The following is a 60948-nucleotide window of genomic DNA, read 5'->3' on the forward strand; positions in this document are numbered from 1 at the left end:
CTCAGGTTCGTTCGTTGCCCCATCGATGACTGCTGCCGGTCTTGCTGGTTGATTGGCCGGACGTGCCGTTGTTGAATGTTGATCCGCTTCGTGGTTGATTTTGTGTGGTTAATTAGGGATTCGGCCGATGACTTGTGCCTGGCCGTCGTCGCCAAGAAGAAGGTGACGTTCGACCCCAACGTCACGGCCTACGAGGCGCCCCCGATCCCGGAGGGTGAGGAGGAGAAGGAGGAGGCGGAGGGCCGCGCCGCGGCCAAGGGCGAGGAGGAGGCGTGGACGCTGCTGGGGCCCGAGTGCGCCAAGTCGGAGGCGTTCCCGCTCAACCACAGGTACGGCAACTGCGCCGGCGCCGACGACGACAGCGACTACGAGGACTGCTACGACGACGACGACGACGATGAGTACGAGTACGAGGACGATGAGGACGAGGAGGAGGACGGCATCGACGAGTGCGCGGTGGACGACGACGAGGAGCACGGCGGGCTGCTGGCCATCGCGCGCGGCGAGGAGGAGGCGTGCGAGTCGCTCTTCCTGCTCCCAGCACCCAAGACCACCGCCAAGGACAGCACCGGCCAGACTGGAGCCGCAGCTGAGGCGCCCGCAGCCGAGGTGCTCAGCTCGGTGGACAACTTCAGCCAGTGGAAGGACGCCACCAAGCCTCACACAGCCGTGACGAAGGATTCAGAGAAAGAGAACTTGGCCTGGCTCTCCGACCCTGCGACGGTCCCTGCGATGAAGCAAGAGAAGCCGGCGGTGAGCTGGGACTACACCCCCAGGACGCCGAGCAAGCAGGAGGCGTCGGTGGACGCGAGCCTGTCGACGTGGCTGGGCTCCTCGGGGACGCCGGAGAGCAACTACTCGGTGCGGTGCTACTCGCCGGTCAGCCGGGAGGACCGGCCCATCCTCGGCGCCCTGACCGTGGAGGACATCAAGATCTCCTCGGCCAACTCGTCGCCGAGACGGTCGCGGTCCCCGAGCCCGAGCCCGGACGACATGCCGATCCTGGGCACCGTGGGGGCTTACTGGAATTGCAGCGACGGCAAGGGAGGCCATGACGGCTCGGTGACGAGAGGCGGGTTCATGAAGACCAGGAGCAGATTTGGGCAGGTGAGCTCTTAGCTTGAGCGAATTGAGCTTTGGTCGATGCATTTCCAGGCTCCAAATGTGCGGTGCTCATGATGTTGGCATGATGAAAATGGCGAATTGGGTTGCTCCTGAATTATGAAAATAGGCTAGAAAGAGCTGTGAATTAAGAGAGAAGATACTGTGTGAGTGGGTGATTGTTGTTCCATGGGAGGAAGAGCTTTCTATTCTTTTATGTGTTTGTAAACATGTCAGCAATTCTACATAGCAGTAGCACTATGGTATTCTTTTTGTGTGGCAATGTTAATATGATGTATTATTATTATAAGTCTTTGTAGGTTTAGCATTATTGTATTATTATTTCTCCCTTTGTCAATAATAATCAATATGATGTGCTACTTACTGCATTTGAGTTCAGTTTCACCTTTCTCAACTGTGCCTGCCTGCTTTGCTTGTGCTGAACTTTTGTTATCTTGGAGGCTTAAGAGGGTGTTTGTTTTTTTAGAGACTTATTGATTTAGGGACTTAAAAAAGTTTTTATAAGTTCCATCTAAACCAAACAGGAGGGACTTATAGTGGTCATTTGAGGCTTATTAAAAAATACTCTCAGGGAGGAACTTATTGGGACTTATCGATCGGCCCGCACCTAACCCGCATCGCCCCGCACCTACCTCGCCTCGCTCCTTCCCTGCGTCGCTCCAATCGCCGTCGCCGCCGGCACCCTCAACCGCCGCCGCCATGGCCGATGATGAGGAGGACCAGATCCCCTTCTTCTCTCAGTTCCCCTCGCATCAACAGGCAACCCAAGGTTCATCCATTGGAGGAAATCTCGGGAGGGGAATGGGTTTCTTGGATCTCAACAGCAACGTCGACGTCTTCTCGGAGTTGGTCTCATACCAGCAACTCCTCTTCGACCAGTCGGACGGTCATGACCTTCCTCCGGTTGGACCTGGTCGTGGGAGGCCCGTGCCCCAGGGCGGAGGAGGCCGCAACCGGTCTCTGAACATCGGAGGCCGAGCCGGCTCTCATCGGAGGCTGCAACCGTTCGTCTGTTATCTCGGTTGTTATGTACTCTCTCTTATTTTGGTTCTTATGAACAAGTATTAATTCGTTTTTATGAACAAGTGTTATTTCGGTTGTCACTATTTTGTAATCCGTTTGTATGAACAAGGGTTATGTGAACAAGTGTTTTATTATTAAGGGTAACATGGACTTATAAGTCCTTGTAAACAAACAGGCAGAGACTCGGGACTTATAAGTCTATGTAAACAAACAGGTAAAGACTCGGGACTTAAAAAATCCTATGACTTATGAAACAAACAGGGCCTAGACCCTGTTTGGAACCACCCAGATTATATAATCCAGTTTTTATAATCTATTCTGTCTCCAAACAGGACAACTTATGATGCAGATTATAAAAACTAGATGGATAGATTATTAAAAACTCATAATCTACTCTATACCAGCTAAAATCAGATTATGGATTGCTAATGATCCATTACCCTTGTAAAGTTGAAGATAATTACACTCCTACCACCGTCATCCTCCTTTTAAAAAAACCAGAGGACAGACATGTCATTATACAATGTAAAACCTGGATTACAGTTTATATAATCTGGTCTCCAAACACGTCCACCTAGATTATTTTTATAAACCAAATTATATAATCTATCATCATAATCCAGATTATCATAATCTATTATGATTCCAAACAGGGCCTAAGTCATGAAAATCTGAACATCTCTACTAATAAAAGCACGAAGAGGAAGATCCAACTCATCATCTCAGCCGTCTAATCACTTAATCAATGGTCTAAATAGGTCGTTAACGAAAGTAGACAGTTTTCGTTAGCGCTAAACAATCCCACGTCTCGCGAGAGGAATCAATCCTTGCGGTTTCAAAAAAAAAAAAGAATCAGGATCCTGGCTCGCACTCGACCGCCTCCTCCGCTCCCTCCTCCCCAGCTCGCACTCGGACTGTACGCCGCGCCTGCTCCCCCGCTCGCCGCGCCTCCTCCCCCCGCTCGCTGCGCCGCGCCTCCTCTCGCCACCGCGCCTCCTCCCGCCGCTCGCCGCGAACCCTCACCCCGCCACCGCGCCTCCTCCCGCCGCTCGCCGCGAACCCTCACCCCGCCACCGCGCCTCCTCCCGACGCTCGCCGCGAATCCTCCCCCCGCCACCGCGCCTCCTCCCGCCGCCCGCAACGAACCCTCCCCCAGCCACCGCGCCTCCTCCCGCCGCTCGCCGCGACCCCCCCCCCCCAGCGCGCGAATCCTGGGCTATTAATTATGCTTATATTATATATATGTTGCACCTGTAATCATTCATTTACGTTGTGCTCATTTCAGATTAAAGTACGCCTTCCGAATAATCGGACTGTCGCTGGGTGGATAGAGGATCCTAAGATATATGTTGATTTTTTCATTGTCAACGTCAAGAACGTGCCTGGAGTTGATGCCGCAAGTCTTGATTGTGACATACAGCCTGTGCCTCATACGAAGGTAGCAGCTGTATACCGCTGTTTCAGTTCTGGGTTTTTGACAGCCACAAGCGGGCTAAATCTTGCCTCTGCAACCAGTGAGATAATCGTAAGCACATGCCAGATCCACAAGGTGAGCTGCTTTTGTACAGTTTCAGGCATTATGAATTACATGCATTTTCTGTGTAACTTCATTGTCACTTCTGTGCTAGGCGGGGATTGGAGGCCCCCTTGTTGATTTTGATGGCAACTTTGTCGGGATGAACTCCTCTCGTACCAAAATGGAGAAGACCGCCTACGTGCGAAGGGAGGGAATTTTCCGATTCTTGTTGTTTCACAGGAAGGTGAGGTATGTACACTTTCAGTATTGATGAACTGCAATTCCCTCTTTGGTGTTTACTCATGCTTCTCTCTTACTGTATCCTATTCTACATATCCCTTCAATTTTTATTTGAGTTTGTATGCAAGGTATATCATTCTCAAAGCCAAACAGCAGGTTCCAAGGTTTACGAATTTATATCCCCAAAACTGTCCCATTAGCTATTTTTCTACTCATGTGTTTCTTTTCTTAAATTGTTTAGATCTGCACTGTACTAGATTAAGGTTGTTATTTCAATGCCGGCGCTAATACATATTTCTGCTAGACTTGAACATACATTTAACAAGATGACCCATGTGGAAATTATTTAAGATTTTCTTAAATTTCTCTGCTGTGAAATATCTTAACTATTTGGCTCCCTTGTTCTGTTCCTTGTTTAATACTTGCTCATTTTGTGTATGTGGTTGTGATATGTTGCCTTTGTGGATTTATCTCTTTGAGTATTCTGCGTTGTGCTGTAGTGTTAGAGTTAAGGAAGGGGCCGATGATGCTTCAAGGGCCAGAATGAACAGTGAGATGAAAGCAATTAGGCCAAGTGAGTCCATTTCTGCTTCCTTTTCCTGACTATTCATAGTAGAACGTTTTATTAACTGTATCACACATGATTCTGTTTCAATTAACTAGGTTTGAGTGCTAAGTCCGTAGGGACATTGAGTAAATCCAGAAAAGGTGCCTTGAGTAAGCAAGTAATTTCCAGATTAAGCATGAGCGTTGTGGCGCTGACCTCATTCGATGGCTGGTGATTACATTGTTAATAATTTCTCATATTAACTTGTTTTAAGATCAGCTATTCAGTTTGCACGTATGACCCTCTCCCTCTCCAGGTGATACCATGCATCGAAAGCTCATGTCCTGATGCCACGTGTTTCCTGACATCGATAAATTTGATTCCGTATACTTACCCTAGAAGGAAGATCGCCGAAAGTTTGACGGTAAGCTTTTCTGAATTATTAATTATGCAAAATTTATATGTTGCACCTGTAATGATTAATTCAGTACATCCATTTCCCTGTGCTCATTTCATATTAAAGTACGCCTTCCTCATGATCAGATTGTCACTGGGTGGATTTTTCAGTCCATTGTTTTCATCCCACATTATTCGACGCACGTGCATGTGTAGCATTTTTGTTTGCAAACGCTTCCAGCGATCAATTATTATTTTCCAACACACACATAATCCACTTATCCAAACTCCCCCTTGTCGATTAATTTAATTTACAAATTAGATTAGAGTCTGAAACTGGCTGCAAAATGGTAGCGCATGTCACCGCCTCTTGGGGAGCTGGAACGCGCGCTTCAGGAAGTTGCTGGCCACCTCGTCGTCGCGGTGGCAGAGCACGCGGAGGATCGTGTCCGGGTCCGTCCGGCACCACCGCCTCGTCGTCAGCGGCATCGGCAGAGCGGCCCGGGGCGACCCGCCACAACTCATCGTCGTCGCGATGCCTAGCTCCTCCACCAGCCGCTCCGCCGTGCGCCCCATGAGCGCGACCACGCCCTCGGCCGCCTCCGCCTCGCTCTCCACCACCTCCTCCGCCACCAGGCCCTCCCCGCGCGTGCAGAAGGCCCGCTTCAGGCTGCGCAGGTCCTCCTCCACCATGCCGTGGTCCTCCCTCGTGAAGCTCCGGTGGTTGCCGCCGGCGAGCAGCACCGTCAGGAAGGCCTGGAACGAGGCCTTCATCACCTCCCGCACCGCCACCGGCTGCGCGCGGTCCACCAGGACCGACACGAGCAGCGACAGGTTCTGCTTCAGCGTGCGGAGCGCCGGCCGGATGCGCGCGTCGCCCACGCCGCCGGCGTACAGCCCGTCGTAGAACGACTGGTGCGAGTCGAAGAAGATGAGCCGGTACGCGGCCACCTCGGCGACGTGGGCGACGGCCGACTGGGCCGCGGCGCGGGCGTGGTCGAAGTGGCTGCACGGCGCGGCGAGGATCCGGCTCGTGGCGGCCGACGGCGAGGTGCACGCCCCGCCGCCTGCGGAGAAGAAGGAGAGCGACTTGTCGAGCGCCTGGATGTGGCTGAGGATGTAGTGGAGCGTGTTGAGCCGGACGTAGAGGCGCTGCGTGCCGCGGCTGGTGGACGGCCGCGGGTTGTGCCCGCCGGCTGCGCTGACGTGGTACCCATTGCCGCTACCGCTCGTCTGGGGAACCCGGCACGGCGCCACCGCCGCCCTCTTCCACAGCCGCTTGATCGTCGAGTCCTGGTTGCACCTCGTCAGCGCCGGCAGCGGCGGGAGGTAGCTCTGCTTGTTGCCGCAGGAGGCGAGGAAAGAGACGTAGTCGTGGAAGACGGCGCCGAAGCCGTCGGCGAGGTCCTGCAGCATGCCGTCCCTCGCGCTCACCGGGATCGCGACGAACTCGTCCATGGTGGCCTTGGCCAGCTTCATCAGATCCACCGCCGACTGCGCGTACGGCTCATTCTTGGACCTCGCGATCCAGCTCTACACGACCATGCCATGCCGTGCCACGCCACGCCACGCGAGAGTTAGTTTGAGACACTTTGCAGGAATATAGCATTAACACGTGTGATCAATGGAAGCAAGCTCACCTCGGTGTCTTTGGCTCTGATGAGACATTCCTGGGCGACCCTAAGCCGCTCCTCGACCCACTTCCGGAGGAAGCCGACGATGACGGACTCGATGTCGTAGGGCACCAACTCCCGCATCACCGACCCGCCGTCGTCGTCCACGTCCTCCATCACCATACGCACCAGGGCCTTCTCGAGCCTGCCAGCCGCGTGCAGCACGCGCACCAGCTCGTCGGTCAGGCAGACGGCCTTCCCCAGGTACTGCTTCAGCACCACCCCGTAGCAGCCGTGCAGGGTCACCGCGGCCACCGCGGCCGGGAACGGGTGCCACCGTCTGAGCGTGACGCTGAAGCCCTCGCGCTCCCACTGCGCCAGCTCCTCCGTGTCCCTGGACAGCCGCGTCAGGATGTCGCTGCTGTCGTCGACGTCGCGCTGGCGGCCGGATACCTTGATGTCCTCCTGCCCGAGCCCGCTCTCGAGGACCTTGGTGAAGGCGCTTCTCATCGAGCAACGGATGTAGTAATCGACGCGATCGCCGCCGCGTTCGTGATCCGCGTGCACACTTTCGGCGATGATCTTGCCGGCGGCGAGCGCCAAAGATAGAGCGCAGTCCAGCGCGGCGGTGCCGGTGTCGCCATTCCCGTACCACTCGTGGTAGTCAAGCAGGCGCTTCTCAGTCCAGTCACGAATCGCGCCAAGAGCGGTGGAGAGCACCCGCGCGTACACAGGGTCACGGGGGTTCTCCTGCCTGGCGCCGGCGTCGGTGGCCACCTCCGTGAGCACCGCGAGGGTCGCCCCGGCGAGGTCCGGCTCGACCTGCCCGGTGGCCACGTACTGCTGGAAGATCACCCAGGCGAAACAAACGTTGTGCAGCATCCGGTCGATGCCGAGCGTCGACCACGTCCTCTTCATGAGCTCCAGGAGCTCGTCCACCTCGTCCAGCACGACGGTCTCGTCCCTGAGGTCGAAGATGCCCTGGAGGAGGGAGACGTAGAGGATCACGTTGAGAGGGTACCCGTCAGCCCAGTGGCAGACCTCGCCGGCGGGGGCGGAGCGCCAGGCCAGGGCGAGCACGGCGTCGCAGAGGGCGCGCATGGCGTCGGAAGCCTTGCCGGTGTCGATGGCGCGGGCCTCGGCTGCCTCCATGACCTCGCGGAACCGGAGGACAGAGGCGCTGTGGCGGTGGTCGAGCGGCACGGAGCTCTGCAGGATGAGGCCCGCCTCGAGGAGCTTGAGCTGGCGGCGCTGCCACTGGTGGTGCTCGGCGCTGTCGGCGAAGTCGGGCTGCTTGAGCTGCCGCAGCAGCTCCAGCGGCAGGATGATCGTCTCCGCTCTCCTTGCCACCTACATTCAAAATGATCATGGCATCAGATCGAAGTTCGAACACATGCATGCAGCTTGAGTGTGCGTCCATGGGGGTGCATGAACGGACCTGTCCGACGAGGGTGCGCATGAGCGTCTTGCGGAGGCGCGCGTCGCCGTTCTCCGTGACGCGCATCTGCTGCCGCATGATCTCGGCAGAGGTCATGGGCCGCCTGGCCCTGGGCGAGCCGGACGGCGCCCGAATGCCGCGGCCGGGGGATCCGGGCGCGGACGAGGACGAGAAGGCGTTCACGCCGCCGCTGCGCAGGGCGGTGGACGGCTGCGTGGCCCTGCGCGCTTTGAGCCCGAGCGCGCGCTTGACCCTGCTGTTGACGACGTTCATCCCGGTGCCGCCCCTGGGCCCCGCGCCGAAGGTGGGCGACGCGTCCCCGCCTCCGCCGCTGTCCCACGCCGCCGCGCCAAGGCCCTTGGCGCTGCCGCTGCCGCTGCCGGCGCGGCAGGACATGAAGAAGACCTCGTAGGCGGCCTCGCGGACGTCGGCGCGGGAGAGGCCATCGAGGAGGCCGAAGGGGCAGTCGAGGGCGTCGGCGGCGGGCACGTGGCCGGGACCGGGGCTGCCGTGGTGGAGGGCGTCGGCGTCCGGCGAGCGCGCGTAGGAGGCGGAGCGGCAGCGGTAGTGCTGCAGGAGGCGCGGCCCCATTGATGTGTGTCCCGGCCGAGCGCGTGGTGTCTCGGGCCGTGGGAGAGGCGGGGGCAACCCAGAAATGGTGGAGGGTGGAGGGCCACGGCCACGCGCGCGGGGAGGAGGCGCCCCCCGAAACCGCCGCTCCACGCACGCTTCCACGTCCGGTTATTCTCGGCTCGTTGCAGCCGTGCCGTTGTACTAGCAAGCTGGCCTCGTGCTGATGCTGCCGCTCGAGTCGCTACAGCGATTTTGCAGCCAGTCATCTTCTCTTGAATTTGGAGCTGCAAGAGCTTGAACTTCTAGGGGAGTCCGATGATCTTTTGGATGAGGCCTATATTAGAAAAGTTAAAGGTTTGACTAGGTGTCAATCGACTAAGGAACCAAGTCTCAGTTAAGTGATATAGTACATAAAATATTATTTTTTTCCTGTATATATGGATCACGATATAAGATCAAAAGCATATAGGACATAACGTAATCTAAGTCGATTGAGACTTAACGAAACTAAAAAGTTAATATCATGATTAAGCTCATCGAGTTATATGCCATCGAAGAGAAATATTGGCATAAAAAATCCCATGAACGTTGGCTGTTAGAAGGGGACAACAACACTGACTATTTTCACAAGGTGCCCAATGGTAGAGAAAGAAAGAATACCATACATTCATTAGAAGGGGACTTTTCAAAAATCCATTTTTGAGCCCATGCCTATTTGCATCCACGCTAAATAAAATAATATATCAAAACAAATACTACAACCATTTAAAAAAAATCATTTTTTGGGTGATAGATAATTTGATGCGTGAGGTCCATTTCAATTTTTAAATCATTTGGACATCTGAGCATACACGGCAAAAAAGACAAATTCGGGGTCTCTAAAAAAGTTTACTGTGTATGCATCCCTCACACATCAAATTATCTACCATCCAATCTTTGAAAGTTTTTTGATTTTTTAGTATTTATTTTGATTTTTCTTCTGACCGGATGCAGATGAACCTGGGCACCGAAATGCTGCATTCGGAACTCTTATCTTACCGAAGGTACTCAGAACATCCTTGTGCAAGCAACTAAATTTTATAGAGAGCTTTTTGGCCTTGCTCCTGGGAACTTGTCCAATATCGATCCCTTTATTTGGCAACACAATGAAAAACTCCCCCCTAGTGATAATGACAACCTTACTAGGCCTTTTACTTTAGAGGAAGTTAAAAATGCCTTGTTTTCCATGGCTCGTAACAGAGCTCCTGACCCGGATAGCATCCCCGCGGAATTTTACCAACATTGTTGGGAGGTGGTCGGATCTGACTTGTCCATATTGTTTTTTATTTTGAGTAAAAAAAAAGGGTTTTCGCTTCTGATTTCCATTACTAGAAACCACGTTCACACTACAAACTAGGAAAGTAAGAGTTGGTTCAGATTGTTCAAATGGTTTTATGAAGGAAAGTTGGATGTTCAACGGTTGAACTATGGTATCATTACCCTTCTTCCTAAAACCGTTGAGGGTAACAAAATTCATCAATTTAGGCAAATCTGTTTGTGGAGATGGCCTTATAAGTTACTCAAGACATTAGGGTGGTTCCTTGTGTCCCGTTGAAAGTGAAGGGAGGGTCGTGTGTAGGCTTGATCTCGGGCACGTCGTTCCTGTCTAACCAGGTGTAATAGCCGTCGGACCCGGCTGGCGCGCGTCCTCTTGAGCCGTAGATGGACCGAGGAGGCGCTCAGTTTGCCTCAATGTGACGTCGAACAACGTGAGGGTATAAGTAATCCACGGGGTCCTTGCCATGATGGCATGGAGCCGATCGGGTAGTGAAGTTCTTCCGCACCGGCCTGTCCCGACCTCTAGGCGGTCGGTCCGGCACGTCAGCGGCTAGTTCTTCGTCAAACTCTGACAACAGACGTCTACGTGGGTACGATTTTGGCGCACTGCAGCGTCGGTCTTTGAGATCTTGTTCGGCCGAGAGTACTTCGTCCCACTTTTCATTCAGTGCATCCGTATCCGATTGCAGCAGTTGCTGCTTGTGCTTCATGCTTCGAGCGGTGGTGACGAGGCGCCACCGAAAGCACTCTTGTTCGATGGAGTCTTCAGGGACGATATAGTCCTCGGTACCGAGGCTCCCGTCTTCCTTGGACCCCGACATGTAATTGTCGTCGGTCCCTTCAAAGAGGTCGCCGGGATCCCAGTCCTTGGGATTTTCTTTGGGACCGTCATTCAGTACTGGGGAGACTTGAGGGTCATCTCTAGTGTTATTGGCTCGCCAGCCATTGCCTCGCTGTCATCGACGATGTCATTGTTTCCGTTGGGTTTCCCATTGTTGCGCCTTCGGCGTCTGCGCCGACCTCTAGGAGGTGATTTTGGGGGCATCCACCATATAGACATCATAGGTGGATGTTTCAGACCACTTGCCTGTGTTTACCAGGGGTGGGGTGTGTTCCGTGGGGCCATCGGCATCTTCGTCCATGTCCGTGGCCTCATCATATTCTAGCACACCGGTTAAGTCGTCGACCGTGGTGACTAGGTATGTGGTGGCTGGGACATAAATTTCCCGATCGTCGGCTTTAAGTCCGATCTTGTCGTAAACCGAAGTCTTGCCATCCAAGATAGACATGTTGTGGATACGATCGAGCATCTCGTTCAGGTGAGATAGTTCTTCGGAGTTCATTGCGTGGCTATAAGTGGGGTGACTCAAAGCGCGCCCGGTGTATAGCTTGGCGTCTTTCCGACGTGGAGGGGATCAAAGGGTGATTCTAGATCCTGCGTCGGGGTTGGCACGAGATCCAACATAGCTTCACAGATAAGGGCCAGGCCTGGGTCCGGGTCGGGATTTGAGGGGAGATCACCAAGAGTCGCCACATCGGGGTTCTTCGGCGACACCAAGGTTTCTAGCCCAACGTCCTCGAAGAGATCAGTTGTGGAGTCGATCCTCCTGTGCGGGATAGCCCCTTCACCTGGCCGAGCGTCCAACCTCACAGGATGAGTTCTCTGGGGGAATGTGTGGTGTATTCCAGGACCCCAAAGGTCACGATCTGACCATGTGTGTATTTGTTGACGGATGCCAGATGGCTAGTCGAATCAGCGCAGAAGATCATGTTGTTGAACACAAAAAGTTGGTCGGGGACGTAAACGTTCCCATTGTGGTTGTCGTTGTTGATCTGCACATGATCCATCGATCATTTTGTCAATTTCACAGTAGAACTCTCATTGAAAGCACCAATGTCGATTTGAAAATCGGCAGACCTCGGGTTAGGGGGTCCCGAGCTGTGGATCTTGGACGGATGGTAACATGAACAGGGGGACAATGTTTACCTAGGTTCATGCCTTCTTAATGGAGGTAAAACTCTACGTCTTGCTCTTGTTTATACCAATGGAGAAGTATCAAGTACAGAGTTGATCTACCTCGAGATTGTCAGATGTGTTCTAAATCTAGAGCTAGGTGAATTGTGACATCCCCAGATTTGTGCTATAGTAATTCGTGTAATCAAGCTACAGTAACCTATGGGTTATGATAATCCATTTTGCTAATCTTCATTTGATCCAAATCGAAATTCAAATTCAAATGCAATCTAATGTAAAGATTTAAATTTGTCACACACAAAATCTAAAATGTTCATATTATGGCAAGTAATGCATAGTTAATTGTGTTGGATAAATCAACATTTTTAGAAGTGTCTAAATCCATTAAATTAAATAAAAACTAAAATATAAATTGCAATAAATAAAATAAAATAAAAATAAAAAAAGACCCCCCCGGTTGGGCCAGCCCCAACTGGGACAACCGGCCCACCTAGATCAGCCCCAACCGGCCCAATACCGAGGGGGTATATAAGCCCCCACCTAACCCTAAAATCCCCACCAACCCACCACTCTCTCCCTCCCACCCCGCAGCCACCACCGCCCCCCTTGCTCCCCTCCCCACGCCCCTCCCGATCCAGAGTTGATCGGGGCTGGGGGGGGGGGGTCGATCCCGCACCGGCCAGGTGCCCCGCCGGCCACCTCTGGCCCCTTCGTCGGCCCTCCTCACAACCGTCGACGCCCTCCAGCATCTCCGACGGCCCTCCTCTCTGCCCCGCTGTCACCCCACCTCTGACGCCCCCTTTCCCACCGGACTCCCTCGTCGGTCTGCACTGACCGTCCCCGGGTCGCGTCTTCCCCTGCAACGATGGTGAGCCACCCGGGGGCTCTACCTCTGTGCGCTCTCGAATGCCACCATAGTCGTTGCTCCACGCAAGCCCGATCCCGCCGCCGCGGATGCTTGATACGTCTCCGTCGTATCTACTTTTCCAAACTCTTTTGCCCTTATTTTGGACTCTAATTTGCATGATTTGAATGGAACTAACCCGGACTAACGCTGTTTTCAACAGAATTGCCATGGTGTTGTTTTTGTGCAGAAATAAAAGTTCTAGGAATGACCTGAAAATTTACGAAGAATTTTTCTGGAATTAATGAAAAATACCTGCGCAAAGATCCACCGGAGGGGGTGAGCCAGTGGGCCACAAGCCCAGGCGGCGCGGCCACCCCCCAAGCCGCACCAACCAGGCTTGTGGGGCCCACGAGGCTCCATCGCCTCCAATCTCAGCTCTATATATTCCGTTTTGCCCGGAAAAAATCAGAGAGAAGGATTCATCGCGTTTTACGATACGGAGGTGCCGCCACCTCCTGTTCTTCATCTGGAGGGCAAATCTCGAGTCCGTTCCGGGCTCTGGAGAGGGGAAATCGTCGCCATCGTCATCATCAACCTTCCTCCATCGAGAATTCCATGATGCTCTTCATCGTTCGTGAGTAATCTCATCGTAGGCTTGCTGGACGGTGATGAGTTGGATGAGATCTATCATGTAATCGAGTTAGTTTTGACGGGGATCGATCCCTAGTATCCACTATGTTCTGAGATTGATGTTGCTACTACTTTGCCATGCTTAAAAAATTCTTTTGTATAGATCACGATGCAAGATCAAAAGCATATAACATCGACTGAGACATAACGCAGTCTCAGTCTATTGAGACTTAGCGAAACTGAAAAGTTAATATCATGGTTAAGCTCATCCAGTCATATGCCATCGAAGAGAAATATTGGCATAAAAAATCCCATGAACGTTGGCTGTTAGAAGGGGACAACAACACTGACTATTTTCACAAGGTGGCCAATGGTAGAGAAAGAAAGAATACAATACATTCATTAGAAGGGGACATTTTAAAAATCCATTTTTGAGCCCAGGCTTATTTGCACCCACGCTGAATAAAAACTATATCAAAACAAATACTACAACCATTTTAAAACAAATCATTTTTTGGGTGATAGATAATTTGATGCGTGAGATCCGCTTTAATTTTTAAATTATTTTAGACATTTGAACATCTCTCGGCAAAAAGACAAATTAGGGTTTTTAAAAATGTTTACTCTTTATGCACCGTTTTGATTCATATTTTTTTGCCGAGAACTCCTCAAAAATTCAAATGATTTAAAAATTGGAACGGATCTCACACATCAAATTATGTACGTCCCAATTTTTAGAATTATTTTGATTTTTAGTATTTATTTTTATTTTTCTTCTAACCGGATGCAAATGAACTTGGACACCGAAATGCTACGCTCGGAACTCTTATCTTATTGAAGGTACTCAGAACATCCTTGCGCAAGCAACTAAATTTTATAGAGAGCGTTTTGGCCTTGCTCCTGGAAACTTGTGCAATATCGATCGCTCTATTTGGCCACACAATGAAAAAAAAAACCCTAGTGATAATGACGACGTTACTGCCTACTTTAGAGGGAGTTAAAAATGCCTTGTTTTCCATGGCTCGTAACAGAGCTCCTGACCCGGATAGCATCCCCGCGGAATTTTACCAACATTGTTGGGAGGTGGTCGGGTCTGACTTGTCCAGATTGTTTTTTCTTTTGAGTAAAAAAAGGGTTTTCCCTTCCGATTACCATTACTAGAAAACACGTTCAAACTACAAACTAGGAAAGTAAGAGCTGGTTCAGATTGTTTGAATGGTTTTATGAAGGAAAGTTGGATGTTCAACGGTTGAACTATGGTATCATTACCCTTCTTACTAAAACTGTTGAGGCTAACAAAATTCATCATGTTATGCCAATCTTTGTGGGGAGATGGCCTTATAAGTTACTCAATAAGGTCTTAGACATTAGGGTGGTTCCTTGGGGAGGTCCTATACGGCGCCTTCAGCGCCGGTTAGGCCAACCGGCGCCTGCAGGGCTCCTCCTCATGGGCCGGCCCATATAGAATATGTTGGTCTTTTAAAAATTGACAAAAAGTTCATAAAATTATAAAAAAGTTCAGATTTGAAAAAAATTTCAATGATTTTTGAAACATGTTTACGTATTTTCAAAAAATTCACAGAATTCAAAAAAAACATTGATTTTAAAAAAAAGTTCATCAATTTTTTTAGAAAGTTCAGTGATTTTGAAAAAAGTTCACGACATTTTAAATTATGTTCACCGGTTTTCAAAAAAGTTCATCTATTTAAATAACAAGTTCACCAATTTTTGAAAAAGTTCACTGATTTCCATAAAAGTTGAGCAATTTGGAAAAAAAGTTCACGGGCTAAAACTCAGGTAGGATTTTTAAATGGGCCGCCCCATGGTGGAGCGTTGCAGGTGCCAGTTAGCAAAACTTGCCTGTAACCGGCGCCTGTGGCGCTAAATAGGCTTTCCTGGTTCCTTGTGTCATGTCGAAAGTGAGGGGAGAGTCGTGTGTATGCTTGATCTGGAGCACGGCCATTCTTGTCTAACGAGGTGTAATAGCCGTCGGGCCCGGCTGGCGCGGGTCCTCTTGAGCCAAAGATGGACCGAGGAGGCGCTCGGTTTGCCTCAATGTGACGTCGAACATCGTGAGGGTATAAGTAATCCATGAGGTCCTTGCCATGATGGCATGGAGCCGGTCGGGTAGTGAGGTTCTTCCGCACCGGCCTGTCCTAGCCTCTAGGGGGTCGGTCCGGCACATCAGCGACTAGTTCTTCATCAAACTCTGGCAACAGACGCCTACGTGGGTATGATTTTGGCGCACGACAGCGTCGGTCTTTGAGATCTTGTTCGGTCGAGAGTACTTCGTCCCACTTTTCATTTAGCGCATCAGTATCCGCTTGCAGCAGCTGCTCTTGGGCTTCATGCTTCGAGCGGTGGTGACGAGGCTCGCCGAAAGCACTCTTGTTCGAAGGAGTCTTCGGGGATGATATAGTCCTCGGTACCGAGGCTCTCGTCTTCCTCGGTCTCCGACATGTAATTGTCGTCGGTCCCTTCAAAGAGGTCGTCGGGATCCAAGTCCTTGGGATTTTCTTTGGGACTGTCATTCAGTACTGGGAGATTTGAGGGTCATCTCTAGTGTTATTGGCTCGTCGGCCATTGTCTCGCTGTCATCGGCGACGGTGTTGTTGCCGTTGGGCTCCCCATTATTCCCCCTTCGGCCTGTGCGCCGACGTCTAGGAGGGGATTTTGGGGGCATCCACCATAGAGATATCATAGGTGGATGTTTCAGTTCACTTGCCTGTGTTTACGAGGGGCGAAGTGTGTTCTGTGAGGTCATCGGCATCTTCGTCCATGTCCATGGCCTCGTCATATTCTAGCACGTCGGTTAAGCCGTCGACCATGCTGACTAGGTGTGTGGTTGTTGGGACGTAAATTTCCGATCGTCGGCTTTAAGTCCAATCTTGTCGTAAACCGAAGTCTTGCCATCTGAGATAGACATGTTGTGGATATGATCGAGCATCTCATTCAGGTGAGATAGTTGTTCGGAGTTCATTGCCTGGCTATAAGTGGGGCTAACTCGAAGCATGCCCGGTGTATAGATTGGCGTGTTTCCGACGTGGGGGGGATCCAAGGGTGATTCTAGATCTTATGCCAGGGTTGGCATGAGATCCAACGTAGCTTCACAGATAAGGGCCGTTTGAGGGGAGATCACCCAGAGTCGCTACATCGGGGTTCTTCGGCAACACCAAGGTTTCTAGACCGACGTCCTCGAAAGAGATCGGTTGTGGAGTCGATGCTCGAGTACCGGATATCCTCTCCACCTGACTGGGCGTCCAACCTCACATGATGAGTTCCTGCGGGAATTTGTGGTGTATTCCAGGACCCCAACGGTCACGATCTAATCCGGGGTGTATTTGTTAACGGAGGCCAAGTGGCTAGTCGAATCGACGCGGAAGATCATGTTGTCGAACACAAAAAGTTGGCCAAGGACATAAACGTTCCCATTGCGGTTGTCGCAGTTGATCTGCACATGATCCATCGATCTGTTTGTCAATTTCACAGCAGAACTCTCATTGAAAGCACCAATGTCGATTTGAAAATCGGCAGACCTCAGGTTAGGGGGTCCCGACCTGTGGATCTTGGACGGATGGTAACATGAACAGGGGGACGATGTTTACCTAGGTTCATGCCTTCTTAATGGAGGTAAAACCCTACGTCATGCTCTTTTTATACCAGCGGAGAAGTATCAAGTACATAGTTGATCTACCTCGAGATTATCAGATGTTTTCTAAGTCTAGAGCTAGGTGAATCATATTGCATTGATGACCCCTATACGGGCTAAATCATATGTCTTATATACACGCCAGGTCGGGTATCTAGGGTTACAAGGTCGGTCTCTTGGCCTAGAGGCGTTAGGAGAAGTCTTGGAGTACGCATCAAGCCTTCGACACATGCAGTCTTGATAACGCCACATCGTACAACTTCTAGAGTCCATCTTGAGAAGAATGAGGCCTCATTGGTCCAAGCCGGGGAGCATGGCCCAACTAGGCTAGTACTCCCTAGTCCATGACACCGTCACTCATACTTGTGATCTGCATTGGGTTTTTCCGTGAAGAGGAGGGAATGATTCAACACAATTCCCATAGTGATAACCAAGGTTATCGAACCAATAGGAGAACCACACATTTTCCGGTTTGCGTGTTGACATGTTAGAAACGGTTTAGCCCGTAGTTATTTAAACGTAGCTCCGTTGGAGACGAGCCATATATGTAAATGGACCAGAATGACGTGTAGTTTCACGTGAACCAATTTATTTTGCCGTTTAACAAACATAAAATGTGATTAGGACAAATCTGGACAGATTTAGAATTTAACGAGTGGGGTCAGTTCGAGACGCTATATGTCGTGTCCAGCCTCATCTAAAATGCCTAGATAGATAGATTAATTGTGCTTCACCCCTTGTCATGTTTAACAACATTTAATATTACCGTGTAAATAAACGGAAGTGAATTAAATAATTAAACGTGGAGTTTCGTCAATATGCAACTCGTTGCATATTGAGCTCCACTTAATGTGTAGTGTTTGCTGATGTGAATTGCCATGCCATGCCTTGCATATTTTAAACCGTTCATGGATCATATTTGTTGTGCATCATGTCGTGCATGTGCCGTGGTGAATACCGTGTGTTGATTCTTGTTTCTGGTTTGCTTCATCTCGATGGAGTTCTACAAGCATGTGGGAATGTGAGGATCCGTTCTACCACGTCGGTTCGCCTGCTTCACAGATTTGTTCTTCTTCCAAGCGGGATCTCAGGTAAGATGAACATTTCCCCAAATATCATTACTATCATTGTCATGCTAGTTGTTTCGTTTCTACCGTTATGTCTCGCTACCTACCACCTATTAAATATCAGCCTCCCAACATTTCCTTGAAACCTTCAACCTTGTACAACCTAGCAAATCACTCATTGGCAATGTTACCTCTTGCTTAACCATTTGATAGCGTTGCTAGTTGCACGTGCAGTGCTTCCATGTGATAACATGGGTTCCTTGTTATATCACCTTATTATTGCTATTTAATTTAGGGATATTTAAATTAGTGCCCCTGGTTCCTTAGTTGTGCTCACTTTTCCTCACGCTCCAAACTTTTGCTCACTTTCCCCCTCTTCCTTAGCTGAAACTCTCACAAATGCTCATAGCGGCCGATTGTTGTCTTGACCGTCCATTGACCGTTAATTGCTGACGAGTGGGGCCGAGTCTTCGGCTGACTGTTGCTTGCTGACGGGTGGGACCGCAAGGAGACACGTATTGGGCAGGTTGTCTGAATCTGAAACATATCTATACATGCCGCACTGCACCACGCCGCCCCGCCTCCTCCGCCGGCGTCGTGCCGCGTCCATCGCAGTTGTTTCCTCCACCCTATGCCCCTATTCCATTCGTCGGCGACGTCGCGTCTCCGCCAGATATAGCCCACCTCCCCATCTAGGATTACATGGCGATGTTGAGTGAGGACGCTCGGAATGCAGTCGCCCGTGGAGAGGATTGGGTCGAATCCGCGGCAGATAATTCATGGATTAAACCTGGGTAAGCATTGTTTCCTCTCGACTTGACGTTCTAAGTCGTATTGTAGGCCGTATTTGACTTCTGTTTGCTTGAATCGTTCGAATTTGTGCTCGATTTTACCCGGCTAACTGAAGCCTTTATTTCCTTCAATAAAATAGGATTGATCCCGCGCTGGCTTTCCGGCTGGCGATTAGAATGGAAACTAGTGTGCTGCGTGGTACTAAACCGCATTTGATTTCATCATTTTTCTATCCCAAAGTGGTAGAAACCAGCATATCTTTCAAAGATTTGCAAGCTGAGCTCAGAAACACATATCCTTAGAGTGATGCCGATGCTGTTGAACTGAATTACTTCAGAAGTGACGAGCAAAGATTTCTCCCACTAACTTGCGACGATCATATGCCGTTGCTTTTTGCTGGGATTGCTGGCTGCCGATTCGGTAAACTCCAAATCGATGTGCTTCAACCACGCGCAGAATAGGTGAAGGGGAAGGGAGTTCAGACATCATCTGCCTGTGCTAATAGCCAGCACCCCGACACTCCTTGTAGGTCAACACCAAGTAAAGCAAGTGGTTCATGGAGCCAGAACATGCCTGCTGCCAATTGTGGTTCCGATTCAGCTGCTGCTTCTCGTGTACCTTCCGCAGTTGGTGTAGAAGAGTATGCATAACCTGACGAGGCAGTGCCTACAAATGATGATGAAGACGAGATGATGTTTCCTGAACTGGTCGATGTAGCCAGTCAGCAAGCAGTGGATGACGAATATATGGAGGAGCCCATCAGCCAAGCTAGGTTTGATGACACTGACGATGAAGAGAAGGTGGAGAACATGGACAGCTTAATCGAGGATGAATACGATGGTGATGACATGCCAACAATTGAGTGGAACAGGGAAAAACCCGAGCTTAGTGTAGGTACCATTTTCCAATCAATGGTGGACTGTCGGAATGCAGTGACAACATGGTGCATTATATCTGAAAACACCTATAAGATTAAAAGGAGTGAGCCAACAAGGTTCACAGTTTTTTGTCCATATCCTAGGTGTAGGTGGAAGTTGCATGCATCTCGTATGAGAAAGAGCAAATATATTCAGGTAATCCAAGTTCAGTTAGTAATTTAGTTTCAGATTGTTGAGTAAGGTTTCTTAACTATTTTTTACCCTTTTATTTTGTTTCAGATAAAGAAAAACCCACACAAGCACACCTGTCCACCTGGAGGGGGAGGGGGGAAGGCCAAAACCAAGCTAGCAAAAACTAGGTGGGTGGTAGATGCTATATTGGATTGGCTGAGAGAAGAACCTGGACTTGGTCCAACATCACTCCATGGGAAGCTTTTTGAGAAGTACAAGATAGCAATTCCTTACATGAGAATTTTCAATGCTAGGGAAAAGGCTCTTGACAGAATTAATGGTCAATGGAATGACAGTTTTCAGCTGCTTTACACTTTCAAAGCTGAAGTGGAGATGGCAAGTCCAGGGAGTGTTGTAGAGATTGACAAGCATACAGTTCAATTCAAAATAAAAGGGAAGTCATTTCAGAAGGAGTGCTTCAGAAGGGCTTTTGTTTGTTTCAAGGCTTGCTGGCAGGGGTTTCTAGATGGTTGGAGGCCCTATTTGGCTGTAGATGCTACACATTTGACTGGAAGATGGAGAGGACAATTAGTAGTAGCTTCTGTAGTTGATGGACACAACTGGCTATTCCCAGTTGCATTTGGTGTGGTGGAGGCAGAGTCTGAGGAAAGTTGGGTCTGGTTTCTGCAGCAGTTGCGCAACATTATAGGCACACCCCCAGGTTTGGCTATACACACAGATGCTTGCAAGGGTTTAGAGAGTGCAGTGGAAATTGTATTCCCTGGAGTGGAGCATAGGGAATGTATGCGACACCTAGCGCATAATTTCAGAAGGAAGTTCAAAGGTAAAGTTTATGATGAGAACTTATGGCCAGCATCATACACATGCAGCAAAAGGAAGCATGAACACCATTTGAGAGTGTTGTATGCTCAAAATCCTCTTGTGAAGGAGTACATGGATGCACATCATGGTAAGGTGTGGTCAAGAAGCAAATTCAACGAAATCTGCAAAGTAGATTATGTGACCAGTAACCTTGCAGAGTGCTTCAATTCAAAGTTCAAGTCAGTGAAAGGGCTCTTGTTGTGGCAAGCATTTGACAAGATGAGGCAAATGATCATGATAAAGATGGCTCTTCGCAAAAGAATTGCAGAAACACAATATGTTGGTCATCAAATGCTCCCATCACTGATTAAGGCATTGCACTTGAAGGCAAGAGGCCTGAAGATGAAATGTATTCGATCTGGTACATATGAGGGAGAGGTTACCTATACTGACACTAAAGATAGGGTATGGAGGTATCCTGTGAACCTAAGTACTAGAGAATGTACTTGTAGGCAATGGCAGATCCGTGGGAAGCCATGCATACATGCCCTACATCTGATGACCGTTATCGGGGGTGCAGATGGTGAAGTTGATCAATATTGCTCTCAGTATTTCTCTGTTGCCAAATTTATGGCTACTTATGCTGACAATGTGCCTGCACTATTGGGGAAAGATCAATGGAACATAGTAGATCCAGGGTTCAAACTCCACGCTCCTGTCATTACTAGACCACCAGGAAGACCAAGGAACCAGAGGATTAGAGCAGGTGAGGAGGGTCGTCTACCAAAGAAGCATGCTTGCAAAAAGTGTGGAGTTCTGGGGCATATTGCTAGGCTTTGTACCAATGCAGTGGATGCATCATTTGGAGAGGAGGAAAGATGGACATCAGCCAATGCTGAGGAGAATGCAACAGCAATGGAGATTGAAGATGAAGTGGAGAATGCAGCAGCAATGGAGATTGAAGATGCAGTGTAGAATGCAGCAGCAAATGAAGCAGAAGATTTTGAAACCATGGCCTTTGATGGTTTTGAAGCTATAAGAGAGGAAGAGGAGGGGGTAATTGTTCCAATTGTGCCTTTAAAGATTACTGAACCCATAGATGACCGTCAAATAGTCGTCAAGTGCTCGGCGAGTGGAACTACCCATCAGCACCTCCACGGGGAAAACACCAAGTAAAGCTCAAGATCAAAAGGAACAAGAGTCTGAAAGAAAAGAGCATCTCAACTTGGGAAACCAGGAGCAAGACTGTGAAGCCAGCTGCAAACACAAGGAGCAAGTCAAAAATTTGAATTAAGTTGTTGGAAAATGTTTGTGTTGTCAATTTGAGGGCGAGTCGATCGCTTAAAACTTGGTAGATTTGTATTAAGATGTTGGCATCTTAAAACTTGGTAGCTTTGAGCTACTGTAATAATGTTGGCATCAGTTGTAATAATGTTGGCATCAATTGTAATAATGTTGCTTCTACTTTGGTTCCTTATTTGAGTCAAAATTCAAATTTCCATCAAAATTTGAATTTAAATCAATATTTGAATTTGGGCCAAAATTTGGATTCGAGCCAAAGTTGAAGTTGAACATTGGAGGTTCATTGCTCTGTGCGGTGTATTTGATCGAGCATTTCAAGTCCAATATTCTTAGGTGAACAGTCCGAATGAGAAATGTGCTAGAAACGAGCTCGAAAGCTAGGGTAAACAGCCCTATTTGAAATCAAGTTTTTTTGACCTTCCCTAAATGAGACATATATATTTTTATTAACACTTGTTGCATATATATAGGGTAAAAACGAAGTCTCACTATTTATTGATTAATATTCATATTACTACATTTTTTTGAAAAAATATGCTTTTAATTCAAAACCGTCAAATAACACATTTTAGATATGAAAATGAAAAAGTAAGTTCAGATCCTTCTTATTCACTCCAAAATGAAGCTATGGAGAATATTTTTGATTTTTTTTGAATTATTTTTTTTCCAAACCCTAAACCCTCTCTCCCTATCTACGAACTCTCAAAATGTTCATAGGTAATAGTTCATTTTTGTGAAGGCTTTTTTCATGAAAATGACCTACACTAAGTTTATATTTTTTTTCTCATAATCTTGTCACATATGACGGCTATGTGCGCAAGAATTACAACATTTTGATTTTTTTTGAATTTTCTAAAAACATTTGAACTTGATTTCGACACGTCACTTCAAAAAATGACTTTTCAAAAAAACGCCCCTATACCGAGTTTATATTTTTTTTATGGTAACTAGGTCTCATAAACAGACGAACTACGTTTGTTTTATATTTTTGTGATTTTTTCTAATTTAGTTATGGCCATTTGAAATCTGGTCAAACCCTAATAACCCCGTTGACTCGCTCATAACCCCGCAGAAATGCTCCAAACCCTAGCGTCGAACGTTCGCCGTCGGATCATACCCTAGCGCCAAACACCACCCGTCAGATGTGGGCAGGCATGCGCGATCCGCGTGATGCATCCTGATTGGCTACTGCACTGTCCTTCTCGGGTTTTTACGATCTGCCCCACTTTACATATGAAATTGTATTTTTCGCACATGACCACCACATGTCAGTGTTAAGAGTTGGTTCAAATATTCAAACTGCAAAATACAATGTGGCAAATCGTCAATATAGCTTCCCCTTCTCCTCTTCTCCATGTGACAGACAAAGGCATCGAGCAGATCGAGCAATTCCTCTGTTTCTTTCCCCATCTTCTCGTTCTTCTTCCTCTCGACCAATTCCTATGTTTTTTCCTCTCGGGCGATATGTCGACCTCCTCGTCAGCCCCCCGTTCCACGTGGCCGGCGTATGGTCCAGTGCCGATGACTCGATGCACTGACTGCCCATGGATTGCGCCACTGAAGCGGTTGACTTCGAAGGAGGAGAAGAATGGGAACTTTGGGCGCGAGTTCATCAAATGCGAGAGCAAGCCGGAGGGGCAGGTAAGATCTGAGTTTTCCTTGCATCCTTTATCTCTGTCAGATTTGGATTTAGGTTACATGATTTCCTTTTTAGATCGTGAAGAAATGCCACCATTTCGAGTGGATGGATGATTACATCGAGAGGCTTCAAGGATTGGGCTTGCTGGATTCGAGGGGGGATGCAATCCGCGAGTTCAATCTGCCCCATGACAGTGCCGCTCCGGCAGCAGCAGCGCGTGCGGAATACCCGACGGTGGTAGATGTCGAACTGAAGACGGAATTGAAGAAGATGAACAAGAACTTCAAGCAGCTGATTGAGTTGAAGAAGCAATCCAATCTGATAGCTTTAGGAATACTTGCTCTAGGAATTTTTTACTTGATGGCCATCTCTCGTTAGAGATGTTTGTCTACTGTTGTTGCCACTGTTTAGCAATCCTCGTCTGTTTATCTCAAATGCAACTCTGTTTAGTGCAACTGTCGATCTCTGAATGTATGCAGTTTACTGTTAAGTTTCGACACTTTCAGTTTCGACAGAAGACAACTACCAGTTCAGTGATAGGATTATTTTGTTAGCTAATAACCTCGAGTATTGGGTCATACCCTAGCTCGTTAGATGACAGTAAGCAGTACTTGAGCAGCACGAGGGATATACATCAAGTTCATCTCTTCTCTCTCGCACTTGCCAAACTTTTGTCCTCGAGTTCGTCAGTTCTGCTAGAAAAAAAACCTAGTTTGCGGCCCCAAAGAGAATCAAGCTGCAATAGACCCACAAAGGATAAATGAGGCCCAGAAACAAGTGATTTTTATTTTTTTTGTTTAGGAACGATTGCTTTGTTCTTTTTTGTTTTTGATTGCTTTTTTCATTAATTTGATTGCCCAATCTCTTCTATCTCATTGATGAATTTTTTTGGCTTTCCTTTATGGGTCCCTTCATTTATCCTTTTGACTAAAGCCAAACATCTCAAAGTGTAGTTTTCTATATAGTGTAATTTATACTTCATGATTGGAAAAAGAGGTCCAACCATACTTCAAACATAGTGTAGTTTTCTACATATTAAAGTAGGGATTAATGTATATAAAACTACACTTTTGACTAAGTCCAAACATCTCAAAGTATTTGATACTTCAATATTTCTGAAAACCAAAGTATTCTTGGAATACCTAAAAAATACATAGCTCAGCAAACCAAAGCCGTGTACAAATGTACAATATGTTCTTATTTTTAGAAGGCATCTATAAACACATCATTTTTAGTTAGTTTGGTTAATTTTTCCCACGCCAATTAGCCGTGTCTAAACTTGGGACAAACAAAATACAAACATAACAAAGCATTAATATAACACACATAACTTAACTTAGATAGGGTTGCTAGGGCAACATAAGTTCTTGGGACATATAACACGACACCAATTTCTTACATAGATAATAATAATTAGGGTAGCTAGGTCGGGCAACACACACACCAAACTAATACTACATACTAGATAAGGTAGCTAGGGCAACACCGCCATGTCTTCACCGTCGTCTTCACCTTAACCGCTGGCTTCACCGTCTTCTTCGCCACCGGCTTCAGTACTCCTCCTCCTCAAGGCCGTTGTCGCCGAGGTGGTACGGGAGGCTGTGCATGCGGTCGCGAGCGGGGAAGATGCTCTCGAAGTCGGTGAAGATGTTATAGGTGGTGAATGCGATGAACTTGCACCCACACCAATACACCTTGCCGAGCAGGTGGTAGGCATCGAACCTGTTGGTGAAGTGGACGACGAGCCCTATCGGTGGAGCGTTGGCGTGGGGACGCTGCTCCACGAGGTTGAACATGGGCGGCGAGCCCGCCGGGAGGTGGTGGAAGCCCGCACGGAGGAACCCCCGTGCAAGCTCAGTGCTACCCCTCCAGTGTGAGAACGCCCACACGCGGAGCGATTCCTCGACGACGACGTTGGCGGGGTACCACCGTTCCGGCACGGTGGGAGGCTCTTGGAACGTTGGGCCGTAGAACTGCATCTTGAACGCTTCGCTTAGTGGAACCGCTTTGGCTTTTGGGGGAAGAAGAGAGGTGGGAGGCGCAGATGGATCTGTAGAAGAAGAGGCAATTGTGACAGCCCGATGCCGGCGTTCCAGAAGATTCCACCTTCTTTCCGTTTTCGTCGTGTGCCTATTTTTCTTTTGTCGCATCATCATCCCATCATGCGCATCATCAGCATTGCATCGGCATCCCGTTGCCGCCCGTTTTCAAAACTTGCATCCGTTAGTAGTTGCCGGTTCTCGTCGTTGTCCGTTCTGAGTCCGACCGCACACGCACGCGCCCGCGGCACCGTCGAAACCCTGTTTTAAAAGTGTGCGTAAACTTTCTCTGATCGGGTTGAGATTTGACGTGCGGTCTTATTTTAATATAGCTAGGCGGCCTGTCGAATTTCGTCGCGACCGGAGTCCGTGTTTTAGGAATTTTTTTTGCATGTATTTTAGAGCGGTCAATTGTATTTTTACATATAGGGATTTGCCGGTAAATTATTTTCCCGCGTATAGGTTATTTCTCTCGCATTTATGTGCGGCATTATTTTATGTTGCAAACCCCACATATTTTATATGCCTTCGGGGTAGAAAAATCCATGGATTTTTCTGTGCAATTAGTTTTAGCTTTTGAGCAAGTTAGTTCGCGAGATATTTTGATAAGTTGCCCTTTTGTTTAATTCGTGGAATTATTCCGCGCCTCGTTTAAATTAGTTGTCAACTTGGGAGTTCTTCTTAGATGTTTTGTTTAGCCCCTGGTATTTTTGGTTGCAATAGAAATGCATGTTTAGGTGTTGTTTGCTCGCTCTCAAGTTGCTAGAAATAGTGCTGATTTGGAGCAGCTGAAATATTTCTAAGTCTGGAATCTGTTATATTTTGTTGCTGTCTTGTCTTGCTGGCATCTTGTGATCTGTAGCTCTTTTGAGGTTGGTCCAATGGAGTTAGTTGAACCCCTTGTGTTTCTCTACCATGCTTTAAATTTTCATGCCATTCGGAGTCCTGTAGATATAGGTTTTGCTGCTGTCAATATTGCTTCAGATCGAAAACTGCACTTTCATGAGGTGTAATTTTCACTAAGTCTGAAATAGTGTGTGGGATGCCATTTCGTGACTTCTTTTCCTAGTGTTCCTTGCTGCCATGCTAGTTGTTGTTAGTTGTTTGTAGTAGTGCTTCTTGCCCTCTTCCGAGTCATGCCTTGCTTGAGTTAATCGGAGTAGTGTAGCCCGTAGTTGTGGGGTGTAGAAGATGCTATGTGGCTTTTTTTGGCAGGTTGTAGTGATTTCTCGTTTTGCTCGTAAATATGGATCCGTAGCTCCGTTGTGAACGTGTCCTACGTGAAACTTGCTTAGAATCTTGTTTAGTTTCATTTTCTCTTGCTGATTGTTTGTTTTGAAGTGCTCGTGACCGTCGTTGCACACATTTTGCATTCATGCCATCATATCTTGGGGTGCTTGTATCTTTTGAACCGTAGCTCCGTTGGAGATGTTCTTTATGTGTAGGTTGCTTGAAATGACGCGTAGAATCACGTGAACCAATTAGTTTTGCTGTTTAACAACCAATTAAATGCATTAGTTCAGATCTGGATAGAATTGTAAATTAACTTGTGAGGTCGTTTCGGAGGTGCTATATGACATTTCCGACCTCATTTAAAATGTCTAGATACGTAGTTTATTTGCGCTTCACCTCTTGCCATGTTTAACAACATTTAATATTGCCGTGTATTTAATCGGGATAGAACTAAATAAATTAACATGGAGTTTCGTCAATATGCAACTCGTTGCATATTGAACTTCACTTAATGTGTAGTGTTTGATTGTGTGAATTGTCATGCCGTGACTTGCATATATTCAGCTGCTCATGCATCATATGTGTTGCGCATCGTGTGGTGAATTCCGTGTGTTGATTTGTGTTTTCGGTTTGCTTCGTCTCGATAGAGTTCCGCAAGCGTGTCGGATTGAGAGGACCCGTTCGACTACATCGGTTCGTATGCTTCACGGAGTCATTCTTCCTCCAAGCGGGATCTCAGGCAAGATGACCATTTCCCCAGATACCATTATTATCATTGCCATGCTAGTTTTATCGCTTCTATCGATTATGTCTCGTTGCCTACCACCTGTTAAATATCAGCCTCTCAACAATGCCATGTTAACCATCAACTTGTTCAACCTAGCAAACCACTGATTGGCTATGTTACTGCTTGCGTAATCCCTGTTGATAGCGTTGCTAGTTGCAGGTGCAGTTGCTTCCATGTGATAACATGGGTTCCTTCTTATATCACCATATTAATGCTATTTAATTTAATGCACCTATATACTTGGTAAAAGGTGGAAGGTTCGCCCTTTCTAGCCTGGTGTTTTGTTCCACCTTTGCCCCCTTAGTTTCGGCTACCGGTGTTATGTTCCATAAACGAGCGCTCCTAACACGATCGGGGTTGTCATGGGGACCCCCTTGATAATTCGTTTTAGATTAAAGCTGGTCTGGCAAGGCCCAACATTGGTACTACATTTGCCTAATCACCTAATAAAATTGCATAGGGACCCGCCGGCACCCGCAGACTATTTTAATCAACCCCCGGGCCAGTGCTCCTCATGAGTGTTGGTCCAAAACAGAGCACTGTGCGAGGCCACCGCGAGGAAACTCGAGGTTTGGCACTCGTACGCGTAGCTTATCCGTCGTGTCCTGAGAACGAGATACGCGGCTCCTATCGGGATCGTCGACACGCGGGGCGGCCTTGCTGGATTAGTTTTACCTTTGACGAGATATCTTGTGCATCGGGATTCCGGTGATGCTTTGGGTAATCTCAGAGTTGAGGTTTTCCACTAGGGAATCCGACGAGATCGCGAGCTTCGTGATTGAGGATTTCTATGTGGTTTGTGGTAATTTGTGATGGACTAGTTGGAGCACCCCTGCAGGGTTAAATCTTTTCGGAAAGCCGTGCCCGCGGTTATGTGGCAACGTGGAAGCTTTGTTTAACACTGGTTCTAGATAACTTGAAGTTAACTTAATTAAAATGTGCCAACTGTGTATGTAACCATGACTGTCTCTTTCGTGAGTTCCTTCTCCGATCGAGGACACGGTGGGGTTATGTCTGACGTAGGTAGGTTTTCAGGATCATTCATTTGATCATCAGTAGTCACGTCCATTATGTGTAGATCTTCCCCCTCTTATTTCTTGTACTCGTAAGTTTAGCCACCAAAAATATGCTTAGCCGCTGGTGCAACCTCACCACTTAACCATGCCTTACCCATTAAGCTTTGCTAGTCTTGATACCTTTGGAAATGAGATTGCTGAGTCCCCTATGGCTCACAGATTACTACAACACCAGTTGCAGGTACAGGTAAAGGTTACTTGACGCGAGCGCGTTGATTGTACATTTGGAGTTGCTTCTTCTTCTTCTTCTTCTTCATCGATCTAGGATGGGTTCCAGGCAGGCAGCCTGGGATAGCAAGGATGGACGTCGTTCTTCTTTTGTCGTTTGTTTTCGTCCGTAGTTGGACCCTGCTCTTACTCTTGATGATTATGTAATGTACTGATGTGACTCTGATGTAGCTTGTGGCGAGTGTAAGCCAACTCTGTATTTATATCTCTTCTTTTGAGTACATGTACTTGTAACGATATCCATTCTTGCGACACGACGAGATGCGCTTCTATCCCTGCCGAGGCCTTCGTGCCAAATTGAGGATAGGGTCGCATCTTGGGCGTGACAAGTTGGTATCAGAGCAGTACCGACCTAGGAGCCCCTTGATTGATCGAACTTGGCCGAGTCGAGTCTAGTGTAAAGTTGTTTTGAGTCTAGTTATATATCGGAGGGTAGGATTTTTTTTCTCCTCTTCTATGCTCTGGTGAGGAATCTTGACGTAATAATTTAATTCTACTCCTCTTCTCACTCAATTTTTTTTAGGATCACGCGGATATTTTTGGAATCTATATGATGCCGATGTGACGGAGTTCTGTCTTGGTGCCTCCTATCTGCTTTAAGTTTCAGGGGAGTTGAGCTCCACGGGATTCTTGAGCACGTCGTTATCATTCAGATTTCTTAGTATCTCAGAACGAAGGATGTTTGTAATTGCTTCAATACTAGTAGTGGCGAGATAACCCCGATGTCCCGAGTACTGGTGCAGATTGTTCGGGAGTACTGCCATACTTTGTATCGTTGTGATCACGAGGGTGTGTTGTAGATGAAGGTCCGAGATTCTGGTTGTGTGTTGACGGATGTGATACAAGTGACGGGTTAGTATATGAGTTGTGTGTTACTACTCCTTGTATCCGTGTACCAGATTGCATGACCAGATATTTCGGGAATTCATAGGTGGGAATTCAAGTAGTTACTTATAGGACAATCTTCCAACAAATGCATGATGTTAGCTGGGATTCGACATCTAGTGGATTCGTTTGTTCACGGTCGACTTACAGCGGTACACGTTGTGTCTTAAAGAGTCCTTGTAGCTTGCTACGACTCGGGGACGCTTCGTATGTCGGGTGCACTGCCTTGCACTTGATGGCTACTGTAAAATCGAGCCCGTGCGTTCCTGTCCACGAAAATATCGGACGAAATCTTTCTCATGAGTTTGTTCTGGCTAATTGTAAGCCTCATCCTTTGTTTTGTTGAATATGGTAATTCGAGTTGCTTCGATGTCAAGTGGTGATTTCAGATCTTTTCTAAGAGGCTTCTCATAATTTTATGAGAGTGCTAATTCTTTTGCTCAAATCAATTGTCTTATCAATTCTTGTCAACCGGAGTCGTCATGTCAATTCTTTCCAACCGGTGTGCTTCTCTTCAAGTGAATTCAACCCTCTCCAATTTGCAAGATCTTTCTCTCATTTTATTCCAGAGTTCATCTCATCTAGCCCGAGTTGTCTTTGTTTTTCCCCACCCTCCCGCCCTTTTTCTCAGTGATTCAATTTTTATCCAGGAGTTTTCTTTTCATTGTGCTTCCATTGTCTGCTCTTTTCTCTCTTACCCGATGATTCATTGTGAAGATTCTCACGAGCTTCGTGTTCATATTTGTTCATTCTTGTCATCCTTACTGGTGAATTTAATTCAGTTCTCCGTGTTCATCATATTCCTTTCGTCCTTTTAATTCTTTCCTGTGTTGTAAATTCTTATCTAATATTCCGTTGTCATTTATCTCTATTCTTTCTGGAGCGTTGAAGATATCCCAGTAGTTTCTTGTTTTCAGATCTTTCATTATTTCGAGGTGCCAACCTCATCTAGTTCTCGTTATACCGGTGCAACATCTCTCCTTATAATCAGTTGTTTCAACGGTGGTTTCTTTGAGTGGGCCCATATCCCACAGGTTCTTTCCCAGGATCTTTTCCGGCGCTTTTAATCTTTTCTCAGAGTTCATTAAATCTTTTCAACTATGACGTAAGTATGATTTTCATCAGTCATATTCCTTCTTCAAGATCAATTTGAATTAATTCTCTTTTTTGGCTCAACCTTGCATCCTTCTTTATTCTGGAGTGTCTCATTAATTCTTGGTGGTGTTCTCCTCCTCATTCTCAGCTTGCTATCCGAAGGAGTGTTTCTCTCAATCTTGGTTCATTCTCTTGGAAATTCATCATTTCAGCTTGGTGTCGTCATCTTATTTGATCCAATCATGAGTGATCCATTCTTGCTATCCGGTGCTTCTATGAGTTGTTTTTATTTCTCGATCCTCCGAAGGCCATCATTTCAGAAGATTCTTCGTTCTCAGCTTTCAGATTTCATCCTCAATTCTTCTCCATTGTTGTCTCTTCGTCGTCTCTCGTTTATCTGGTGCCTTGTTCAAGTTTTTCTCTCAGGTGGCTTATGATCTCTTCATTCTCATGTATCTCCATTAATTCATGGTGTTTCCATTCAATTGTGAATTCTTACCGGTGCTTCCTTAATTTTGCCTCAAGTGGTGCTTATCTCTCTGCCTCTTCAAGATTCATTTCAAGAAGAATAAGTTGTATGTTTAATCTGTGGCTTGTCATCAATTTAACTTGATGAAGGATAAGCATAACATAATTCTTATTTTGTTCTTCCTTCTTCCAAGGGATTTCAGTTCTTCTTCCGGAGTGGCTCATGATATCAATTCCTTGTTCTCAAAGTGTTCTTATCTTTTCTTTCCGGAGTTCCAAGTTTTGTCAAGTATCTCTTTGTGAAGCTTCATCTAAATCTTGGCAAGGTCATAATATTATTCTTTTATACCTTCTTATCTTTGCATCATTCATTTGTATACGGTGGTCCTTCATGGTGGTTTTTCAAGGATGTGATTCATTCTGAAGTGTTGTTCAAGATTCCTGTTGGAGTACCTCAAGTATCCTTTCTCTTGCATTTATATGTGCAATTGTTCTTCATTTTTCCTTTGAGGTGGTATTATAGCATTCTTGTTAGTGTAGGAGTCTCGAAGAGATTTCCTTTCAAGAATGAGATAATTAAACCCACCAATTCTATGATCATGAGGTATTTTCAACCCATGATTTCTTCATTGAGCTATCTTGGTTTGGATTTCACCTAAAGCTGTTCCTATGGATTGTTGCTATCATGGTGCTTGTCATTAATCCAAGTTCTCAATGTATCCTCTTGGTGTAAGCAATTGTTCATATCTTGTTTCTCCAAATTTTCCTTGTTTCTTTTGGTGGTTGGTTGTCACCTTATAAATGTGAGATGATTTCCTTAAGCCCACTACTATCTTGTTCTTTCGTTGTTGTGCTTGTCAAGTTCTTTTGTGATGATAGTTGTCATTCTCTCTTTATTCTCTTCTTCCGTATGAGCTAGTTCATATTCTATTGTTCCGGAGGCATTGTGATGTTGCTCTTTTGGGTCATCTTGTTGTTCTATCAAGATCATGGTGTTCCCTTGCTCTATTTACTTGTTTGTTGTGAATATTGTCTAATTCTTACTTCTTATCGAATTTTTTGTCCCATTTTCCTACCGAAGTGCTGCCAAAATTTTCCGTGAATTCTTGCTTCTTTCTCATATCATTCCTCATCTCTTTGAAACCTTCAAGGATCGTTGGTTTCACTCGTTTGTCAAGAAGGAACTAAGTTTTACCTTTTGCTTTTCTCATCCTCTCCCCCTTTCATTCTTGGATCTCGGGGCGAGATCCTCTTGTAGTGTAGGAGAGTTGTGACAGCCCGATGCCGGCGTTCGAAAAGATTCCCCCTTCTTTCCGTTTTCGTCGTGTGTCTATTTTTCTTTTGTCGCATCATCATCGCATCATGCGCATCATGAGCATTGCATCGGCATCCCGTTGCCGCCCGTTTTCAAAACTTGCATCCGTTAGTAGTTGACGGTTCTTGTCGTTGTCCGTTTTGAGTCCGACCGCACACGCACGCGCCCGCGGCACCGTCGAAACCCTGTTTTAAAAGTGTGCGTAAACTTTCTCTGATCGGGTTGAGATTTGACGTGCGGTCTTATTTTAGTATAGCTAGGCGGCCTGTCGAATTTCGTCGCGACCGGAGTCCGTCTGGTACCTGAACGGTCCACCGTAGCGGCACCGTATTCGGTCTACCGTCGAAGTGTCCGTCGGAGTTTTAAAAAAATTCGTTGCCAGCGCTGAGGCCCAGCTCCTCCCCTCCACCAGCCGGCCCAAGAGCCCTCCCCAAGGTGAGCCTCTATTCCCTCGCCCTGGGCGCATCTTTGCTATTCTGTGCCCCCTGCTAGGCCCGTTATTAATTTAGGGATTTTTTTTCGGAATTATATAAATTCCAGATTATAGACGATTTTAGTATGCCCGTAGATTTTATTTCGTAAGTCGGATCGAGGCGTATTTTATATGATTTCGGCATAGAATTTCGCGTAGAATAAGATTATCCAACTTGCATAATTGTTTGACATCGTTTAGCGTGCCGTATGCCTAGAAACACGTGCTGTCCTATTATGTTTTCGACCCGTATAATTTATCGTGCGTGTTCGCATAGCCCGTATACCGTAGATTAAATGTCCACGTTTTAGGAATCTTTTTTGCATGTATTTTAGAGTGGTCAATTGTATTTTTACGTATAGGGATTTGCCGGTAAATTATTTTCCCGCGTATAGGTTATTTCTCTCGCATTTATGTGCGGCATTATTTTGTGTTGCAAACCCCATATATTTTATATGCTTTCGGGGTAGAAAAATCCATGGATTTTTCTGTGCAATTAGTTTTACCTTTTGAGCAAGTTAGTTCGCGAGATATTTTGATAAGTTGCCCTTTTATTTAATTCGTGGAATTATTCCGTGCCTCGTTTGAATTAGTTGTCAACTTGGGAGTTCTTCTTAGATGTTTTGTTTAGCCCCTGGTATTTTTGGTTGCAATAGAAATGCATGTTTAGGTGTTGTTTGCTTGCTCTCAAGTTGCTAGAAATAGTGCTGATTTGGAGCAGCTGAAATATTTCTAAGTCTGGAATCTGTTATATTTTGTTGCTGTCTTGTCTTGCTTGCATCTTGTGATCTGTAGCTCTTTTAAGGTTAGTCCAATGGAGTTAGTTATACCCCTTGTGTTTCTCTAGCATGCTGTAAATTTTCATGCCATTCGGAGTCCTGTAGATATAGGTTTTGCTGCTGTCAATATTGCTTCAGATCGAAAACTGCACTTTCATGAGGTGTAATTTTCACTAAGTCTGAAATAGTGTGTGGGATGCCATTTTGTGACTTCTTTTCCTAGTGTTCCTTGCTGCCATGCTAGTTTTTGTTAGTTCTTTGTAGTAGTGCTTCTTGCCCTCTTCCGAGTCATGCCTTGCTTGATTTAATCGGAGTAGTGTAGCCCGTAGTTGTGGGGTGTAGAAGATGCTACGTGGCTGTTTTTGGCAGGTTGTAGCGATTTCTTGTTTTGCTCGTAAATGTGGATCCGTAGCTCCGTTGTGATCGTGTCCTACGTGAAACTTGCTTAGAATCTCGTTTAGTTTCATTTTCTCTTGCTGGTTGTTTGTTTTGAAGTGCTCGTGACCGTCGTTGCACACATTTTGCATTCATGTCATCATATCTTGCGGTGCTTTTATCTTTTGAACCGTAGCTCCGTTGGAGTTGTTCTTTATGTGTAGGTTGCTTGAAATGACGCGTAGAATCACGTGAACCAATTTGTTTTGCTGTTTAACAACCAATTAAATGCATTAGTTCAGATCTGGACAGAATTGTAAATTAACTTGTGAGGTCATTTCGGAGGTGCTATATGACATTTCCGACCTCATTTAAAATGTCTAGATAGGTAGTTTATTTGAGCTTCACCTCTTGCCATGTTTAACCACATTTAATATTGCCGTGTATTTAATCGGGATAGAACTAAATAAATTAACGTGGAGTTTCGTCAATATGCAACTCGTTGCATATTGAACTTCACTTAATGTGTAGTGTTTGATTGTGTGAATTGTCATGCCGTGACTTGCATATATTCAGCTGCTCATGCATCATATGTGTTGTGCATCGTATGGTGAATTCCGTGTGTTGATTTGTGTTTTCGGTTTGCTTCGTCTCGATAGAGTTCCGCAAGCGTGTCGACTTGAGAGGACCCGTTCGACTACATCGGTTCGTATGCTTCACGGAGTCATTCTTCCTCCAAGCGGGATCTCAGGCAAGATGACCATTTCCCCAGATACCATTACTATCATTGCCATGCTAGTTTTATCGCTTCTATCAATTATGTCTCGTTGCCTACCACGTGTTAAATATCAGCCTCTCAACAATGCCATGTTAACCATCAACCAGTACAACCTAGCAAACCACTGATTGGCTATGTTACTGCTTGCGTAATCCCTGTTGATAGCGTTGCTAGTTGCAGGTGCAGTTGCTTCCATGTGATAACATGGGTTCCTTCTTATATCACCATATTAATGCTATTTAATTTAATGCACCTATATACTTGGTAAAAGGTGGAAGGATCGGCCTTTCTAGCCTGGTGTTTTGTTCCACCTTTGCCCCCTTAGTTTCGGCTACCGGTGTTATGTTCCATAAACGAGCGCTCCTAACACGATCGGGGTTGTTATGGGGACCCTCTTGATAATTCGTTTTAGATTAAAGCTGGTCTGGGAAGGCCCAACATTGGTACTACATTTGCCTAATCACCTAATAAAATTGCATAGGGACCCGCCGGCACCCGCGGACTATTTTAATCAACCCCCGGGGCAGTGCTCCTCATGAGTGTTGGTCCAAAACAGAGCACTGTGCGGGGCCACCGCGAGGAAACTCGAGGTTTGGCACTCGTACGCGTAGCTTATCCGTCGTGTCCTGAGAACGAGATACGCGGCTCCTATCGGGATCGTCGACACGCGGGGCGGCCTTGCTGGATTAGTTTTACCTTTGACGAGATATCTTGTGCATCGGGATTCCGGTGATGCTTTGGGTAATCTCAGAGTTGAGGTTTTCCACTAGGGAATCCGACGAGATCGCGAGCTTCGTGATTGAGGATTTCTATGTGGTTTGTGGTAATTTGTGATGGACTAGTTGGAGCACCCCTGCAGGGTTAAATCTTTTCGGAAAGCCGTGCCCGCGGTTATGTGGCAACGTGGAAGCTTTGTTTAACACTGGTTCTACATAACTTGAAGTTAACTTAATTAAAATGTGCCAACTGTGTATGTAACCGTGACTGTCTCTTTCTTGAGTTCCTTCTCCGATCGAGGACACGGTGGGGTTATGTCTGACGTAGGTAGGTGTTCAGGATCATTCATTTGATCATCAGTAGTCACGTCCATTATGCGTAGATCTTCCCCCTCTTATTTCTTGTACTCGTAAGTTTAGCCACCAAAAATATGCTTAGCCGCTGCTGCAACCTCACCACTTAACCATGCCTTACCCATTAAGCTTTGCTAGTCTTGATACCTTTGGAAATGAGATTGCTAAGTCCCCTGTGGCTCACAGATTACTACAACACCAGTTGCATCGTTGATTGTACATTTGGAGTTGCTTCTTCTTCTTCTTCTTCATCGATTTAGGATGGGTTCCAGGCCGGCAGCCTGGGATAGCAAGGATGGACGTCGTTCTTCTTTTGTCGTTTGTTTTCGTCCGTAGTCGGACCCTGCTCTTACTCTTGATGATTATGTAATGTACTGATGTAACTCTGATGTAGCTTGTGGCGAGTGTAAGCCAACTCTGTATTTATATCTCTTCTTTTCAGTACATGTACTTGTAACGATATCCATTCTTGCGACACGACGAGATGCGCTTCTACCCCTGCCGAGGCCTTCGTGCCAAATTGAGGATAGGGTCGCATCTTGGGCGTGACAGCAATGAAGGGCAGTTTAAATAGCCAGGGGAGACGAAGTGGGTACACGCGCAAACGGCGTAGATCGTGACTCAGTGCTGCTGTGTGAACCGATGCGGTCATCAATGTGTGAACGTGAATCGAAGCGAGCATGCTCTGCGTTGGCGGCTCTGCGTTGGTGGCTGCCTCCCCCTGCTGCGTTGGCGGCTGCGTGCCTCCCCCTTCTGCGTGCTCTGCGTTGGCGGCTGCCCCTTCTGCATGCCCCTTCTGCCACCGGCACAACTGAATCGAGCGGCAGCCGTGCGGCGTGAACTGATGCCTCGACATATGGACGCGAGCGTGCGTGCAGCCTGCCCCTTCTGCCACCGGCATGTATGCCTGCGACGCGTGAACCGACGTTGCGGAGCGACTGAATCCACTGGCAACCGTGCGGCACGGATCGATGCGTGCGTGTCGGCGAGCATGCATGCGTTTAGGTCTAGGTCACTAGATGCGTGCATGGCGGTGTTCGCATGCATAGCATGCTACATCGATGCCAAAGACGGGCATGCATAGCAGGCTGCATCCATCGATAGTAGGCTTTTTTAATTTATTACCAACAAACTAACGGGCCCGTCCTATCAACACAAACACGGCCCAACCAGCAAAGCCACAGCCACAGTCAACAGAGTTCAACATGGCCCCACAAGTCAGTTAACGGCCAAGACGGCAAACGCCTGTGATCAACATTTGTGAGAGTTTCAGCTAAGGGAGAGGGGAAAGTGAGCAAAAGTTTGAAGCGTGGGGAAAACTGAGCACAACTAAGGAATTGGGGGCACAGATGGAATAATCCCTTTAATTTAATGCACCTATATACTTGGTAAAAGGTGGAAGGCTCAACCTTTCCAGCCTGGTGTTTTGTTCCACCTTTGTCGCCTTAGTTTCGGCTACCGGTGTTATGTTCCATAAATGAGAGCTACTAACATGCTTGGGGTTGTTATGGGGACCCCCTAGATTCTCGTTTTGGGATAAAGTTCGGCTGGCAAGGCCCAACATTGGTACTATATTTGCCCAACATAATAATTCTGTTAATACTAAAAAACATAGGGCGTCATGAACCCGAGGAGTAATTCAACATAATATAGGGGGGCCAGTGCTGATGGTGTTGGTCCCAAACAGAGCAGCTTATTAACGCTACCCGGTGCAACTCGGCGTTTGGCGTGGTAACCATACCTCATCAGTCGTGTCCTGAGAACGAGATACGCGGCTCCTCTCAGGATTGTCGACACGCCGGACGGCCTTGCTAGACTTGTTTTACCTTTCTCGAGCGTCTTGTGTGAGAGATTCCGAGGATACTTTGGGTTATCCCGAGGTTGAGGTTTTTCAATAGGAACCCGAGGAGATCACGTGTTTCCTTGATCAAGGTCATTCCGTCGCAGCGTGTGATAGTTTGTGATGGACTAGTTAGAGCACCCCTGCAGGGTTAAGTCTTTCGAAAAGCCGTGCCCGCGGTTATGTGGCAATGTGGAAACTTTGTTTAACATCCGGTTATAGATAACTTGAAGTAAGCTTAATAAAAAAATTGCCAACTGAGTGCGTAATCGTGATTGTCTCTTTCATGAGATCCTTCTCCGATCGAGGACACGGTGGGGTTATGTATGACGTAAGTAGGTGTTCAGGATCATTCAATTGATCATCAGTAGATCACGTCCTCTATGTGTAGATCATCCCCCTCTTTAGAGCATCTCCAACAGCAGCGCAAAACAAGCGCCGCGCCCAAAAATATGCCTTTTTAGCACGCGCGCGACGCGGCGGCATGCTCCAGCGGGCGCGCAAAAACCGCGCACGCGCTAAAACAAGTTGGGCGCATTGTCCATCGCCTTATCCCCGCTGGTAATTTGGGGCGCTCACTTCCGCGTGCGGCAGACTCGAGCGCGCGCGCGAACTCTCTCCTTTCTTCCTCCTTCGCACCGCACACGCCGGCGCCAGCGCCCCTGCCACCATGGACGCGCACACCGACACCCCGCTCACCCCGCTGTACAGCCGCGACCCCCCCCCCCCCCCCCCGCCGCCGAAAACCCTAGCGCGGCGAGCGCTGGCGCAGCCGCCGCCGGCGCCGGAGCTCCGCCGACCGTCGGCCTCACGCGCAGCCTTTTCTTGCCGCCGCGGATGACCACGCCGACGGGTGGCATCGCGCCGGCGCCGTCCCGTGCCACCGCCGCACCGTCGAAGCTCCCCAATGCGGCGGGGTCGAAGAAAGGAAAAAATCCGTGAAGAAGAAGGCGGCGAACGGCTCCGGCAGCTCGAAGGCGAAGAAGAAGCTTGAAGGAAGATGATTGATGTGTTTTTTATTATGTCTTGAACTTTGTTGGATGAACTTGGTTTGCATTTTGGACTTGGTTGGATGAACTTGTGGGCATGACTTTTATTCATCAACTTGCTTGTGTTAAATTTCACATGTTCATTGCATTTTGATGAATGTTTCAAACTTATTTTGTGTCCAAATGCTATATATTTGCGCGCTGCTAGAGCGGCGCGCGCGCTGCATTTTAGCGCGCTGCTGGAGCGGCGCGCGCGCGCTGCATTTTAGCGCGGCTGCTGGAGCCAGCGCTGCGCGACGCGCCAAACCAGGCGATGGGCGCGCGGCAAACATGTTTTTTGGGCGCGGCGTGAAGCGCGGCTGTTGGAGATGCTCTTATTCTTGTACTCGTAAGTTAGCCACCAAATAAATGCTTAGTCGCTTGTTGCAACCTCATCACTTAATCATACCTCACCCATTAAGCTTTGCTAGTCTTGATACCTTTGGAAATGAGATTGTTGAGTCCCTATGGCTCACAGATTACTACAACACCAGTTGGAAGTACATGTAAAGAGTTACTTGAACGCGAGCGCGTTGATTGTTCATTTGGAGTTTCTTCTTCTTCTTCTTCTTCATCGATTTAGGATGGGTTCCAGGCCGGCAGCTGATACGTCCATTTTGCATCACGTTTTCATGTTGATATTTATCGCTTATTTGGCTGTTATTTCACTTCACGGTACTATTCTTATGCCTTTTCTCTCTTATTTTGCAAGGTTCACATGAAGAGGGAGAATACCGGCAACTGGAATTCTGGCATGAAAGTGGAGCAAAGTTGAGATATCTATTCTGCGCAACTCCAAACGCCGTGAAAATCAACGGAGATTTTTTTCCCAATATATAAAAAATACTGGGCCGAAGAAGTGCCGGAGGGGCACCAGGGGGTGCCCACAAGCCTGCACGGCGCGACCACCCCCCAGGCGGCTCCATGGGGGCTTGTGGGCAGCCCACTGGCCCACTGGCCCCCCTCTTTTCCTATATGGAGGGTTTCGTCCAGGAAAAAATCATAAGGGAGCCTTTTCGTGGTTTCGCCGCTGCCACAAGGCGGAAATTGAGCAGAACCAATCTAGAGCTCCGGCGGGACGATCCTGTCGGTGAAACTTCCCTCCCGGAGGGGGAAATCGTCGCCATCGTCATCACCAACACTCCTCTCATCGGAGGGGACTCGTCACCATCAACATCTTCATCAACACCATCTCATCTCCAAACCCTAGTTCATCTCTTGTAACCAATCTCCGTCTCGCGACTTCGATTGGTACTTGTAAGGTTGCTAGTAGTGTTGATTACTCTTTGTAGTTGATGCTAGTTGGATTACTTGGTAGAAGAGTTTATGTTCAGATCCTTGATGCTACTCATTACACCTCTGATCATGATTATGATTATGCTTTGTGAGTGGTTACTTTTGTTCGTGAGGACATGGGATAAGTCATGCTAATAATAGTCATGTGAATTTGGTATTTGTTCGGTATTTTGATATGTTGTATGTTGTTTTTCCTCTAGTGGTCTTATGTGAACGTCGACTACATAACACTTCACCATTATTTGGGCTCAGAGGAAGGCATTGGGAAGTAGTAAGTAGATGATGGGTTGCTAGAGTGACAGAAGCTTAAACCCTAGTTTATGCGTTGCTTCGTAAGGGGCTGATTTGGATCCACTAGTTTAATGCTATGGTTAGACTTTGTCTTAATTCTTCTTTCGTAGTTGCGGATGCTTGAGAGAGGGGTTAATCATAAGTGGGATGCTTGTCCAAGTAAGGGCAGTACCCAAGCGCCGGTCGACCCACATATCAAACTATCAAAGTAACGAACGCGGATCATATGAACATGATGAAACTAGCATGACAGAAATTCCCGTGTGTCCTTGGGAGCGTTTTTCATCTTATAAGACTTTGTCCAGGCTTGTCCCTTGCTACAAAAGGGATTGGGCCACTTTGCTGCATCGTTGCTACTTTTGTTACTTGTTGCTTGCTACGAATCATCTCACCAGACAATCACTTGTTACCGACAATTTCAGTGCTTGCAGATTTTTCCTTGTTGAAAACCACTTGTCACATGCTTCTGCTCCTCGTTGGGTTCGACACTCTTACTTATCGAAAGGACTACGATTGATCCCCTATACTTGTGGGTCATCAACAACCTCGGATAACAAGGATGGACGTCATTCTTTTATCGTTTGTTTTCGTCCGTAGACGAACCGTGCTCTTATTCATGGTGATTGTATGTATTGTACTGAGGTGACTCTGATGTAGCTTGTGGCAAGTGTAAGCCAACTCCTTATACTCATCTTTTCAGTACATGTACTTGTAACGATATCCATTCTTGCGAAACGACGAGATGCTTTTCTATCCCTGTTGAGGCCCTCACGCTAAAATAAGGATAGGACCGCATCTTGGCCGTTACACACGGCATAAACCAACTTCTGCACTAAGCCGAAGTAGCTACTCGGCACAGACTCGGTGGGCCACAATTGGATACAAAGATGCTTCATGGCCGGCTCTGCCATCCTATGTAGCTCCATGAGCTATTTCATTTGATAGCTGAGACTGGGGTTGGGCTCGGGAGTCTGAAACTGAGCCCAGAAAAGCCTCCGCTCAACATCCCCGTCATGGGCCGAGTAATGCTTGGTTGCTTCCGCCACAATCTTCGGGAGGTCCGCCAAGGCGCGTGAGGAACGCCACATCCGTGTAACAAATGCATACCTGTTTCCAACAAAGGCACATTGCAATAAGTATGCTTACCATTTCCCATCTCCTTGGCCTGGCGCACCTCTTCTTAAAATAACCTCCAATCCACCCGCTCTGATTTGAGCTTGGCGAACAACTTGGAGAGCTCGGTCATCTGCTCCTAAGACTTCTGCTCCAAAGCTCACACTTAGAGTTGGCTTCGTGCAACTCCTGTTGAACCTATGCCACTGTGACCTCATGCTTGCTGCTTTCAACGTTGATGGAGCTTAGCTCAGCAGCTACTTTTTCGACCGCCACCTTGTGAGCCGCGCCTCCTTATTGGCCTGCTCCAGTTCGGTTCTAATTTTTCAAACTCTCTGTCTTGGGCCGCTGACCAATTCCATATCACGGGGTCAGATATGAAAAAAATCAGGATAGTCCTTATTTACTTAAGGCAAGCAATAATTTTCACAACACAACTTGAATCTTACCCTGTTTCTCATCAAGCCGCACATCCCACGACTGAGCTCGTCGTCGGAAACCTTCAGTTTCCGATTCAGCTCGGCTATCTCTAGAGGGTTGGCATCAGAAGAAGAGGAGGAATCCTGCACGACATCATTATGAATTTTAACGACTCTGAGTTATCGGCATGCAATAGCCGGTCAAGGCGCCCTCCATCAAGGCCAGCCACCCAACTATATTCCGTATTGCTAGGGGCGGCGTAGGAGCCGGCATCGAAGACATCGGAGCATCACGGCTACCGGATGCTTTCTCCGACAAAGCTCGGAGGGAATTTGGTTCCCTACTCCACTTGCGGATAAGGAACCAACCCCATGGGTCCCATTGACCGAGGTATGGACCTCGGCCAAAATCTCCTAGTCTTCGATGGTCGATGTATCAACACCAGCCGGGACCTCTCGGTCCTCGGATGCTGGTGTATCAAGTTCGGCTCAAACCTCCCGATCCTCCACGTTCGATGTATCCGCCTCGGTCATCGCCACCTCGGTTGTGGTCGGTGGGGCCTGATGGGACATTACCTCGGCTGGATCATCCGAGGCCCGGGGAGGGGTATTGTGGGACGTGTTCCCACTCTCTGCCAGCTCGACGGGCAGCGAACCCTCCTCCGACACTTGACCTGTCGGAAGGTCTCAGATAGGGTTGTGACAGGAAACATGTCATTTCTCATTATTCATAAAAATCCGGTATAACTCTGTTAATTTAAGAAGTGCATTCCGTACCTTTGGGCCGGGGATTGACCCTAGGGGTTCAGCGAGGGATCGCCACGAAGGCTCCGATCTCGTGACCGGAGTCCGGGCCAGCGCCGAAAAGGGCGACCTTGCTCTTGCAAGGTCTCTTCGGAGCCCGAGGAGGTGGCCCCTCCTCGTCCCCCTCTGGTGCCTCCCTCTTCCTCGCTTGAAGAGAATCCTTCTCTTCCTCATCATCTGCATCCTCCCCCTCATGGATGGAGGAGGCATGGGTGTCCTCGGACTTGGTATCGGGCGGACCCCTCGAACAGAAACCCCCGCGGGTCTCCTTCTTCTTATTTTTTGGCACCATGTACGATGCCTCCACCAGTATCAGATTCAGCAGAGGAGTCAGGGGTTCCTCGGGCTAGGGAGCTGGGTCGTCTATTTTCTCGGCCAATTTTAACCAATCCTCCAAGGAAGGAGGGATAGTAAGGCCTTCAATAAAACGAGGACTTCAAGTAAGTATAATAGCTCGGAAATACCTCCAAGGGGGAGTATCGGCGTCGAAGTCGGTGTCTTCGTCCTCAGACGGCCACTCTTGGTGCGGTTTGAGCAGTATCCACCACAAGTTTTCATGGGTGGTGAGGTAGAACTCCTGTATCGCCCAGGGGTCGCCGTGCTTGTATGACCACATCGGGTTATCCCAGCGCTAGCAGGGAAGGATGTGGCTATGGAGCATGACCTGGACTACATCGGTTAGGTGGATGTTTGACGCCATCATTTGCTTGATGCGTTTTTGCAGCAGCTTCACACCCAAAGCCGAGCCCCAGTACAAACCCTTCTTGACCCATGAGATTAGCCCCACCGGGGGTTCGAATCTGAACTCATCGGGCATCGCCCAGTTTGCTTCCCGTGGCTCCGTGATGTAGAACCACTCCTTCTACCATCCCTTGATGGTGTCGTTCAGTGTGCCCTTCGGCCATGGCACTCGACGCATCTTGCTTATCACATCCCCGCCACGGTCAGCGTGCTGGTTGCTGATCGACTTCGGCTTTACATTGAAGACTTTGAGCCAAAGGCCGAAGTGCGAATGAACCCGCAGGACGACATCGCAGACGGTGATGAAGGTGGAGACGTGCATATTGGAATTCGGGGGAAGAACATGGAAGTCTAACCCATAATAAAACATCAAACCCTGATGAAGGGATGAAGCGAGAAGCCCAGTCCCTAGAGGAAGTGGGGGAAGATCACCACCAGCTCATGGGCCTTGGTGTAGGTACCACCTCGCCTTTTTCCGGTGCTTGCGGGCGATGTCGGGCACAATATATCCACAACGCTTCAGCTCCTGGATATCCCCTTCGGAGACACAGGAGATCTCCTGCTGCCATGAGAGCCCGAGCTGGCCATTGCTGAGCTTGGAACAAAGGTTGGCTGGAAAGGGTGGGAGATGGAATGGATCTGAGCGCTCGAGCTTGGAAGGAGAGGGAGTGGAGTTTGGAATACTTGTGGTAGGCTTTGGATCTTTTTCCCCTTTTAAGGGAGGCAATGAAGCCAAGAGTTTCCGTTTACTGCGCCACTAGCTCCGCCACTTCCCAAAATGACTGCACCGTTCAACGTGCGTAGGTTGGCCCGGGTCATTAATTCAAATCCCCTTAAATGGGGGACACGATCTCTTTTGTTGGTAGAACGTGGCCCGGGGAAAGTGGCCTCGAGCCGCGATTCAAGTTTTTCTCATTATTTGTTATCACGACTTTTCGTAAGAAGAATTGTCAGATAAGGACTATTCACCTCTGGGCCTTTAAAGCCTTTAGATTTAATGACGCCCGTTTTGTGAACGCGACGTCATTGGAGCGACTAAATTGATACCGACCGAATATAGGAGGAACTTGTTGTGCAAGCCGGTTATTCTATGTGTACGGTGCTGAAGACCATACACATCGGCGTTGAAGGCCAGTTCGGGGGCTACTAGGGGAGTTCTGGATTAAGGGGTCCTCGGGCCGCCGGGTTATCTCTTATGGGCCGACCACATGTGCCGCGTCATTAAAGACTGGAATATCCGACAACTTCGTAATCAAGACGGAAAGCTCCGAAGACTAGGCGTGCACTCTAAGTCGGGAGGACTAGTTCGGCCCGTCTACCCCAACTAAGGTCGGTAACATGTAACCCTAGGAGCCCTGGTGTTTATATAAACCAGAGGTTTTTATGCGTAGAGGCATGTTATCTCATCTAGGGTTTAGCTCATACGACCTCGAGGTAGATCAACTCTATAACCATCATTCTCCATCAATATAAACAAGCAGGACGTAGAGTTTTATCTCCTCAAACCGAGAAAATACCAACTAATTTGACCGACATGCAAAAGATATTACCAAATCAAACTATGGTTATGGAAGGAGGCCGATATTGACCCCAAATAATGAACTAATAAAACCTTCCTCAATATTAAAGGCGTTTTTTTGTTTGGTAGTTGGTATCCATCCAGCGGTTTTCGAAGCTCGATGGACCTCTAGACAAAACTGGGATGTATTTCGGAATGTATTTTGTATAAACCGGGAAAAGACCAACTAATATGACCGACGGGAAAAATAAATTGCCAAATCAAGCCTTGGTCATGGAGTAGGCCGAAGTTGACCCCAAATAACCAACGAATAATCCAGCCCACACGCGTTCTTGTGAGAAGTAAATCGTTCTCAATATTAAAGGGAGCTCCTGCTTAGCGCTTTAAGTGCCCGTTAGCGCTGCTGGCGCTCGCAACACCGCTTAGCGGGCCGGCCCAACAATCTGTAGAAAAATCAAGCGTGATGAAAAAAAATCAGATTGATTTGGGTAGAGTGGGATCTAACTACAGCGGCAATGTCAACCACACCACATGCAAACCAATAAGCAACACTCACCTTTTCCTGCTCACACTGAGGAAACAAGTCTACTTAACCATTCCTTCATTACAACATTAGCATATAATAGTATTATATAACCACTATAATAAATTGAATAGAGAAAACATAAATTTGAAAATGATTTCACAAAACAATAAATAAAAAAATGATAAACGATCGTACCAATTAGAAAAAGTTCATGAATCCGAAAAAAACTACATGAAATTGGAAAAAGCATAAAACTGTAAATAGTTCGTGATTTTTTAAAAAGTTCATCAATTTGAAAAATAGTTTGATTTGAAAAATGTTCATCAATTGTGAAGTAAAAACTAACAATTTTGAAAAAATTTCACGGGGTTATGAAAAATGTTCATTGGTTTTGAATTAAGAAACCATGAAATCAAAAATAGTACGCCGGGTTTTCAAAAAAAGTACACAGATTTGAAAAAAGTTCACCAATTGTGATAAAAAATAGTTCATCAAATTTCGCAAAAAAGTGCATTGATTTGAAGAAAAGTTCATCGAATTAAAAAGCATTCATCTTTATTTTTTAAAAAGTTCATACATTTTTAAAAAGTTCATACATTTTTAAAAAGTTCACTAATTTTAGAAAAAAACACCAAATTTTAAAATATTACATAAATTTTAATAAACAGTTCAGAGAAGTTGAAAAAAGTTCAGCAATTTTGAAAACAGGTTCATCGAATGTAAAAACAAAATCATCGATTTTTAAAAAATACTTCATTAAATTTTTAAAAGTTTTCCTAAAACTGAAAAAAAAGGTTCAAGAATTTGAAAAATAATCCGTACATTTATAAGAAAATTAAAGCACATGACACGAAAAACCGAATAAACCGTCTAAACCAGTAGCGAAACGAAAAATCCTGGACAAAGAGATTAAAATGGTGAAAAAAGAACTTTATCACTTGTATTGCAATAGACTAGTGGTTAGTGCGGTCGCCTCGAAGCGTGAGGGCATGTGTTCGATCCCGAGAGTAGCACGTTCTTTTAAGCTTTAACAAAAAAACGAAGCCAAACTAAGCCGGCTCAAGTGTGGAGCAGGGGTGCGCTTTGCAGGCGCCCGGTAGCAAAAATGGTCTGCAACGGGCGCTTACAACGCCAAATAGGGAAAGCCAATTCTTTTGGTAGTTGGTATCCATCAAACGGTTTTTCAAGCTCCATGAACCTTTAGACAAAACCGAAATGTATTTTGGGATGTAGCACATTTTTTTAAGCTTTAACAGAAAAATGAAGCCAAACTGGGCCGACCCAAGTGCGAGGCGGGGGTGCTGCGAAGCGGTGGTGCGCTTTGCACACACCCGTTAGCAAAGATGGTCCGAAAGGACTCCTGCAACGCCAAATAGCACGTTTGGCTTCTTTTTTTTAAGCTTTAGAAAACGAAGCCAAACTGGGCCAGCCCAAGTGCGGAACGGGGATGTGCTTTGCACGCTAGTTAGCAGAAATGGTCTGCAACGGGCGTGTGCAACGTCAAATAGGGAATCCCAATTAAAGGCGTTTTTCGGTAGTTGGTATCCATTCGACGGTTTTCCAAGTTTCATGAACCTCTAGACAAAACCCGGATGTATTTCGGGACATTGCACATTTTTTGAAGTTTTAACACAAAAAGGAAGCCAAACTAGACCGGCCTAAGTGCGGAGCACGGATGCTGCGGAGTGGTGGTGCGCTTTGCAGGTGTCCCTCGGTAAAAATGGTCTATAACGGATGCCTACAGCGTCAAATAAGAAATGACAATATTAAAGATCTTTCTTTTGTTCGGTAGTTGGTAACCATCCGGCGGTTTTCCAAGCTCGATGGACCTCTAAACAAAACCGGGATGTATTTCTGGACGTAGCATATTTTCTTTAAGCTTTAACAATAAAAAAGCCAAACTGAACCGGTCAAGTGTGGAGCAAAAATGGTCTCTAACGAGCGCCTGCAGCGTCAAATAGGGAATGCTAATATTAAATACATTTTTTGTTCAATACTAGTTGCTATCCATCCGGCAGTTTTCCAAGCTCCATGGACCTCTAGACAAAACGGGATGTATTTCGTATAAACCGGAAGAAGACAAACTAATCTGACCTAAAGAAATTGCCAAATCGAGCCTTGGTCATGGAAGTAGGCCGAATTTGATCCCAAATAACCAAACGAATAATCCAGCCCACGCGCATACTTGTGGGAAGGATGAAACGTAACTAGGATGTGTTTGGTTGTAGTAATGCACTCGGATCCGACCCGTTCCCGGGCCTCATTCTCGCATTCGGTTGGGATATGCACCAGAACCAACTCGTTCCCACGGACCGAATATTCAACCCATATGCGAAAAACGGTCGGACGACGCAGAACCAGCGCCTGGCTCACCCGTCTCACACCCACGGCCCGAGAGCCTCGCTCTCCGTCTCTCCCCCTCCATCGGATCTGAGCGCGCCGGCCGATTCCTCTGTTCCTCGCCAGCCAGTTCGTTCCTTCCGTCGCTGCGTACTGACTGCTCCGTTTCCTCTTTCGATTTGCAGCAGATGCGGGGAAACTGCCTCGATCTCTTCCAGTTCATGCTCTTCATCGCCAGCGGCAACACCGGCTGCTTCGTCGGGTGCGAGGAGCCGCTCAATTAGTGGTTGCACAATCCCTACTTCAAGCGCATGCATCTGCTCTACTTTGCTAGGTTATCATCAGGAATAAACTACATGTTGGAAACATAATCCAGCCCCACCTTCAGCTCGAGGATAACTCTTGGGAGCGAGTCCTACGGCGCCTCACGCCCACGCTCCCACGCACGTCGGCTCCCCTCTCGCATGCATGCACGGCGTGGGCGCTACGGTTCTGTTGTAACTCCCTCCTCTCTCTCGATGTACCTCATGTGTATATAAGCACACCCATGTACATCAGATGAACATAGACAGAGTTTATCCATCTTACCTGGTATCAGACGTCCACCGATCCCTCCCTCGCTTCCACCATGAGTTTCCGACGTCCACTCCGTCGCACTCGTTCTCTCGGGGACGCCGACGCTCCCTTCGTCCTTCCCTGCGTCGCCCCAAGCCAGCACTGGCTCCGCCAGCGCCCGTCGCCCGGCCTGCTTCCCCCGTCGCCGCCGCGCCAGCTTCCCCCAACGCCCGCGCTCTGTGCCACCCTCCTCCCGCCGCTGCGGCCGCGGTGCGCCCCCTGCGCGTCCTCCAACCCGAACCTCGGGCCCTCGCCCCCGCTCCTCCTCAGGTTCCCCTCGCCCCACCCCCGTCTATGCACCACGTCAACATCGCCTCCTACATCCCCTTCAAACTCTCCCTCGACTCCGGCAACTACTCGAAGTGGAGGCAACTCCTCTGGTTCGTTCTGTGCAAGTACCGGCTGGAGGATCACGTCCTCGAGGACGTCGAACCTCTGCGCGAGAACGCAGTCTGGCGCAACGACGACATAACCATCGTCCTGTGGATCTACGCGACAATCTCCGACGACCTCTACGACACCATCCAGACACCGGAGAGCACCGCGTTCCTCCTCTGGCAGCAGCTGGAGATCTTTTTCCGGGACAACGCCGCTGGCCGCGCCGTTCACATCGACGCCGACTTCCGCGCCACCGTCCAGGGCGACATGACTGTCGCTCAGTACTGCCGCCGTCTACAACAACTCGCTGCCGCCATGTCCGACGTGGGCGAACCAGTCTCCGACCGCTCCCTCGGTCGCGGCTGCTCCTGGAGGAGATCGCTGTCATCGAACGTGAGCAAGCCACCGGCGCTACGGCCCTCTCCGTCGGCCATGCGGGGTCCTCCTCTGGGGGCGGGCCCTCCTTCGGTGGTGGCGACCGTACGCCTCCACCTGCTCCCGCCGACAAGGGCAAAACGCTTGTCTCCAACAACTCCTCCGGTGATCGTCAACGCGGCGGTCGCGGTCACCCCGGTGCCTCCTCCAGCGGTGGCGGGGGACGTGTCGGGCCGCCGCAACAGCAGCCCTGGATGGGCTACTTCGCCCCGTTCGGCGCTCCGCTCCCGACGGCGCAGCAGTGGCGTGCCACCTGGGCGCCGCCCAACGCCGCGAGCGTTCTCGGTCCTCGACCCCCCGCTCCTCACCAGGCATACCCCGTCGTCGGCTCTTCCTCGTCCGCGACCTAGTGGGACCAGCAGGCTATGATGGCCCATGCCTTCGCCAACATGTCGCAGCCACCTCCCTCCGGGTCCGACTGGTACATGGACACCGGAGCAACCTCCCACGTCGCCGGCTCGTCAGGTAACCTCGACCGGTCCTCCGTCTCCGCGCGTTTTCCTTCGAGCATTACCGTCGGCGATGGCTCTACCCTTCATGTTGTTGCTACCGGATCAGCCACCCTCCCTCCCTTCCATCTCAATGACATCTTAGTCTCTCCTCATATTATCCAAAACCTCATTTCTGTTCGACGCTTTACTCGTGACAACTGGTGTATTGTCTCATTTGACCCCTTTGGTTTCTCTGTGAAGGACATAGCAACGGGGAGACTCATCATGAGGTCCAGCAGCTCCGGCGATCTGTACCCGTTCCTTCCGACCCAAGACGGCGCGCTCGCACTCTCCGTTTCCAGCTCCGGCAATTTGTGGCATTTGCGGCTCGGTCATCCCAGCCGTGCCTCTCTTTCTATTTTAGCAAACAATTTCCTTGATTCATGTAATAATCTGCCTCGTTCTGAGATCTGTGGATCTTGTAAGATCGGCAAGCAACCACGTTTACCGTTCCCTAAATCCCTCTCGCATACTACCGCACCTTTTCAGATTATTCATTGTGATTTATGGACATCCCCTGTTTGCGGTTTTTCTGGTTATCAATATTACCTCATAGTGCTCGATGATTACACACATTACTCGTGGGTTTTTCCCCTCCGCCACAAATCTGACACCGCGGCCACCCTTCAACGTTTTTTCGCTTATGTCTACACCCAATATAACCTCACCATTAAATGTATCCAATGTGACAACGGCGGGGAGTTTCTCTCCCACGACCTTCGCTCCTACCTCTCCTCTCTCGACGTCTCCTTCCGCCTCTCCTGCCCACACACATCCCCGCAAAATGGCAAGGCTGAGCGTCTCCTTCGCACAACCAACGATGTCCTCCGCACGCTCCTGGTTCACGCTCACATGCCGCCCGAATATTGGGTCGAGGCTCTTCAGACGGCCAACCACCTCATCAATCGCCGCCCCTCCTCCGCCGTCAACCAGCTCACCCCATTCTTCCTTCTCCACGGCTTTCATCCAGCCTACGACCACTTACGCGTTTTTGGTTGTCTTTGCTTCCCCAACCTCACCCACTTAGCCCCTCACAAACTTGCACCACGCTCCAACCCCTGCGTTCTCCTTGGCTATCCCCTCGAGCACAAAGGCTATCGGTGCCTTGACGTACGCACCCGTCGTGTCTACGTTTCTCGCCACGTCACTTTTGACGAACACACCTTCCCCTTTGCAGCCACATCCCCTCCAGATCTCCCCGGCCCCACTCCACCTTCCCCGGTTCCCCATCTGGCTCACCCCCAGATCCTGCCTGCCTCGTCCTGGGCAGCACCTGCGGCCCCGGGATCCGCGCAGCCGACCGCGCCAGCTCCGCTGCGCCAACCGGCACCAGTTGCCCCACCGCTACCTACGCCTCCCAACCAACCGCAACCACCGCTTCGCGCGTCCCCCGCACCAGCCGCTCGACCCACCTCTCCTACCTTTTCGCATGCACCCCCACCTCCCTCCAACTTCGCATGCAACTCCCCCATCTCGCCGGCTACCCCCGGTCCTCCTTCCGTCTCACATGCAGCTCCCCCGCTCGCAGAAGCCCCTGCCATTGCCTCCACTGCCCCCGCCGCTACCGCTGGCCCGTCGTCGGCACCGCGCCCTCTACCACCCCATGCCATTCTCGTCCGCCCGCCTGCCAATCTGCACCCCATGCACGCGCGCACCAAGTCCGGTTTCTTCCTACCCAAGCAGCACGCCAACCTCACCATCTCGCCGCCCGTCAGCCCCATACCCTCCTCCTACCGCGTAGCTCTTCAGGATCCGAACTGGGCCGCTGCCATGCTCGAAGAGTATAATGCGTTGTTACGGAATGACACTTGGTCGCTGGTTTCTCGTCCTGCAGGTGCGAACGTGGTGAGCGGGAAGTGGATCTTCCGGCATAAGTTCAACTCCGACGGGACTCTCGCACGGTACAAGGCGTAGTGGGTGCTTCGCGGGTTCACACAGCAGGCTGGGGTTGACTACGGCGAGACCTTCAGTCCCGTCGTCAAAACCGCCACGATTCGCGTCGTCCTCAGTCTTGCCGCCGGCAGCTCGTGGCCCATCCACCAGCTCGACGTCAAGAATGCCTTCCTCCATGGGCATCTCGCTGAGACGGTCTACAGCACTCAACCAGCCGGCTTCCTCGATGCTGCGCGGCCGCGCGACGTCTGCCGCCTCAACCGCTCCTTGTACGGCCTCAAGCAGGCTCCCCGCGCATGGTTCGCTCGCTTCACGTCCTACCTTCTCTCCCTAGGCTTCACCGCCTCCAAGGAGGACTCCTCGCTGTTCTCCCTCCACCGCGGCACAGACACAGCATTCCTGCTCCTCTATGTCGATGACATAATCCTCACCGCCAGCAACACCACCTTCCTACAACGCATCATCTCCTCTCTCCATCGTGAGTTCTCCATGACCGACATGGGATCCCTCCACCACTTCCTGGGCATTAATGTCCATCACACCACCGACGGTCTCCACCTCTCGCAGGAGCAATATGCCCTGGAGATCCTCGAGCGCGCCGGCATGCTCAATTGCAAGCCGGTCTCCACCCCAGTCGACACCACCTCCAAGCTCTCCGCCACCACCGGCCCTGCCTTCCACGACCCACCACTCTACCGCAGCCTCGCCGGGGCGCTCCAGTATCTCACTCTTACGCGCCCCGATCTGTCCTATGATGTTCAACAATGTTGTTTGTTCATGCATGATCCCCGGGAGGCTCACTACCAGATGGTCAAGCGGGTCCTCCGCTACGTTCGAGGGACTACCCACCTCGGTCTGCACTTCTTCCGCTCCGCCAGCAGCGACCTGACGGCCTACACGGATGCCAACTGGGCGGGCTGCCCCGATACCTGCAAGTCCACATCCGGCTTCGCTGTCTTCCTCGACAACAACCTTGTCAGCTGGTCTTCGAAACAGTAGAGCACTGTCTCCCGCTCTAGCGCGGAGGCTGAATATCGGGGCATCGCCAACACCGTCGCCGAAGCTTGCTGGTTGCGGCAGCTTCTCACGGAGCTCCGCCGGCCTCCGCCTCGCGCCACCGTGGTCTACTGCGACAACATCAGCGCCATGTACATGTCCAGCAACCCCGTCCAGCATCAGCGCACGAAGCACGTGGAGATCGACCTTCACTTTGTTCGGGAGCGTGTCTCTCTCGGCGAAGTACGCGTCCTCCATGTCCCTACGTCCTCTCAGTTCGCGGACATCTTCACGAAGGGGTTGCCTACTCGTGTCTTCGTCGATTTTCGTTCCAGCCTAAACGTCGGCGAACACCACGTTTCGGCTGCGGGGGGTGTTGGAAACATAATCCAGCCCCACCGTCAGCTCGAGGATAACTCTTGGGAGCGAGTCCTACGGCGCCTCACGCCCACGCTCCCACGCACGTCGACTCCCCTCTCGCATGCATGCACGGCGTGAGCGCTACGGTTCTGTTGTAACTCCCTCCTCTCTCTCGTTGTACCTCATGTGTATATAAGCACACCCATGTACATCAGATGAACATAGACAGAGTTTATCCATCTTACTCTACACTCTGATCAAACAGGTCTCTTTGGATGAAGGAAAGCATGTGCTGCATTGCTAGTGTCTGCACATCTGATCAAATAGTCTCTTTGGATGAAGGAAAGCATATGTTCTAGTTTCACCACTCTTTCATTTGTAATTTTGATAGTATGCATCACTTATATGTGTTATAAGCTTGTCAATATATATTGTTTTGTTGTCTTTCTTGAAGATACAAACGAAATGCTATCGAAATTTTGAATTGTATGTCATTTCATTTTTCATTCCATGCTTTCAACCAAACACCAAAACGGAATCAACCCGTTCTACTCTTTTACTTCTACCGAACACACAGGAATGGAGCGGAAATAGAATCATTCCATTCCATGACATTTGGTTCCCCAACCAAACACACCCTTATATGCCAAGGTAGCTAGCAAATGGTTTCCTATTCCATCTCAATATCTCATCCTCCTAAGTTATGTATACTTTCAACCCGATGCATATGCGTCTCGTCGCCAGCATGTTTTTAACTAGACATGTATTTGTTCCCACATGGTTGTCGACTGAGCTTTGCGTGATGAATGATGAACCAACATACAAAGGAGTCCTCAAAATGATGAATTACACAAGAACCAACATCCTACGACAAATGTTAGAAATATAATTAGTACAAAACAGTCAATTAGCGATCGTAATTGCCAAACAAATAACTGAAGAATCCAAGTACTGATCAAGGATTTCACTCAGCATTACAATGAAGTGACAATGCCTTGGGTAAAGACCAAAGCTGCTTCGCTAATCTCGAATTCACAAGGCCACATCAGTTCTAGTACGTAACAAGCAGTTCGACACACAACCAACAAATAGTCTCACCACACACGCCAAGCACCCCTTGAAGATCCACCCTCTACAAAATCATCGTACACGTTGTCTGGGAACAAACCAAACGGCACAGGGTACCAACTTGGTATATAATAACGATGCCTTGGTTCAGGCCAACCGTCATTCACGCTACAAAATAAAAATAAAAAGAAAAAAGAAAATTAGTGTCAATACCATATAACTGAATCAGATTAATCAATGAGACGGGTCTCTGTCTCAGCACCACCAAACGGTTCAAGCTTTCAGCTCTACGCCTTGTTTGGGAACAACTTTTATCTTTAATAAAAATATCAGAGGAATGGAACCTTAGGAAAATTTTCAAATTGTTCGAATGAGCCCTGAAATTTTAGATAGATGTTCTTCCTTCATTTTCTTGGAGCATTCAAAGCAACATTACACTCCCTTGGTCCCTACTCCACTCTAAGGTGCATCAGTAAGGCCTTCGGGTCTCTATTGTTGGCCTCTAGCTAACAAGCCATAGATTGGAGCCCCAATGAGGAAAAGTGATAAGCATCATGTCAACTGTGCGGGCCTATTTTCACATATATATATCCAAACAAGATATGCCTACATCGATGTTGTTGGGATGGTAAGGACGTGGAAATTGCAAACACTGCGGACATTGTTGGAACACAAAAACCATGTACACTACATGTAAATCTCAGGCATCGAAAAGAGCTTACGCAAACCTCAATATTACACCATGACAAAAGGTATTGAACATACCGTTCTTCACTGAAACGTCTCACAAGTTCCTGAATTTTTTCCCTCGGTAGGTACGGAGTTTCTTCATCATGGAAGAAATTCATGCCAATCAAATTCCCTCGAGCATCAATAAGAGGCCCTCCAATTCCAGCCTAGGACAAAGAAAAACATAAGTGACACCAGATAAAGGGGGTGCAAAAAAATATGATATGTGTAATTAATTACAGATTAAATTCAATACATTCAATGATGAGTTGATCATACTTCTAATACAAATAATTATTTTGCCACATGCGAAACATAGAAGGAAGATCAAAATATACATATACCTTGGTGATTTTACAAGTGGAAATCCTAAGCTCTTCACAAGCAAGTTTGCCTTTTCTGTCAATTAACACCCCTCTTGAGGCCATTAGTTTCCGATGTTCAATGAGACGCCCTACAGCTAAAACCTCGATATTGGGGGTGAATGAAATATGCCTCATCAATCCCACTGTGGTAGAGCAGCAGGAACCGATGATCTCTACAACCGCAACATTATAGCATAGATCATAATGTCTCAATGTCCCCGTGACTTGTTCTGTATTATTAAGGTACACTTCAATCTGCAATGATAAGGTTATAAACCGGGGTCATAAACGGACAAACAAAAGGCACAAACAATGATATGCACTACCAGTGCCAACCTGCAAGTTATCATCAATCCTGTTTCCATCGCCAGAAATTTGAACCAAACTTGCTGAAGTAAGAATTCTCACGGGATTACAGTCTATAATTAGGCCTGTGCAAGCAAAACATTTCGCCTTTCCTGCACACATCATAATTTGGTCTTTAATAATCCGTGAAATAAGAGAAATAAAAGTGAGAATATCGCAACACAATCACCATTGAATGAAGCAAGTGAGACAACACATCCAGCCATAGTGTTTGCAACATCTTTACTGAGTGTGCTCCAGATATTGTCCTTGAATTCCTCTTGAAAAGAGTTAATCTCATGCATACCATCTGTTTAAAGAAACATAACATGTCAGTTGGCACTCCTCAAATAAAGTGGTTGCAGCACTAAAGGGGTACTGAAAAAATTAACAGCAGCTGGTAAGGGGCAAGTATCACATATTAAAGGTTCACTATAATGTTGCATGAGATATGTACAACAAGGTGAGTCAATTAGCAAATGTATCTTATCACTAAGATGCATGGCGCGCCTGGCACAGTGGTAGAGTCCTCCCACTTGTGGCCTGGAGGTCCTGGGTTAGAACCAGCTTTCCTTGCAGAATTACTGTACAAGGGGTAAGACCTTCTAGAAAGAGCCCTGCTACATGGACGATATGTTGCAGCCGACTTCCGACGCAAAATTACAGCCATGTTATCTCATTCGTTCAGTGGGCTACAGCCATTGATCATGGGTATCGTATGATTTTCGTCCGGCAACCATCGTGTGTGCAGTAATTCCGTTCTACAAATTAGATTCTCCAATCCCCACTTTGTGTGGGAGCTTTCAGCACTGGATACGCCTCTTCAAAAAATATATCTTATCACTAAGATGTTGAAGTACTACAAAAAGAAAGAAACTAACCTTTAGGCATGCCAGCAGCATTTTGTGTCTTGGTTGTGCTTGCTTCTTTTATACCAACAAGCACTTGATTACTTCCAACCCTGCACTTGGTACAAAAACACATCATGACGAATCCGGAAGCTGCTATACTCAGATAAATAACTGAGCCAATCGAGGGAAGTTGGTAACCACAACATCATGGCAAAGTGATGAATGTATCTGGTCAAGTCAAAATCCAAACGAAAAAACACGAAAATCTTGCCATCGGGGGCAAGGGGACCAAATCAATAATATGCCTTGCCTCCAAACCCTAGCTCAGCTAGGCTAGTTTGCCCATCCTAACAAGGCAAGGCTCAGCAAGACAACCGAGCAAGTCCTAACTCACCTAAATTTCACGAAACTTTTAGGGTTATGAAAATAGAGTTCGGGTATAGGGGTTACCTTCCTCCGGCCGGTTGACCACCGGTGGAGCGGGCCAGGGCGGCGCGCCCGTTTATAGCTTTTGCGTTTTTATTGTTTTCCTTTTCTTCATTTTATTTCTGTATTTATTCATTTTATAAGTCAGTGAATGATAGTAAAAAAACTTATAAATCATGAATTCGAGAAATGTTCACGAAAAATAAAAGTTTTGAATTTTTTTTTCAAAAACTCCCACGTGTTTTAAACATATTCACAAAATTAATAAACTGTTAGCATAATTAGCAAATGTTCGCGAGAAATTGATAGAGAATTTTCAAATTTTACAGAAATTTTCTATTTAGAAATTTCTAGAGATTTTATCACATATTATTAAATTTTTGCAATAAGGATCACGATTTTCCAAATGTATTTGAATTCTAAAACATCATATCCAATATGTAAAATGTTCGTGAAGTTAAAAAAAACAAACAAAATATTCATGATTTTAAAAACAATATATTTGTTTAAAAATAAATCATGAATTTCTAAAATAGTCTCAATTTCTAAAATGTTTTGTACAGGTTCATGAGTTTCAAAAATATTATTGAATTAAAATATATTCCTGGATTTTAAAAAGGTAAAGAAATCATGAACTTAGTGAATGCTTTAAAAAATAAAAATACCCATGGGTTTAATGAATTTTTGCTAAATAAAAAAGTGTTCATGAATTTTAAAATGTTTCCAGATGTCAAAACGGCTCACAAGATATGCAAATATTTGATTATTTTTTTAAAGTTCACATATTTGGAAAGGTGTTCGTGAAATTGAAATGTGAATTTTTAAATTATCCTTCATTGAGAAAATGGCTCCCAGATTTCACAAAAAAAATCATGAACTCAAAAGGAAAAAAAGGTAGAAGTTGATAATAAAGAATAAAAATGAAAAATGAAAAGAAAAGCATACTCCCTTCGTCCTAAAATTCTTGTCTTAGGTTTGTCTAAAAATGAATGTATTTAAATACTAAAATATGACTAGATACATTCATATATAGAAATTTCTAAGACAAGAATTTTGGGATGGAGGGAGTAGAAAAATGAAAGTTTTGTTCTTACAAGCATGTTAACACACAACAACAAGCATTTTAATCTGCATTTATTAGGCAATTTCGAGTAAATTTAATATATCCCATCACCCACTTTTCTACAACTCTTTTACTACAATGAGTGATAGATCTTATTGGGAAACGCTTGCCTTCAGCCAACCGATCTTGTGTGACCGTCCGTCGCATCCGTGTTCGTCGGATATATTCTTGATTAGATGTCGAGAGTAACCCACTCTGTGTCCACATTTTTGCAACTAGTCCTATATTTCAGAAAGGGGGTTTGCAACTAGCCTTCTGTTGCAAATCATGCAGAGGCTAGATCCCGGAGTGCACAAACTAGGAAGGGAGACGATAGCCAAGCTGAGCGCCATCGCTTGTAGGTCATCGCCACCGAGCGCATCCATGTCGGATCTTCAACTTGAACATTCCCCTGATGGGATTCTAGTGCACCAGTCGGCCTACGTCTAGAAGGTGTTGGAAAGATTTGAATTTGACAAGGCATACCCTTCTAAGACCCTGATGGTCGGGAGGTCTTTACAGCCAGACAAGGACCCGTTCAGGCCTAGGAAAGAGGGGGATGAAACTCTGGGATCAGAGGTTCCTTACCTGAGTGCAATTGGGGCACTCATATACCTCGCAAATTGTACACAGCCAGACATTGCTTTCGCCGTCAATTTGCTTGTTAGGTACAATTCTGATCCTATCAAGAGACATTGGAAAGGTGTCAAGGACGTCTTCCGCTACATGCAAGGGACCAAAGATATTGACCTATTTTATAGAAGGAATCAAGACCTATCCCTTATAGGCTATGTCGATGCTGGGTATCTGTCGGACCCACATGATTGCAAGCCACAGACTGGATATGTTTTCCTTTGTGGTGAGGCTGCGTTCTCGTGGAGATACCAACCAAGCAAACACTTGTGTCAACCTCCACGAGCCACTCGGAAATAATGGCACTGTTCGAAGCGTCAAAGGAATGTGTATCGCTTCGACGGATGATCAGCCACATTCAGCAGACATGTGGGCTGAACACCGTACAAACCCCTATCATTATCTATGAGGATAATGTTGCTTGTGTTGCGCAAGTTCAGATGGGTTATGTGAAGAGTAACCTCACAAAACATATTAGTTCCAAGTTCTTCTATGCACATGAACTGCAATAGATGAACGAGGTGAGAATCTTGCATACTAAGTCGTGTGACAATCTTGCTAATATGTTTACTAAATCGTTACCGGCATCATCTTTGGAGAGGTGTGTGCGTGGAATCGGTATGATGAGACTTAGAGTGATGCAAGGTTCGGGGGGAGAAATTTCACAAATTTGTCGCTAAAATTTCGATCCCAATGATATCGTACTGTGTACTCTTTTCCCCTTGAGTGAGTTTTTCTGATGTTTCTCACCTAAGGTTTTTAAGGAGTCAATTCGTGCAATACAACAACGTATACTATGTGCTCTTTCTTTACATTTTTCCATTGATTTTTTTGGAGTTTTGAGACATGAATATACGGATAATCATCCAAAGAGGAGTGATGGGAAACTGGGCCGGCCCGGAAGGTCTCGCACGGTGAGGCGTGCGAGGCACGCAACCAGCCCCTCTCGTTCGCTAAACTCACGTTAGATGTGTACTTATCTCTTCACTGCATACCCTTATATAAGCAGAGGAGAGGCAATCATTGTAACAGTGTTAATCATTAATAAAGATTGATTCCTCCCTACGTCTTGTGTGTTCTACTTTCTGTGATTGTCTACATCGCCCGCTCCCGCTCCACAACATTGGACCGGACTCGCCGACACAAATTGCGGAACAAGCACTAGCCGTATCAGAACTGTCCAGCAGAATGGCCATTTCGTATCAAATGTCAAAATGAAAAATGAAAAATGAAAATGAAAAATGAAAAATGAAAAATGAAAAAAATCAATGCACCAGCCGGGAATCGAACCCGGGTCTGTACCGTGGCAGGGTACTATTCTACCACTAGACCACTGGTGCCAGGATGACAAGGCGGTAGTTACAGACATATTTGTTAGCAAACGTAATTTACTGTAAGCTGGAAGGCAGCGAGCGATGTCGGCAGTTGCGAACAGCCAATACAGTACCCTACAGCTCTTTCATCTTGGCCGTTGGCCACATTTTGTTTCTCTCCCTCTTCCTCCACGAAAGCACGTACAGCAGCAGCGACGGACGCAACTTCCTTACTCGGCTAGCAACTACTCCACTAGCAGGAAGTGGCGGATCACACCACTGTAGAGCGCATAGGAATCCTAACAGGGGGAAGCAAGATAGGAGGCCGGCGCACCTGAAGCAGTACGTACGCACGTGTAGCTTTCGGCCCGGTCCGGCCCGGCCGTGTGAACACAGCAGCTACCATCGATCGATCCAACACGTCGCTGCAGCGCAGCGGGCGCTGACGCCGATCGATCTCGCAACCCCGGACAGCTACGCCTCGACGAATCGAGCATGCCGATCCACGGAGCTGACGGGCATATGCCTTGGAGTTTTCGGTACTTGGTGCTCGATGGTGCCGAAAGCAAGGGGCCACATCTACTGCTCCTGGCTATAAAATAGACGCGGGATGGACTTCTTAATTAATCTGCTTTCGGGATGGACATGACGTCTTTTAAATCGTGACGAAGGGAGTACTACGGTATGACTTTGAAGGATCTCGTTATGCTATGTAGTAGGTGCGGCCAGCGATTTGGGTGATTGATTATCTGGATGATGTTGTCGCGGTTTCATCTGCTCTGTAATCATAAGGCTTTATTTGATACAAGCGGATTGGGAAGGTTTGGGGAGCAGGGGATTTAGTGAATCCCTTTCTTTCATCCAATTCTTTCAA

The 60948-nt window shown here is 47.6% G+C and overlaps 3 protein-coding genes and 1 non-coding gene across 4 annotated transcripts in view; 1 reads left to right on the forward strand and 3 right to left on the reverse strand.

Annotated features, from left to right (window-relative positions):
- Positions 1–1490, forward strand: part of LOC123447367 (eisosome protein SEG2-like) — a 1762-nt gene extending 272 nt beyond the window's left edge. The window contains exons 1-2 of the mRNA XM_045123965.1: positions 1–5; positions 117–1490. The exon at positions 1–5 is cut by the window's left edge and continues 272 nt beyond it. Of these exons, the coding sequence (XP_044979900.1) occupies positions 1–5; positions 117–1119 (1008 nt within the window). The 3' untranslated portion in view covers positions 1120–1490. The remainder of the gene's footprint in view (positions 6–116) is intronic.
- A 3603-nt stretch (positions 1491–5093) lies between these two features.
- On the reverse strand, positions 5094–8513 carry LOC123447368 (protein unc-13 homolog). Its single transcript, XM_045123966.1, has 3 exons — positions 7896–8513; positions 6485–7807; positions 5094–6377 (listed from the first exon to the last, which is right to left on the reverse strand). Exons 1-3 carry the CDS (start codon positions 8484–8486, stop codon positions 5205–5207), a joined length of 3087 nt encoding a protein of 1028 aa, XP_044979901.1. The 5' UTR covers positions 8487–8513; the 3' UTR covers positions 5094–5204.
- A 45575-nt stretch (positions 8514–54088) lies between these two features.
- Positions 54089–58514, reverse strand: LOC123450856. The gene is made up of 8 exons (XM_045127915.1): positions 58448–58514; positions 57051–57135; positions 56631–56710; positions 55940–56059; positions 55741–55862; positions 55384–55659; positions 55076–55206; positions 54089–54478 (listed from the first exon to the last, which is right to left on the reverse strand). Exons 1-8 carry the CDS (start codon positions 58512–58514, stop codon positions 54337–54339), a joined length of 1023 nt encoding a protein of 340 aa, XP_044983850.1. The 3' UTR covers positions 54089–54336.
- Positions 58515–60030: 1516 nt separating this feature from the next.
- Positions 60031–60101, reverse strand: TRNAG-GCC. Its single transcript has one exon. It is a non-coding gene; the product is annotated as a tRNA-Gly (tRNA).
- Between the last annotated feature and the right edge of the window lie 847 nt (positions 60102–60948).

Source organism: Hordeum vulgare, chromosome 4H, assembly GCF_904849725.1.
Source record: "Hordeum vulgare subsp. vulgare chromosome 4H, MorexV3_pseudomolecules_assembly, whole genome shotgun sequence".
In the NCBI taxonomy this organism is placed as follows: Eukaryota; Viridiplantae; Streptophyta; class Magnoliopsida; order Poales; family Poaceae; genus Hordeum; species Hordeum vulgare.

Coding starts and splice junctions, on each gene's coding strand:
- LOC123447368 (XM_045123966.1), bottom strand. CDS start 8,486: ATGGGGCCGCGCCTCCTGCAGCACTACCGCTGCCGCTCCGCCTCCTAC. Junction 7,808..7,895: donor TGCGCACCCTCGTCGGACAG/GTCCGTTCATGC, acceptor TTTTGAATGTAG/GTGGCAAGGAGAGCGGAGAC. Junction 6,378..6,484: donor TCAGAGCCAAAGACACCGAG/GTGAGCTTGCTT, acceptor ATGGTCGTGTAG/AGCTGGATCGCGAGGTCCAA.
- LOC123450856 (XM_045127915.1), bottom strand. CDS start 58,514: ATGGATGCGCTCGGTGGCGATGACCTACAAGCGATGGCGCTCAGCTTG. Junction 55,660..55,740: donor GGATTGATGATAACTTGCAG/GTTGGCACTGGT, acceptor TTATCATTGCAG/ATTGAAGTGTACCTTAATAA. Junction 55,207..55,383: donor CCACTTGTAAAATCACCAAG/GTATATGTATAT, acceptor TCTTTGTCCTAG/GCTGGAATTGGAGGGCCTCT.